At 42.7% G+C, this 71,843-nt stretch overlaps 2 protein-coding genes across 4 annotated transcripts; one reads left to right on the top strand and one right to left on the bottom strand.

Annotated features, from left to right (window-relative positions):
* Positions 1-36,493: 36,493 nt before the first annotated feature.
* Positions 36,494-43,705, bottom strand: PTTG1 (PTTG1 regulator of sister chromatid separation, securin). 3 transcript variants are annotated; one of them, XM_079772879.1, is made up of 6 exons: positions 43,657-43,705; positions 43,090-43,190; positions 42,190-42,374; positions 40,882-40,975; positions 37,400-37,558; positions 36,494-36,638 (listed from the first exon to the last, which is right to left on the bottom strand). In XM_079772879.1, exons 2-6 carry the CDS (start codon positions 43,178-43,180, stop codon positions 36,559-36,561), a joined length of 609 nt encoding a protein of 202 aa, XP_079629005.1. In that variant the 5' UTR covers positions 43,181-43,190; positions 43,657-43,705; the 3' UTR covers positions 36,494-36,558. The 3 variants fall into 3 exon arrangements, with proteins under 3 accessions (XP_079629005.1, XP_079629007.1, XP_079629006.1); XM_079772881.1 differs by having other exon boundaries at positions 42,190-42,371; XM_079772880.1 differs by lacking the exon at positions 43,657-43,705 and adding an exon at positions 43,341-43,501.
* A 4,449-nt stretch (positions 43,706-48,154) lies between these two features.
* Positions 48,155-62,038, top strand: SLU7 (SLU7 homolog, splicing factor). Its single transcript, XM_079771637.1, has 16 exons — positions 48,155-48,274; positions 50,151-50,336; positions 50,964-51,117; positions 51,458-51,538; positions 51,841-52,005; positions 52,899-52,967; positions 54,966-55,013; positions 55,229-55,360; positions 55,612-55,709; positions 56,049-56,116; positions 56,235-56,374; positions 57,211-57,372; positions 58,672-58,776; positions 58,936-59,007; positions 59,122-59,238; positions 60,234-62,038. The coding sequence occupies exons 2-16, from the start codon at positions 50,167-50,169 to the stop codon at positions 60,411-60,413; spliced, it is 1,761 nt and encodes a 586-aa protein (XP_079627763.1). The 5' UTR covers positions 48,155-48,274; positions 50,151-50,166; the 3' UTR covers positions 60,414-62,038.
* The last annotated feature ends 9,805 nt before the right edge of the window (positions 62,039-71,843 follow it).

The raw sequence follows: 71,843 nt of genomic DNA, 5'->3' as shown, positions 1-71,843 counted from the left end.
CCCACCCTTCCTCCTACATTTGGTACAACCCCTTGGAGCACCCTTCTAGTTGCTAGATGGGATGCTGCCCGATTCACGAATCACTTAATAAAGCCAATTACATCTTCAAATATACTCAGTTGAATTTTGTTCTTTAACAGGACCATCCTAGGAGACAGGCACCCTTATTTGCATTTTATACAGGAGGAAATGGAGGTACACAGCTACTAAACAGTGGAGCCAGGGACAAGTTCAGGTAGCTAGACTCCAGATCGGAAGTTGGGGGCTAGGGGGGAGTTCTCAATGGGGATGGGGGTTGACCCCCAGCAGATATTTGCAATGTTTGCAGATCATTTTGATTGTCATGAGTTGTCAGGAGTGCTAACGGCATCTAGGAAGTAGAGGCCAGGGATGCTACTAAACATCTTATAACGGCACAGGGCAGTCCCACAGCAAAGAATTAATCAGTCCCAAAGGGTCAATAGCACTGGGAAGAGAGAGCCTACTCCAGAGCCTCGTCCTTGCCATTGTGTCCAAAGCTTGTGCTCAGAGAACAGGCATTCTGTATGAGAGGCAGGTCACCAATGCTGACCTCCGTCCCTACGAACTAGAGAAATACTTGTGCCCCTTCTTGGCCAGTCACCTCAGCAGCAGCAATACCCGTAAACAAGGTTAATAATGTTTTACTTGCCTGAAGTCAGGACGGGACCTCTGAAAAGCCCTGTGAGGCCTCAGGTTCCCAATCAGAAACTGTGAACTCTCTAGAAATAAAATTAATTAAACACGTGACAGTGGGGCAACAATAGCAAATCCATGGAGAGAAGAAAAGTGTGATTCCAGAGAGACATCTGTATATAAGTGGGAATGTAGGGCCCTGTGAAGTTATCCTTTCAAATCACAAAGCATCTGAGAGGGGGATATAGGGTCCCTCTGTACTATCTGTGCAACTCTGCTATAAGTCAAAGCCAGCCTGGCCCTGGCCGGTGTGGCTCAGTTGGTTGAGCATCCATCCCATGCACCGAAGGGTTGCCAGTTCGATTCCCTGTCAAGGCACATGCCTGGGTTGTGGGCTGGATCCCTGGTCGAGGTACATACGAGAGGCAACCAATCAATATTACTCTCACATCAATATTTCTCTCTCTCTCCCTCTCCCTTCCTCTCTCTCTCTAAAACACACACACACACACACACACACACACACACACACACACACACACACACAAAATAAAAACATATTTTTAAAACTAGCCTGAAATTAAAACTCGTTTTAAAAAATAGCAGAGGGAAAGACCGGCATCTGTTGAGTAACAAAAATTATAATATCTGTCTCGCACCATATAAAAAATACAACTTCAGGTGAATGAAAGGACTAACTGCATACAATGTGATAACAAGTAAAACTACAGAAGTTTCATAAGTAAATGTAAGAAACGATCTTTATAACCTTCACTGGGGAAAGGCCTTTCTCAACAAGACTGGCAGGTCTGAGACCACCTTGGAGGCGAGATGATTGCATTTTGGAAGAGGGAAGGAAATAATCAGAATTGTTTTTGCAGCTTTCCTCTGGAGAAATCTCGCAGCCAAAGCTCCGACTTTCTGACTCTCCGATTACAGAAGTCAAAGGGAAAGGCCCTTGGACCGAGTCCCACTGGCATCCCTCTCTAATTAGCTTTAGATTTAGGAGGGAAATCCTCTTTCCTCCCCGCTGTTCCTGGTGTCATAAGGTTGAAGGAAGTCTCTGGCAGGCAGAGGGAATGCTGTTATTGGTGCCTAGGTATAGCCCTAGAGCTTAGTCTCGGCCGGAAGAACCAGGGGCTCTTTTCTTGTTGTTTTCCTATCTGAGCTGACCTGGGTGACATTTCCTCCAGCGATGGGAGCAGCTGGGAGCAGCTATTGCCGGCCAGGCAGCTGCTGGTCCCTGAGCACCAGCCACCCCTCCCCTGCCAAAACGGTGGCGCGGTGTGACTCTCTCTGGTACCTTAAGAGACAGAGCTAGAGAAAAATTTTCAGCACCATACCCAAAACTCTGGAATTTAGCTTCCCTTGAAATGTATGTAGTTTTATGGCCAAACCTCCAAGGAATATTAAGAATTCAAGCCCTACCCGGTTTGGCTCAGTCGATAGACGTTGGCCTGCGGACCAAAGGGTCCCAGGTTTGATTCTGGTCAAGGGCACATCCCTCAGCTGCAGGCTCCTCCCCGGCCTGGGCCCTGGTCGGAGCACATGCAGGAGGCAACCAGTTGATGTGTTTCTCTCACATCGATATTTCTCTCTGTCTTTCCCTCTCTCTAAAAATCAATGGAAAAATATCCTCAGGTGAGGAGTTATTTTTTTTAATTTAGGATAGTCCTTTTTTTTTGTCAGCATGACCTTGCATTTCTATCTCCAATAAGGAATGTATCCAAATAGTCATGTTCTAAGAATATAAATGTATTCCTAAGAATATAAATATAATTCCTTCTTGTAGAGTAAGGAACCTAAGAAAAGTCTATAGAAAGGGGTAGGCAATGCTCTCTGATAGCATAGCCACCTGTTTGCATTCTCCCAGTATCTCTTTTTCTGGAATCAAAGACACTTTCCTTGAGAAGGATAACCAAAGCCACGTAAAACACTACATCAGAGCCGATCTGGAGTGGAGAAAGCCAGAAGACCTGAGTTTGAGTCCCTCCTGGGCAGTGCGGCCTTGGGTAGGTCGCTTGACCTCTTTGAATCTCAATTTCCTTAGCTGTACAATGGGTATAATGCATTCATTCAACAACTTTTTAATAAGCTCCCATTATGTGCCAAATCTAGTCTCTAAAAACCTCACAAATTTTATGAAAGAACTACATGAAATGGCCCATGAAAATGCTTTGCAAATTATAAATCATATAAAGACTTCATTAGTTATTGTTAAAAAAAAAAAAAAAAAGAACTTGTTATTGTTATTAAGACTGAGGCCAAGACCAAGATAAGGAAAACTTTGCCAGATTATAGAACAACTAGAGGGGAAAATCACCATTTGAACTCAAAAAGGGCCTAAAGGCTAGTTTGTTGGGACCACACCCAAGACTATAAATTGCTGTCAGAGAAAACATATATTTGCTATAGATTTAGCCCTAAGATTACACTGAGAAGAGAACCCTGAGTGTCCGCAGGGCCCATGGAGAAAGTGGGGTGATGGGAATTCAGACAGAAGAAGATGACCAAGTGCCCCCTCCCATGCCGGGCCTGGTGGCTCCTGAAGAGAAGTCTCGGCACCCACCCCACGCTAAGGATTCAGGCTGCTGCAAACCCTCCCGAGCAAACCCCAAGCCAAGGTTTCTACCTTCTCCCTCTGTGAGCTCACGTCCTGTTGTTTATCTGTTCTGGGGAGTGCTAAGCATCAGGACAGCAAAGAGATTTTTATTGAAAACAAACACCTGAAGAGAAACCCATTCTGTTCTCAAAGCCATTGTTAGCAACCTGGGGACAAACACCAGGAGCTGCAATTGGAATAGTTTGGAGCAAAACCCACTGGAAACCCTACCCCGCCCGCGCCACCCACCCGCCCCCACCACCACCACCACCACCAGCAGGCCAATGAAATAATGGATATAGAACGCAAAGGTCCCGAATGACAAGAAAATGCAATAATACAATAATTAAGTCTTCAAAAAAGAAAAGCTACACTATTGCCCAATGCATATAAAAGTCAAGTTCAGTTTGTAAAAAAAAACAAAAACAAAAACAAAAGGGAGGGTGGGGATTATTTTCAAAAGAAACCAACAAAACTCATATATTTAAAGACAAGATTGGATGAGATCAAGAATAGAAACACAATAAACAGCCATAAACCCCAACCCCTAGCCCCCAAAGTACACCATATGTCCTGTGCAATATTTTCATATTCTTGTCACTGCAAAATGTTTATGACTTGCTAGAGGCCACAGCCTACAACTCCAGGGTTTAAAGCATATTATGCTATCATCAGTATACGTTCTACACTACTTCCTGGCCACACCCTGCCCCACCCTGAAAATAACAAAAGATTGGAAATATTTTCCTTTTGGAGATGGAGCCAGGTCTCAACTAAGGCACTGAAAATATCTCCAACTCCCTGACACTGTTATACGGCTAGCCCATGACAAGCCTCTCACCTCCTTTAACTCTAACTCACTCAGACCCCTTAAACATCTTGATTATATCTTCAATGTGCCATTTGCTCTGCAATAATCCGCTGTACAAAAGCCTGCTGCCTCTCAGATAAGTGCATCATAAATCAGCTGGCAGTGATTATTTTTCCCAGCTCGTGCGCACAGCGAGCTGCTAAAATTTCATTTTACTTTGTCTTTCCCAATGCCGCAGCAAGTCCTCCCCTCCTCGTTCTGCTACATCCTCCTGCCCATCCAGCCCACCCCGTTGGCGTGGCTCCCTGCCCGGGTTTTGGATTTTACCACCGCACTCCGCCCGCGGTGCCGTCCAGGGAAGGAGAGCAGTCAAGAGTCTGGAGCGAGAGCATCCTTCTGGAGACCGGCTCTAGCTCGACGGGGCGGAGGAAGGCACTCGAAGGCCTATTTGCATACGCTTTTATTCCATTTCCACACCCTGCCCGCAAACGCTCTCTGGAAAGTCCCTTCTGAATTCCCTCCTGGGCGCACCGAGGTGGGGGGAGGAGCAGAGGGGGAGAGGGGGAGGGAGGGAGGGTGGGGAGAGGCTGGGCCGGAATAGAAGGTCCCAGCCTGGCAGTGTGTCAGCGTCTCCCTGGGGGAGGCCTCCAACTCCCTCCGGCTGCCTGCTGGGTGCGGACACAGGGGTCGGGCCCAGGGACCCTCCCCCAGGGCGCCCCCGGGAGCACAGGTCTGCGCCGGCCCGCGCGCTCTGGGCAGGATGCCCGCGCTGGGCTCCAGCCTCCCCCGAGGAAGTTCTGGTCAGGCGCTGGGTCCCAGGCTTCCTGTCTGTACTCTCCGCAGCCCCGCGGGGAAATCCCGAGACCTGTATTCACTGCCCAACGACCCTATAGGCTTTTCAAGTGTGCGCAGGCTGAGTTTCGGTCAAAACCTCAATGTAACGTTCGCCAAAAATAAATAAATAACATGTGTGCATGCATTTCTATATTTTGTGTTTTGTGTGTTTTTTTTTTAATTTTAAAAAGAATCGGCCTTCGGGGAGGGTGAGGGTCAGGCAGAAAGCCCTTTTTCTTGCTGCAGATCCAAGCGGCCTGGATTTGCTCAATGTGTGAACACACGGATGCTTTGAACGGTACACAAGCTGCTTGAAGTGAGCGCCGACCCGGCAGGGGGGAAGAGGCAGAAATTTCCTTCCCAGGACTCTTCTCTAAAATGCGGATATTCAAAGCAGTCTTGTGTCTCAGCTCCTGATAACAGTAATAGCTCCATTTTAATGGGCACTTACTCTGGGCCAGGCACTCCGCTAAATGTTTCAAGCGCAAGATCTTTCCCAATCCCACAGCAAGCGTGTCAGGTAACAAGTATTATGATCTCCCTTTGGCTGATAACGGAATTTTCTCTCCCACGAGGGTGGGTGACTTGCCCGAGGTCACACAATCAGTAACTGCTTTCGTGAGGGCCATTTGCTGCTGTTTTCCCCAAACTGGAAAGGATTTAGGAGGCCCGTGGAATGCGCACTGCAAATGAAGATGCCCAGACAAGATAAATATAACCTCCCTCAGGACCCTGGAAATTTACCCACGGCCAGGAAATGGCAGTTCACTGAGTTCGTCTTTCCTGACCTTCCCAGAAGACATTTGTTGCTCACCTGGCTGGGCTCCCAAAGGGTTTGTTTGAGCTTCTACTATAGATAACTTATTTTCTTTTTCAACTACAGTTTAACAAGCAGTATTATTTTGTATTCGTTTCGGGTGTACAGCATAGTGGTTAAACAGTCATATGCTTTACAGTGATCCCTGATATTTCAAGTACCCTCCTGGTACCGTGCATAGCTATTACAATATTATTGATTATATTCCCTCTGCCATACTTTATGTCCCCATGACTATATTCCAACTACCAAATTGTACTTCTTTTCATCTTTTTCGCCAGTCTCACCAACACCCCTCCCCTCTGGTAACCATCTCTGTGTTTATGAGTCTGTTTCTATTTTGTTTGTTTGTTTTGTTCTTTAGATTCCACATTTAAGTGAAATCACATGGTATTTGTCTTTCTCTGATTTATTTCACTTAGCACAATACCTTCTAGGTCCATCCACGCTGTCCCAAATGGTAAGATTTCATTCTTTCTCATGGTCAAGTAATTCAATTGTATATTTGTATCACTTTTTTTTTACCCACTCCTCGATTGCTAGGCATTTGGGTTACTTTCCATATCTTGGCTATTGTAAATAATGCTGCCGTGAACATAGGTATGCATATATTCGTTCAAATTAGTATTTTGGGTTTCTTCAAATATATACCCGAAGTGGAATCACTGGGTCGTAAGGCAGTTCCATTTTTAATTTTTTGAGGAACCTCCATTGTTTTGCACAGTGGCTGCACCAGTCTACATTCCTATCAACAGTGCGTAAGGGCTTTCTTTTCTCCACATCCTCGCCAACTCTTGTTGTTTGTTGCTTCCTTGATGACAGCCATTCTGACAGGTGTGAGGTAATATCTCATTGTGGTTTCCATTTGCATTTCTCTGATGATTGGTGAGGTGGAGCATCTTTTCATATGTCTATTGACCATCTATATGCCCTCTTTGGAGAAGTGTCTATTCAGGTCCTCTGCTCACGTTTTAATTGGATTGTTTGGCTTTTTGGTATGAACTGTATGAGGTGTGTGTTTTTTTTAAATAAAACATATTTTTATTGATTTCAGAGAGGAAGGGAGACAAAGAGATAGAAACATCAATGATGAGAGAAAATCATCAAATGGCTGCCTCCTGCATGCTCCCCATTGGGAATCGAGCCTGCAACCTGGGCATGTGCACCAGCCAGGGGAAATCAAACCGTGACCTGGTTCATAGGTCAACGCCCAACCACTGAGCCACGCCGGCCAGGCAAATTGTATGAGTTCTTTATAAATTTTGGATATTAGCCCCTTATTGGATGTATCATTGGCGATTATCTTCTCCTATTCAGTAGGTTGTCTTTTTGTTTTGTTGATGGTTTCCTTTGCTATGATGTAGTCCCAGCTGTTCATTTTTTCTTTTGTTTCCCTTTCCCCTGCAGATACGTCAGAAAAATATTGCTAAGAGAAATGTCCGAGATTTTACTGCCTATGTTTTCTTCTAGGAGTTTTATAGGTTTTGAGTCTTAACATTTAAATCTTTAATCCATTTTGAGTTTATTCTTTATAGATAACTTTTTAAAAAGCAAGTACATATTGAACACGTATATGCCAGACACTGTACATACATACAGGCTCTTATTCAACCCTCCCAACAACTCTAAAAAGTAGGTACTATTATCCTCCCTGATTACCAATGAGTAAACAGTGGCTCAGAGAGATTTAAAAACTTGGGCAAGGTCACACAGCTAGAAATTCACAGAAACAGGGTTTGCACTGAAGTTTGCTCTCCTCCAATCCCTGACCCCCATACCTTGCATTACTCTGCCTCTTAAGGAGGTCAACATCAAAACTGTTTACTGTGTGAGATTTTTCTCGTAGGGAAGGGAGCTCCTTGTGGGTGTGGGGGCCAGGCCCAAGGCATCTGAGTCAGCTCTGAGCCCCGCATCCGGCACTATTCAACATTGGCTGAAACACTGGATGGGACGAGAAATGATAAGGTGACCAGAAGAGTTGAGGAGAAAATGACCTGTTTGAAGCTTTTATAATGTCAATCAGTGACATTTACAGAAATCCAAAGTCATATGGACCCATTAACTGGGACGGCTAGACTCAATTGGAACGAACAGGAGGAACCCAGGCCTGGCTGGTTTCTGCTAAGTTCATTACCACGCTGCAGTCAGTGAACTTGACTTCTGCATTCCTAAGGGCTCCCTCTCAACACTTGGGGCTCACGTGGTGGGGTTTTCCAGAAACAGGCAAGTGCATTCACAGAGCCAGGATTCAAATAGCTATATGCCGCCAGCTGTATACACCTCCAGGGTCTGACTAGTGCCTCGGTAAGAACAGACCCTCAAATCTTGAGCCAGGTTTTCATGGACAATGTGGGAATTTAGCCTCCTCCTTCTATAATCAAAATTTATGTCATTCTTTTTTTTTATTTTCTTTGCCTTCCTCTTCAGTGTTGTTTTTTTGTTTGTTTGTTTTGTTTTTTGTCTAAAGTTTTACATATGTCTCCTTTATCCCCGATTGACACCCCTCCACCAGCCATTCCCATCCCAGGCAAGCCCCTACCGCCCCAATGTCTGTGTCCATTGGCTATGCTAATATGCATGTATACAAGTCCTTTGGTTGCTCTCTACCCTCCCCGCCACCCCACCGCCATTTGTCTCTGGATCTATTCTTGTTCATCAAATTATGTTGATCATTATATCCCACATATGAGTGAGATCATGTGATATTTATCTTTCTCTGACTGGCTTATTTCACTTAGCATAATGCTCTTCAGGTCCATCCATGCTGTTGCAAATGGTAAAAGTTCCTTCTCTTTTATAGTGGCATAGTATTCCATTGTGTAGATGTACCAGTTTTTTAATCCACTCATCTGCTGATGGGCACTTAGACTGTTTCCAAATCTTAGCTATTATAAATTGTGCTGCTATGAACATATATCCTTTCTGATTGGTGTTTCTGGTTTCTTGGGATATAGTCCTAGAAGTGGGATTACTGGGTCAAATGGGAGTTTCATTTTTAACTTTTTGAGGAAACTCCATACTGTCTTCCACAGTGGCTGCACCAGTCTGCATTCCCACCAGCAGTGCACGAGGGTTCCTTTTTCTCCACATCCTCGCCAGCACTTGGCATTTGTTGATTTGTTGATGATAGCCATTCTGACAGATGGTACCTCATTGTTGTTTTGATTTGCATTTCTCGGATAGTGACTTTGAGCATGTTTTCACATGTCTCTCGGCCTTCTGTATAAAATTTATGTCATTCTCAATTTTGTTGGGGATGAATGAGCTTAAGCACCATTTCGGGAATGTATACGCCAGGCAGAGTGCTAGGCACTTTACCTATATTATCTCATTAACTGCTCATAAAATGGGTATTATCGTCTCCATATTACAAATAACTGAAGCTCAGAGAAGATAACCAACTTCCCAGAGTTACAGTTATTAGTAAGGCAATACCAGGAGGTGGGGAATTAAATGACTATGAGCCTTCCTGGGTAACAGAACACTGCCTTTCCGGGTTGGGAGCCACAATCTAACCACATGCCATGCTATGTTCTTTACAGGCGCTCACACATGCAAAAATTGATGTGGTTACTGGGCTGGAACTGTTTCCTACCCAGTTACTTGGGAGGCAGGGGAACAGCATCAGGACGAAAATTTTTCAGCCCTGCATTATTTTATTTTCAAGCCAAGCAGGGCCACCGTTCCTTTTGAGTAACTCACTCTCTCCCTCCACCCTCTACCCTCATATTAAACATTTCAAAACGCATCCATAGTCCACAGCAAATATTACATAAAGGCGGTCCTTGATTTTGCACAGTACTGTGTTAACTGAAACTAATGTTGCTATATGAGTTGAGTTGAAGTTCATGATAGATACACAGTTATGATGTTATGTTGGGGAGGTGCTTAATTTAAAATTGTGTTAGTTTTGATTTTTATCATTTTCTTTTTGAATTTTGGAGCCAGTCAGTTTCCCCCCCCCCCCCCCCCCCCATGAGACCTTGAGAAGCACATACACACGGCGTCCGTAGTCTCTGGGGCATCCGTTACCTGGTTCCATGTTTAAGAGATGGCTTTGCTCCTTGTCTCACAAGGCACCGGCAGGAAGCTTGAGAATCTTGTAACTACCCACCTTAAATATCAGGGTGAGGTCAGGGGTACAAAAATGTCAAACTGGAAAGAGATGACCTTCAGGCATACCCTTGTGTCCTATGGGAACGTTGCCACCTGAGTTCTTTGACCCTCAGGCTCTTTGGCTTGGTACTAGGAAACTGTGACTTACACGGCTATGACAACTACCCGCAAGGGTCATGATGATGCTTGTGTTTCCAGCCCACTCTGGAGCTGAAGTGCTAGGGGTTCTTGAACACAGGAAATCCCCGAACAGACAGTCTCTCTTGGGGTAAGAGTTAGAGCCATACCTCGGTCAGGTCACACTTCAGCTGGAGCCCAGAATCAGGATTCAAATCACCCTTGTGTCTGCTGGTTCGAGTGGGGGGAGCTGTGCCTGGTGGACCGCCTCGCTCCGAAAGGAAAGCCCAGGAAACCACTGCCCTGCTGCTTCGGTGCCACGCACGGGGCGGGATGAGCAGCAGGAGGCCACCAGGGGTCACAACCCCGGCTCCCCGCTGCCTTCATCACATCACATTACTCTCTGGCATGCATGCCTTGTCCAATGTTTTTAACTCTTCATTTGTGCGCACTGGTCTCTCCCACCGGTCTAATGCCTATAAAGGACCACAGGGAGTCGATGAAAGTGCCAGCATTGGCCTCCAGCTGAGAAAAACTAACAGTGTCTAATTAATTTCTAATACAATGGGGGGAAACGCCTCCCTGACAAGGTTGCATGAAAGCTTAAGTTTATTTTAAAATGCCAAACATACATGGTCCACAGCAAGCCCTGAGAATCACAGAGCAAAATGATCACCTATTAAATATCTTTGTGTTTCTGGTGCGGCTTTCCCCAAGCTGGACAGGGGGAAGAACACAGTGATGAAGCCAGTTGTCTGCCTGCATTCTGAGCGTCTGCTCCCGGAACTGAAAGTGTGTACGGGCAAAATCAAGCATCTTTGGAGGTGGGCCTAGAAGAGATATAGGGCATCCCTAACTCTCAAGTGGACACCTGCTGGAATACTGACACATCCCGACCCAGCAAATGAAGAAAGGCATCAACGATGTAGGGAGACTTAGCCAAATGGTGCTGATGAGTAAAGATGTTTTAACATCAATATACTGAACTGACAACAAATCAAGTTGTCCCAAAAAAGGAACTGGTTAAAGAGATTATGCTGCATCTATCACATAAGCATGTCCACCTATTTAAACTGATAATACTACAATATTGAATGTCCACTGTAATTAAAAAATAAAATAAGCTTTTAAACAATGGTGATGATAAAGAATGCTTGATAACACTTTTAAATCCTCTATGTATCTTTTAAAGTGAAAATAATACTATAAAACGCTCGCTGTCATGTGATTTCTGTAAGAAAAAAGTGAAAGCAGCACACCCAAAAAAGTAGTTATTTATAAGAAGGAGATGGGACCACATCAAATCTTTCTTAGATTTTTTCTCATCTGTGCTTCCATATCTAAAAAATAATCCAAGTAAAAAATGATCCTTTTACTTTTATAAAAGGGGAGGGGGGAGGTTGGGGGAGAGAAAGGGAGAAAGAGAGAGAGAAGGAAAAGGAAAAAAGGAAAGGGCAGGGCAGGGAGCAGGGGTCATAAACTCCTTCCTACCAAGCTGGTCCCTCCACAAACCTTTCTGCTCTCTCCCTTCAAAGCTTCTGGCTGAGGAAAAGCAACACTGGCCATGTTGCTAGTAAAAGATGGCCAATAAAAGACTAGGAACATTTATCCAATGCATTAACAGAAAGCAAATATTTAGAGATCAAAGATAAGTGCAACTTACAGGTACTTTAAGCAAAAATTACTTTGCCTTTCCCTTGTATTCCCAAAAGCCTGAAAGGAACTTCAAACTACTCAAAAACTTTCAACTAAGTGGAATGATCCAGAGCAACATAGGCACATCCTCCCCTTTGAAAAGCACTCAAGACAAAATACAGTTGTCAGCAAATAGTATGAGGGAAATGATTTTGTGGAGCAGGATTACATTAGTCCCGACGTGGGTCTAGTAAAAACATGGGTGTGATGTCCAAGCAGAGAGTCCGGAGCCAGACAGCCTGGGTTGAATTCTTTTGCTTCCACTTACTAAGTGGGCAACTTACTTGATCTATTTCTCTCTCTGTTGCCTCATCCTAGAGATAGAAAAAATAGTAGTACTTCAGAGGGTTTTCATTAAATGAGTTGGTGCGTGTAAGATGTTTAGAACTATGGCCAACAGATAGTAGGTACTGCATATATAAATAATTGATTATTCTAGTAGACAGTTATTATATACTGGCGGCCTAGCATCCATTTCCTTCCGAACACTGTTCCAGATCTCCTTTATGAAATCACCACTTCTCTGTTCTCAACCCTGTTATTTTGAATGGAATTGATCCCACACTCTCCTCCAAAGGTGGTCGCTGATTGGTTTAAACCACTCTTCTGAGCAATGATGATTGGCTCAGGAAGGGGCACATGACCCAATTCATGCCAATGAGAGAGAAGCAATTCTGAGGCTTGTGAAGAATCAACAGAAGAGACCCTCTCTCCCCCTAACTAATGCAGTATATGACTGTGGGGCTGCAGCGGCCATAGCCACTGGGCTACCTTAAGGAGGAGTCTGCAGCTGCTAGAGAGCCCCATGTAAGAGCTGAAAATTAAGCCATCACTAAAGAAAGCACTTGATGATATCACTGGAGTCCCTGGATGGGACTTCATCTGAGGCTAGCTCTACTGCTAAACAATTCAGTTATATGAAGCAATAAACGTTCAGTTATTTAAGCCATTTGGTTTGGCCATCTGTAACTTGCACGAGAGAAGTGTCTATTGCTTCACTTCTCTGAATTGAATCGTCCTTTGCATTTCCTTCTCTGGAACCTGACTATGTTCTAGGCATTCTCTACATCAATAGAATTCGATTGAGTCTCAGACTCTCTTTCTATGAAGAAAATGAAGGAAAATAAGCCTTCAGCTGCACCCTTTCCTACCTCAACTATTTCAACCCACCCCAATTTCCAAGGTGCCCTCCAAAACCAACAGCATGACTTGAAAAATGGTCCAGGCATTTAGAATGAGAAAAACACAGAACTAAATCAAATGCATAAAACTCTATTGTGTATATGTGCCTTTAATGTGGTAACTACCCAAAACAAGAACTATGACTCAAAACAATATACTTAACCAAACTAATGAATTTTCACCACAAAGTTGATGTTTTTGAGATTTTGTGATGAGCTACTTGAAGAACAGGGCACGTTATCACACAGCTTTAAATCACCCCAGCACCCGGTGTCTCCCAACAAACAGATACCAACACTCACTTGACGGATTGAAGTACCATTTATTTAGGCTACACCGGCTCAAATCACAACTGCAACTATTTATTGAACACCTACTTGTCCACCAGACATTTTGTTAGTCAATTTTCACATATTCTCTTAAATAATTGACCTCAAAGCATATCTGCATGGTAAATATTGAACTTTCATTCCTATTTATAGAGGAGGAAAGAGGGTCAATTTGCCCGAGGCCACGCAGGTAGTAAATTATGGCACTAAGATCAGACCCCTGGCCTAATATGTAAGAGACACATCGACAGTGAAACACACATCACATGAGTATCAGTAAAAGAACAAAAAATCATGTGGTTGCAAGATGTAAAGGTCAAGGGCAAAGATATCTAAGAGGCGGGAGGCAATGTGATGTAAAGGAAAAAAGAAACAAGAGCTCACACAACTCCGCCACGATTGAGCTTCACAACATTAAACAAGACAAAGAATCCGTCCATGTATTCATTCAACAAATACTCATTGAGGGTCTAGGACGTGCCTAACACTCAGGAAACAACAGTGAATAAAACAAACACAGTCCCTCTCCTTATGAAACTTGTAATTCCATGAAGATCCTATAAATGGAAGGGCCATTTAGGGTCACAGAGCCTAACTCTCCCTTTGACAGATGGAAAGACTAAGACCCAGAGAGAGGGAGGGACTTGCCCAAAATTACACAATCAGTGGGTTCCTGGCAGAGCTGGACTAAACCCAGCTCTTCATGTGACCCACTGCAATGCTTCACAAATGGGAAGAAGCTTGGCTGCCTGCCCCCTCCCCACAGCACGCCCAAAGCAGCTGAGAGGGGGTTTCTGAAAGCAGTTGAAAGGCATACAAAGACACATATGGCCACCCTGTCGGAAGCAATGTACACAAGCACGTGCACGCACGCACATACACACACACAACTTAAATATGTTCCAAGTAGGGAGTTGTTAAGGAAACTATGGCACATTCATATAATGGATGCTTTTACTAATAATAATAATAATAATAATAATAATAATAATAATAATAAATATTCGTTTTGTTGGCTTGGCCTGGATTATGGCATGGTTTTTTATGAACCATGAGGAAAGTTGTAGACTAATGAATATAACATAATTCCATTTCTTGTTTGGTCTTAAGAAGAAAACATAATGAATTTATATGTTTTGTATACTTGTGTTTAAACAAAGAGAAAAGTATCAAAAGCTATACCTTTCTGGTTTCCTCAGGTGGTGGGACTGGAAGGTAGAAGGGGCAATTATTAACTTTTTCTTTATTCAAACTGTACCACCTGACTTGGTACACATGTGTGTAGTTTTTCTTTTTTTATTTATTTATTTATTTACTTATCCTCACCGAACATTATTTTTTCCATTGATTTTTTTAGAGAGAATGGGGTGGGGGGGGGGAGAAGAGAGAGAGAAACATCAATGTGAGAGAGACAGATCGATTGGTTGCCTCCTGTTCATACCTTGACAGGGGCCAGGGATCGAGCCTACAACCGAGGAATTGAACCTGTGACCCCTCAGTCTGAGGGCCAACACTCTAACCACTGAACAAACCAGCCAAGGCTACTTTTTCTTTTTGGTCATACTCTTTTGAATAGGTGGTACATTCACATCGCTCAAAATCCGAGAGGCAAAGGCATAGAGGGTAAAAGTGGCACCAGGCTCCAGAGTCTCTACATTCCCACAAGCTACCGGCTTCCTAGGTACCTTTGCAGAGACAGTTCAAGCAAACCCAGAGACATGATACAAACACCGCACCCACGCTTTTCCCCTGACACGTGTTGCATGTCACATTGTCTCAGCCAGCTCGGCTGCTGTAACAGGAGACCATAGACGGGGTGGCTGGAACAACAGGCATTTGTCTCTCACAGTTCTGGGGGCTGGAAGCCCGAGAGCAGGGTGCCAGCATGGGCGGGTGCTCCATAAGGACCCTCTTCCTGTGTGCACGTGGACAGACACCTGTTTGCTGTGTCCTCATAAGAGCAGAGAAAGAAAAAGCGAGTTCTCTGTCTCTTCTAAGGACACTAACCTCACCACAAGGGCTCCGCTGTGAACACAGTAACTGGCGCAAAGGGCGAGCTTAACGAATGTTTGTTGAATGAATAAATATGAATGAATTGCACGTGTGTTATTTTATTACAGACATATTTTTAACAATTATAATATATTTAAGTGTAAGAAAAAGGAAATGCGTATTACATTAGGAAGAGGGAGCAGGGAGTTGTAGATAGTATTTATCTTTCAAAACAACCTCTACTTATAACCATCAGGCCTAGTTCCTGGGATTTGTTTGTGTCCCTTTAAACACACGCCTCAGGAAGTTCTCACAATAACCTGAGCTAAGTACTATTTACCCCCTTTTAGGGTTGAGGGAACTTGAGCACAGAGTGGTGCAGTGACTTAGTATCTTGGGTCACACAGCATGGGTGGGGGGAAAAGAATCCACAGCAGGGATCCACACCAGGCCCTCAGCTACCAAGCCTCAGCTCATATTTCCATTCAGGCCAGTGGCCAGTGAAATCCTAGAAAGCCACTAATAAATCCCAGTGGTCCACAATTCCTCACTTTATTCTCACATGTGCACACAGCACGGAGGGAACCATAAACCTGCTCCAGGCTGAGGACCTTGAGGATGAAGAAACTCAAGGTCACACTGCAGTGTGCAGTGGAGGCATGTTTTGAATCTAGACGCCCCCCATTCCTCAGCTCACCCTTAAGTATCACACCACACCGCCCACACCACACTTGGGCCAAAATGAAGGAAAAAATACACAGGAAGGTTGTGTGCATGTAAAGACTAAGGAGCTCCCAGGAGGGTCTTTGTCCCCAAGGACTCACATCAGCCACCCAAACCGCCCTGCATGTTCTCTGGAAAGTTTTGACTTACAAGGTTCTCTCAACAGGAAGTGTTACCACTCAGATCTTACCTTGATCAGTGCCGTGGCCGAGAGCTCGAAGCTGCATGAACACGGCAGGAGAGGGACACCACCATGGCAGCCTTGAAACATTATCTAAGAGGCAGCCTCCGGTCATCCCCGGGCCATGGGAGTGTCTGAATGCTGGGCAGTGTCAGCATAATTAGGCCCCTGAGACCCACTGTCTGCTGCTCTCTGTGTCTCCTAACAGCTCATCATACATCATAGTTCATCTCAGGTGATGCCACCTCTCAGGGCCGGGGGCAGCCGACATTTACATGCCTTTGACCTAGAGCAGGCTCATGAGTCTCTAGATGCTGCCTGCTTGCACTTGGGAAACAGAAATGAAGCATGAGGGCTGCATGTATTTATGAGTGGCCGCCGCGGGTTTCACTTACTGAAAAGTGCCTCCAGCCTGACCGTCAGGAGACCTGTGTTGCAGTGATCTCAGCTAGCTCCTGACTGACGCGTGACATCTCACTCACTGGGTCTCGGTTTGTTCATCTGTAGAGTGAGCGGCTGGGACGAAGGCCATGAATCCAGGCCCAGTTTCACTCTGAGCCCTGATCCTGGCCAGTCCCAGGGCCTGGGACCCACTCCCCCCCCCCCCCCCCCCCCCCATGCGGCTCCCTTTCTCGCTCCGGCCGCAGGCTGAGTCCCTACTTAGGGTCTCAGAAACAGCAAGGACACCAAAAAGAAATATTTAAACAGCAAGGATACTTCAACCAAAACGTTGTGGGCGGCCAGCTAAACTTTTTGTTAGACTCTGACTGTTACTAATGGGGGAACACCACAATCTCTCCATGCTTGTAATAACCTTTCAATCAACCCTGTTCTGAAAATGTAGAGGGCTTCTGACCTCCTCCCCTCCTCCCTCCTTCATTTGAAAGGATTCCTACAAACCTCTGTGTCTTGGTCTCCCATTTTTAAAAGAGGGGCGATTGCCCGAGTCCCCCACAGTGGCACACATGTACCGGTACACGGAGGGAATACAGACCACTCACCGCCAGGGCAATGGTGTGTGTGCGAGGGTCTTCCTCTTGGCAGCATTGTTTGTAACAGCAAAGTAGGGGATACAATCTAAATGGCCGTCAACACAGTGCTCGTTAAGCCCATCACAGGTGTATCCATTCCATGGAGGGCTAAGTACGTGCAGCAGACCCGTGAGTGTGAAATGGAACCTTCTCCAGAACTCATTTCCAAAGGAAAGAATCGGGATGCCGAGCAATGCACCATGGCCCCACCTGTGTCTTTTAAAGAACCCTGTCCTCACCCGTGCTGACTTATACAGAGACGATTTCCAGAAGGATAAACAGGACGCTGTGACCAGCTGTTGCCTCTGGGGTTGGACTGGTGGCCAGAGTGAGAGGGAATAAAACTTCTTTCATTCTCTATGCTCTTGTACTATTTAATTTTTCTTACCACGTACGTGCAGAACTTCAATTTAAAGCAACAGAAGGGCTGAGTTATCTACCATATTGTTATCAATATTAATGAGGTAGCCAGGCCAGTGTTGCTCAGTGGTTGAGCATTGACCTATGAACCTAGAGGTCACGGTTCAATTCCCAGTCAGGGCACATGCCTGGGTTGTGGGCTGGATCCCCAGTGTGGGGCACGCAGGAGGCAGCTGATCAATGATTGTCTCTCATCATTGACGTTTCTCCCTCTCTTCCTCTCCCTTCCTCTCTGAAATCAATAAAAATATTTTTTAAAGCATTTCTTCTGTGCACTGGCCATGCAGAAATGCCTGAGACGGCTTTAGAAGGCCCAACAACCACCAGCTCAGGCTCTGGAGCGGAGTACACCCAAGGTGCTCCCAGGATTCACCACTTCCCTGCTGGGTAACTGTGGGAAAATCAGGTCAGCGCCCTGAACTCTTTATCTGCACAATGAGGATATTTAAAGAGCCTATTCCACCCCCTCCCCAAAAGCTGTTATGAAGGGTAAATAAGGCAGATGAAATGCTCAGCCCTGGCTCTTGGTGATGAGCGCAGGCCATTGTTATGACTGTGTCTCTATTTGAACTCTAGCTGCTTGCTCTCTCAAAACCAGTAAGCTCATGTTTTTGCTGTGTGGGGGTTTTTTAATATATATTTTATTGATTTTTTACAGAGAGGAAGGGAGAGGGATAGAGAGTTAGAAACCTCGATGAGAGAGAAACATCAATCAGCTGCCTCCTGCACACACCCTACTGGGGATGTGCCTGAAACCAAAGTACATGCCCTTGACCAGAATCGAACCTGGGACCTTTCAGTCTGCAGGCTGACACTCTATCCCCTGAGCCAAACCAGTCAGGGCAAGCTCTTGGTTTTTGATAAGCCACTATTCCTCCCTACACACACACACACACACACACACACACACGCGCACAATCTATGTGAACTCAGGAACAAAAGAGATTCTTAAGAAGCTTAGAAGAGGAATCTAAGCTTGTAAGATATGTAGGCAGGTCCAATTGGTAGGGGTTAGGGGAAGGGAAAGGTGGGAATTCCTTTCTGAGGAAGCAGCACGAATTACGAGAAGGGAGCAGCAAAGATGTCTGAGGAATGGCAGGAGCCCGGTGTGGGTACCTCCTGGTGAGAGACCAGGGGAGCGTCAGGGTAAAGGTCTAAACGCTGGGGTGGGGACCTTCCAGGGCAAAGGCGATACTGGAAGTTGAGGAGCAATGGAATCTCCTGACCAGGGCACTGGCAGTGAGAACGGAAATAGGAAGATGGAACCTGAGACAGACAAACCACCTGGTTGTTTATCGAGGGAAGGTGAAGAAGCAGCAAAAGACAAACTCCAGATTCTAGTTAACGCAATAAATCTCATCTTTCCATAACAGATGCAGGGAGAAATGGGGTCCGTGTGAGTATGCGTGGCGTTGCCCAACACAATTCATTCTTCTTGTTTTCATTTCCAAACTGCCAGGAGACCTGAGCAAGCTTCTTTTTAATTCATTCGATAAATATTTATCAAGCACTACAGTGCATTAACTACTACGCTATGAGCCAGAATGTAACAGTAAAGAAAATACAGTGCTTGATCTCAGAGTCCTTAAACTCCACCGTGGAGCCCAGGCAGCTAAGTGGACCACAGTCAGGCCGGGACAGGAGAGGGCCTGGGGTGCTGGCATCTCAAGGAGGGACACTTGCTCCACACTTGGGTGTCAGGGAAGGCTTAGGAAATGACTTCCAAACTGGGAACAGACGGAGAAGCTGGTTTAAGGAAGACAAATAACCAGGAAAGAATATCGCCGCCAGCACAGCAGACAGCAAACATGATCAGCAGATCTGGAGGTGTAATAGGCTGGATGGAGATCGGGGGGGTGGGCAGGGGGCAAAGAGGAGACCACGGGGGACCAGGTCACCATGTAAGGTGTTAGGACTTCACACACAGGCATCACTCTCTGGGTGTTTCTCAGCACCAGACCCTGCCCCTGCAGCTCCAGTCTGCACACTGGGTGGACTGCCTCCGGGCACACGGGGCTGGGAGTCTCCCCGCAAGGCCTGTGGCAGAAGCACAAGTCAGACCAGTGAGTCGGAACCAACTTTGGATTTGAAAACGATGACTTTGCTTTTGTATCAGATTTCTAAATGGGGAATTTTTTTTGTCAGCCCCATCAATGTCATGTGCACTGGGTTCCTCCTTTCACTCCCTATTAAAAAAAAAAAAAAAACTCATGCAAAATCCCCGTGAAGGTAGATATCCTGGTGTGATGATGTGGACATTAGTAAATTCAGAACTTTGTCTGCAGACTTCTCCCATCCCTTCATTTAGCAATAATATCAATGTCCAAGACCCTTACGACCATTATCTCACTCTCAGGACACAAAAAGTCAGAGCCCATCTTAGTTTGCTGTTGGCTCTGACGCTTGGAAATATTTTGTAACTTGCCCAAGTTTATCTAGCAATCTGTTGCTCTAAGGGCAAGGCAGCTTGGTCTATTCTATTTTCCCACTTATCTCTCCCAATCTCTTCCTCCCCCCACATTTTTCTCTTTCCTTTTACTGTTTGCCTTAAGCAATGGAGATGGGGAAGAAACTGCCAGGGAATTAATAAGGATGGTCAAGTAGGGGAACTTAAGACCCGCAGTGGGGCAGTGGGAAGGGCTGGAGCATGGCTCCAAGAAGGCCCTGGCTCCAAGGACGCCCCAGGGACACTTGCCCTCGGGCCGCTGCCTGACATTCCTGTGATTCAGCTGTTTTCAGGGAGTTGGGTTCCTTTTTTCTCTCCCTACCAACCAACTTTACAGTAGTGTTTCTCAAAATGTGGTCCTTGGGACATTCAAGAGGCATGGCAATTAAGTGGAATTCATGGGCCAGATACAGACACTAACAAGGTGACTGATGAGATTGAAAGACGGACAGAAGATTAGATCATAGATTGCATCAATGTTACGTTTCCCGAATTTGACCACTCTACTGTGATTGTGAAAGAGAATGGCCTTCTCTCTAGGAAACATATTCTGAAGGATTTAGGAATTAAGGCAGTTAATGTATGCAAACTACTTTCAAATAGTTCAGAAAAAAAATTGAGTGTGTGTGTGTGTGTGTGTGTGTGTGTGTGTAGAGAGAGAGAAGCAAGCTCAGTGGGTGAATCTGGTTAAAGAATATACAGAAGTTCTTACAACTATTCATGCAAATTATTTTGAGTTTGAAAAAGAATTTTTATGGGGGTGGGAGGAGACATTGATTTGTTGCTCCACTCGCTTATGCATCATTGGCTGACTCTTGCATGTGCCTTGACCAGGAATCAAACCTGCAACCTTGGTGTATCGGGATGACACTCCAACCAACTGAGCTACCTGGCCAGGGCAAAAATATTTTTTAAGCTAAGAAATAAAATTACAGGAAACAAAATTAATTTTTAAAAGGAATGAAAATGTCATCCTGAACCAAACACATGAGAATCTCCCGGGGATGGTTTACAACATGGTCCCAGTTCTGGGCCCCAACCCAGAGCACTGGAGCTGCATCTCTGGGGCTGATGGCTGGGAATGGACATGTCACATTAGCATCTCAAGTGACTCCTGTGCACCAAAGAGCATAACCTGCACCTGTCGCATCAGGACCACTCCAAGTCCCTTACAGCTTCAGCTCTCTCATGTATTTCATATTTTTTACATACTTTTCTTTTTAGTCAATATAAGGAAATCAAGTATATACTTGCCTTGTCTACATAGTCTGTCCCCAGCTAAGAAATTGATCTTTACTAAATCAGTCTTCAAGCTCACCCTTTTCCCTTTTTTTATGGCATTACTTTTTTATTTTTAATTGAATTTATTGGGATGACATGAGGCCATGAAAACAAACAAGGGCAGCCCACGTGTAGCCCAGCTTACTGCCTTCTGCCACCTTCCAGGTCATGACACAGACAGGGGCCCCCAGGCAGAACCCAGGGAACACCTAGAGGTGAGAAGACAGAGCTGAGAGTTGTTAAGTCCGCAGTGGCTGCAGGTCACAGGAGAGAGTGCCCACAGACGGTGCATGGAGAGAACCCCGCTATTTATTCAGGAGAGTACTGATCATGGCATGCGTGGGGGGAAACTACCCAGGCCGGGGTAAGAACCTCCTGAAAGGATTTGAGGGAAGAGTATTGGCATTCACTTCAGGTCATAAATAGCGCCTGATCGCCCCAACCAGAAAGTTTTCAACTGTTTGTAATTTAACTGCATCCCAGAGCAGAGTGCAAGCAATTTCCTAGAGGAAAAGAACACTATCCAGAACACACACAAAAAAGTTAAAATTCACAATGTCTGTCATCTAGTAACAAATTACCAGGCATGCAATAAAGCAGGAAAACAAGTCCCATAATGAGGAGAAAGATCAATCCATTGAACTGGTCTAGAACTGACACAGATATTAGAATTAGCAGGTAAAGGCATTAAAACATTTATTATCTGGTGTGGCTCAGTGGTTCAGCATCGACCTATGAACCAGGAGGTGATAGTTCGATTCCCAGTCAGGGGACATGCCCGGGTTGTGAGCTCGGCAGCCGATCAATGATTCTCTCTCATCATTGATGTTTCTATCTCTCTCCCCCTCCCTTTCTCTCTGAAATCAATAAAAATATATTTTTAAAACACCCAAAAATATAACTTATTATAATTATATCCTATATATTCGGAGTTAAGGAAAGTCATTGAATATATTTTTCAAAGACTCAAATCAAACTGCTAGATGTGAAAACTATAATATCTAAAATGAAAAATACACTGGATGGGATTAAAAGCAGACAAGAAATGTGGAAGAAAAGATTAGTGAAATAGAAGACACCATAATAGACACCATACAAAATGCAAATACAGAAAGTAAAAGGCTGGAAAAAATGAAAAGAGCATCCGTGAGCTATGGGTCCCCAAAGGGGAAGTGGGGCAGAAAGAAAAAAACTATTTGAAGAAATAGTGGTTTCCTGATTTATGAAAAATAACTCAGTTATGTTCATCTAGCCCTGCTAGAAGGTTATTCAGTATATTATATAGTGTGTGATAAAAATTAAAAAGTAAAAATGAGGAAATTTTCTTAACTTGATAAAAACTATAAACACAAAGGTCCAAGAAGCTCTGCAAACACAAAAAGACATTAAGAAAACTACCCAAAAGCACATCATAATCTAATTGTTCAAAACCAGTGATGGGCGGGGCATCTAGAAAAAAAAGACATTAACCATAGAACAACAAGAATAATAATAGGTTTCTCCTCATTGAAAAAAAACAATGCAAGAGAAGAAGTATCTCTAAAGTACTGAACGAAAAAAACTGTCAACCGAGAATTCTACACTAAAAAGTTGTTCAGCCATACAAAAGCGGAAAGGATTCTTCACCATCAGACCCATACTACAAGAAATGTTAAAGGAAGGTCTTCAGGCAGAAGGCAAAAGACACTAGGTGGCAATCTGGATCTACACAAAGGAATGAAGAGCACCAAAAATATTAAAGGTGTTTTCATATTAGTTCATAATCTCTCTAAAAGATAGTTAACTGTTTAAACAAAAATAATGACAATGCGATATGGGGTTCATCACATATTAGAAAGTACAAGTTTTTTTAATGTTTTTATTGATTTTCGACAGAGAGGAAAGGAGAGGGAGAGAGAGAGAGAAATATCAATGCAAAAGAAAAACCTCTATCAGCTGCCTCCCCTACTGGGATCAAGCCCATGACCCAGGCATGTGCCCTGACCAGGAAAGGAATCGGTGAACTCTTGGTGCATCGGTCAACCCCCAACCAACTGAGCCATACTGGCCAGGGCAAAAGTACAAGTTTTTGACAATAGCACAAGGCTGGGAGGGGAGAGATGGAAGTGTACTGTTCAAGGTTCTTACACTTTAAGTGAAGTGGTAGAGTATCATCTGAAAGTAGATTGAGATAAGTTAAAGATGTGTACTATAAACTCCAAAGCAACCACAAAAAAAAGGTTGTAGCTAATAAGCCAATAAAGAAGTTCATTTAAAAAAAAAAACTCAATCCAAAAAAAGAAAAAGCAGAACAAAAAACAGAGACAAATAAAAAAAACAAATAGCAAGATATACTCTACCATATCAATAGTCAATAGTCAATAATGATAATTTCTGTATCAATATTACAGAACAGTTTCAAAAAGTACAAAGAACTCAAGTATACTCTTCACATAGATTTACCAACTTATTTTAAATACCAATTTTTATTGTGTGTGTGTTTTGTTTGTTTGTTTGTTTGTTTTAGATACAGAGAGGAAGGCAGAGAGAAAGAAAGGAAAACATCCATTTGTTGTCCCATCTATTCATGCATTCTTTGGCTGCTTCTTATATGTGCCCTGACCAGGGATTGAAACCGCAAGCTTGGCATATCAGGATGATGCTCTAACCAACTGAGCTACCCAGCTAGGGCAGATTCACCAACTTTTCATGTTATTCCACATTTGTTTTTCACTCTATATACATATTTTTCTGAACCTTTTAAGAATGTATTGCAGATATCATGCCTTTTTACATCTATACACTTCTGTGTGTATTTCCTAAGAACAAAGATATTGTCCTACATAACCACAGCCAAGTTGTCAAAATCAGAAAATTTAACTATGATGCAATACTCATCTAAAAATAGTACATTTCCCAATCTCATCCGTTATCCCAATAGTGTTCTTTAGAGCAACTTTTCTCAGCCCAGGATCGAGTCCAGGATCACACACAGCATTTAGGTGCCACACCTCTTTCATGTGGAACTCTTCCTCAGCCTTTGTATGTCTTTCACGACCCTGACATTAGTCAAGAGTACAAGCCAGTTAGGTGATCTTTGTGGTGGTTGTTCACTTTTGTTTGGTTGCAGAGTATCCCTCAATTTGTGATTCTCTAAAAAAAATAATAATTTTTTACTCTAAATCAGACCACAAGGGCTCGGGCCGGGGAGCTCAGTTGGTTAGAGCATTGTCAAATATACCAAGGTTTCATGTTCAATCCCAAGTCAGGGCACAAACAAGAAACAACCAATGAGTGCATAAATAAGTGGAACAACAGATCGATTTCTCCCTCTCTCTCTCTCTAAAAATCAATAAAAATTAATTTAAAAAATAATAAATCAGATCACAACACTGTCCTATCTCTATAAATGGCCCCCATGGGTTCCCCACCCCTTGCACTTGATTAACTATGTCATTAAAAAGCCCTTCCTGATCTGGCTTCTCTCCACCTTCATCCTCCATCACACTCATCCGCACAGTGTGCCATCCACAAAGCCTTTCTTCTCTCTTTCTTTTCTTTCAGAGCTTTCACCCACGCTATTCCCTCCTCCTCGGCTCTGATGCTTCATACCCAAGTTCATGAACACCATCTCAGAAGCATCTTCCCCAATCTCCATGCCCAAGTAGCCCTCCCCCGGAGCCAGCCCTGCCACTTCTCTGTTACTTCCTTCAGAGCACTTACCACCATCAGAAATTACCTTGTGGGTTTACTTGCTTTCTACTGAAAGAAGGGCCTTGGGAGGACAGGAATCTCATTCACAGGTGAGTGGTCACCACACCAAAGGCCTTCGGTACTTCTTTTTTGGAAAGAATGAATGAAGAAGGGCCAGAGGGAGACAAGAAAGAGAGAGAGAGAAGAAAGAAATAGGCTTTGGGAGGAAAGATATCCTAGTGACCTAAGTAACATCTACTGAGAGTTTTCCACATGCTAAGCACCCCTGTGAGCACTGTCTATGTGCCAACTACTTCACGGGACAGTCGGAACCTGTGTAAGTCAGCTTCTGAGACCCCAGGCCCTCCGTCAGTAAAATGAGGAAGACCTGACTTTCTGGGAGTATCTGAGCTGGTAACCACAGCCTCGGAGAGACACGGGGAGAAATGCTGGGGTTATCTAAGGGCACCTCCACAGTGAGTAAAAGCGCTACAGAACAGCAGAGACCCTTCCTCAGTGGCATGAATGAAGGCGTGAAGGAAGCAGAAGCCACCCCGTGTAGTGAATGACTCGCTCCCCTTCTTGGCTTCAGGAATCCTTAGCGCCACAGGGAGGCCTCCAAAGGCCCCATTTTGCCCTATGATTTTTGCCCTGGACTGAAAAAATAAAATGTCAGAATGCAGAGAGAGAAATGAAGAAGGAGCACAGAGAAGCAGAGGTGAGAGCCAGAGAAAAAGTTCACTGATTTTCAAGTATCTGGGTCCAGGCCACGCCTGAGGTCTGGGTCCCTCCTGCTCTTGGTTTCATAAAACACCCTATACTAGAAGAGTCTTTTTTTGTTTGTTTTTTTGTTTTTTTGGTTAATCTTCACCCAAGGATATTTTTTCCATTGATTTTCAGAGAGTGGAAGAAAGGGAGGGAGAGAGAGAGAAAAAAAATCAATGAGAGAGAGACACTTCAATTGGTTGCCTCACACACGCACCCCGACCAGGGTGGGGAACAAAGCAGCAACCTAGGTATATGCCCTTGAGGGAATTGAACCTGCGACCCTTTGGTGTGCTAGCCAAGGCCCTACCACTGAGCCACACTGGTCAGGGCTAGGAGAGTCTTCTTTACTGACGCTAGCTGTGGCTAGTTTCTGTTCCTGCAAAAAGTGTATGGACTTTGGAAGGCTGCCTTCTATTGTTTGGGGAGCACTCCCCATTCAAGAGTCTTGGTGGGGAGCAGAGCGCATCTCCCACGCTAGAAGTTGAAGATGTCAGTCACTTGTTTTCCCAGAGTCCGTTACAGCTAGGGTGGTTGAGCACAAGACCCAGTCCAATCAATTAGATGCGCAAGTGCAACGAAACGAGGCCCCAGAGAGTTCATTTTAACTGCAGTTGGCGACAGCAACACCTCCCACTCAAGTCCACCAGTGGCAGCAGCGTGAGCTGGCTCTGTTTGTGGCAGTTGCATCACGTCATCTCTCACACTGCTGCTCTGGCCGAGGCCCAGCCCCCTTGCCGCTGCCCTTTATCTCGTGTCTGTTCTGTAGCTTTCCTGCCGTTTCTACGAACCATCGGACATGCTTTCAGTAAGTCCCTTTTCTGCTTCGGTCAGCTGAATTGGTTTCATTGCCGGCAATGGATCCAGATTTTCTACAAAAGAGTTCTCCTACTCCAGCTCTGCAGGTGAAAGAACACAACTCTATGCTTTGGGTAGCAGCCACGTGATCATGCCAACACCATATCCTCATCAGAATTCTACCTGGTCTGGAAGTTCCTAGAAGTGGCAGCCACAGGTAGGTGTCTCCCAGCAAGAACAAAGCATCGTCTCCAGTCCAATGTGGACCCCGCTGGGGCTAAAACAGGCCTGCCTTGGTGGAAGAGCAGATCATGGGCCACCAGGGGTTAACTCTGTCCCCCTACAGCTTCCCCCGCCCCACCACCACACTCTCTCCTGTCCCACTACACACTTGCAGGCCCCTGTACCTACAGGCCATGCAGAGACGCAGAAAACCTGTGGGCTAGGAAGCCACAAGTCACTGAGCTAGTGCTTTTAAACAAAAATTTAAAAAATTTTTTAAACTCTTAAAACCCACACAAAGACGCCCAGCCCTCCCATTACCACCAAGGCCATGTGTGGGTGGGATAGCCTTGTACATTCACATTCACCTTTCTCAGACAAGGACGCCTCTTCCTGGGTGTCTATGGTATTCATTTCACCTGTTTAAAAATATTGGGGACAGGGCCGCCAAACAGGGTCCCCCCATGGCTTATTTCTGGGGTACCTCAATTTCATTTTTTTAAATCTTAGGAATCAGCAGAATAAACAGGAATAACTGCTAGCATAGGGGCCAGGCACTGTAGTGAGCACGGGACATGCATGTTATTTCATGTTCACAGTAAAGACAAACACTATGACGGTCCGGATTGTAGAGAGAGGAACTGGGGCCAAACAGGTGGAGTAACTGGTTCAAAGTCAGAAAACTAGGAGGAGGCAGAGTGAAGATTTAAATCCGACCTCCTGGACTCCGGGGTCTCAGCCCTTAGCTGCTCTGCTCTGTTAGGCTACATGGCCTCTCAGGAGAGAGGGTGCTGGTTGCTATTTCTGAGAATCTTGGCTTTCTCTAGGATTAGACCCTTCAACGGGTCTATGCACAAAAGAGGAGGACGTCCTCCTGAAGACCCGGGTCCCCTTCCAGTGAGAACCAGGGTTTCAGAGAGTCTTAACCTCTTAGAGCCGGAAGAAGGCCCTCATTCTACAGGTGAAGACAGAGAAGCCCAGAGAGGGTAAGTGACAGGTGCAGGACACACAGCTAGTAAGTAGTCCCTTGATTCCAAGTCCAGGAAGCCACCCACCGAACCAGTGTCTCCGGCGTGAGAGACGTTTTGTCTACTGTTGTATGAGAGATGATTTTAGGGGCACACAGTGAAATCTTTGAAATAATGTGGATGTTCTTAAATAGTAAGAAAAATATTCCCGCACAGCCAGAGTGGCTTAGTGGTTGAGAGTCGACCTATGAACCAGGAGGTCACAGTTCGATCCCCAGTCAGGACACATGCCCGGGTTGCGGGCTTGATCCCCAGTGGGGAATGTGCAGGAGGCAGCCAATCGATGATTCTCTCTCATCACTGATGTTTCTCTCTCTCTTTCCCAATCCCTTTACCTCTCAAATCAATAAAAATATTTTTTTAAAAAAAGAAAAATATTCCCTTCACCTCTTTTTTTTTCAGATTAGCCTCTAATTAAGCTAAGAGATACATGTTTTCCATTTATACATTAATTAAAAGTTTCCATTTAAATATATGCATTTAAATTAAAGAAAAATTTAGTCAATTTAAAAAAAAATTTTTAATGAGTAGGTTATCACTTGCTGTAGTACAAAGTAACCGCAAAAATCATTTCAATGAGAGTAAAACAAACATGTTACATCCTAATCACTTTTAAAGCCAACGACTCAATAAACAAAACTAAGACTTTAAAGCATATGACTCTCATCAGGTGTGCTCATGTGCTAGAAACCTATCAAAATGACTTGAAGCTCAGCTCCATACTCCGTGACTTCCTCTCTTTATACCCCACTTCCCACCTTACCCCTCAGGGGGCCTCAGGCAGACAGTCACGCCACTGTAGGACTCTAACATGAGGCCATTACAATGGCAGAGGAAACAGGCCAATGTCACCGGGTCACACTGTGAGCAGTTTGCAGGAGTGGAAGAGGTATGCCGCCCCCTGGTGGACACTTTGGAAATTTGTGCAGGTGGCTTTTTGTGTGGACGCTTACATTTGTGTATGTATAAGCCTGATATTCAATTGTTAGTATTTCCTTTTGTATTATATGTAAGCATAGATAGATAGATAGATAGATAGATAGATAGATAGATAGATAGATAGATAGATGATAGGTAGATAAGATAGCTATAGCTATACACTGCCTTTGAATTTCACTTCAGGATAGTAAAGGGGAAGGTACAAAAACTTGTTATAGAAAGTGGTTTTGTGTCTGATAAGGTTGAGAATCATTGTCCTCGAACAGTAAGACCAGCTACCTGCTTTAAGGGCTTACGATCCCCAATGGAGGCCATCTATACTAATAAAAGCCTAGGTGGCGTCTTGCCTTTGTGTCATCACAAGATGGCCACCCCCATGTCATCACAAGATGGCTGCCCCCATGTCATCACAAGATCAGGGGAGGGCAGTTGGGGGTAATCAGGCCAGCAGGGGAGCAGTTAGGTGCCAATCAGGCCAGCAGGGGAACGGTTAGGGGGTGATCAGGCAGGCAGAAGCAGTTAGGGGCAATCAGGCAGGCAGGCAAGTGGTTAGGAGCCAGCAGTCCCAGATTGTGAGAAGGATTTCCGACTGTCTGTGGGAATGGGCCTAAACCGGCAGCTGGACATCACCTGAGGGGTCCCAGATTGGAGAGGGTGCAGGCTGGGCTGAGGGACACACACACACACACACACACACACACAGTGCACGAATTTCATGCACTGGGCCTCTAGTTTCATAATACAAGTATAATTCCCCTGCCTGACCAAACTCTCTCTGGTCTCCTTCTGTCCAAATCCTGCCTCCAGCCAGCCCAGGCCTCTCTCGCTCCAGCTCACAGCCTCTGCAATCAGCACACCCTCCTGGGTGTGAACTACCACCTTGTAGCCGGATTTTGCACCAGTTACTTAACCAATCAGAGCTGTTTTCCAGCTATTAAAAATGAGTGCCCATATCCACACCCCATGGTGCTGCTGAGATTCAATGAGACATGCACGTGAAGCGGTTAGCACAATCCTGGCATGAAGTACATGATCACTAAAGGTCAGAGGACAGTGGTGACATCCACAATCTTCCTCCCACCAATGCTTCCTGTCCCAGGTTCATTTAAAGAGGTCTCTGTAAATATGCGCTGACTGATACAAACAGAGTCAGGTTTCTCGGGCCAAGCTTACCACACTCACCAAGCTGAGAGTGCTCTGAAGACATCATCTCAGCTAAAAGGACATTTCCAAATTAGAGAAAGCAGCAAATGAATGACTGGGAAGGCAGGAGGCTCCCTCTAGTGGCATAGTTTATGTTATCTCGGGAAGAAAAGTAGGTTCTGGAAATAGAAAGCCCAGAAGAAAGAACTTGGTGTAATTTTCAAGGAGAAAGACAAAACCAGGTGTGAAACTGAGGCAGCAGCAATGAGGCCTGAAAGATACAGTGGGAACTTACTGTCGCCTCAGTGGACCAGCTGGGATGTCTTTATTGCTTGACTTTACCCCCCAGGAAGCGGCTTGCTCAAGGTCAGGTAGAGCTGGGAAGTAAACACAAAGGTACCAACTACAAATCCAGAAATCTCTCCCCTCTGGGATAGTAAACCCCTTCAGAGTAAGAGCTGCGACTTCCACATTTTACATCCTTCACAGCACTTAGCACAGGGTTATGCATATACTATTCTATGTATTACTTGATGAAATCAAATCAATTATTTGATGAAATAATCAACACTTATAAAATTACTAGAGGCCCAGTGCATGATTTAATCATGCACCTGGTGCACCAGCGGGCTGGCTGTCCGCCGGTGCACCAGGCCTTCCGAAAGCCTCCGGCGCGGCGGAGGCTTCCGAAAGGCCTTGTGCCGGAGCAGACAGCCGGCCAGCTCCCCCGCTTTGGCTTTTGATCGCGGGGGAGCTGGCCGGCTGTCCGCCGGTGCACCAGGCCTTCCAAAAGCCTCCGGCGCAGCCATGGCACAGACGCTGAGCGTCCTGCTGCCCCAATCAGCTACCCCGGCCACCCTGAGTCCCGCCCCCTGCACCTCCTGCTGGCCCAATCGTGGGCGTAGCGGAGTGATGGTAATTTACATATTACCATTTTATTATGTAGGATAACTGTGCCCAGCACTGTGCAAAATGCTATTAACACATTTCATTTGTTGTTCACAATAAGTATATGAGGTAGCCTAGTTTACAGATAAGGATATTAAGTTTCAGAGAGGTTAAGTAACATCCTAAAATATAAAGCCTGGCCCAGTCGGCATGGCTCAGTGGTTGAGCATCCACCTGTGAACCAGGAGGTCACGGTTCGATTCCCAGTCAGGGCACATGCCCGGGTTTCGGGCTTGGTCCCCGGTGGCGGGCGTGCAGGAGGCAGCCGATCGATGATTCTCTCTCATCATTGATGTTTCTATCTCTCTCTCCCTCTCCCTTCCTCTCTGAAATCAGTAAAAAATATTTTTTTAAAACAAACAAAAAAAAAAACATAAAGCCTGGGTCTACCCCTAGCACACCTCATCCACTCAACCACGAGTTCTCAAACTGTTTGGTCTCAGGGTTCCTTTACACTCTTAAAGCTTACTAAGGACCACAAAGAGCTGTTAGTACATATCAATAGTTACAGTTATTAGAAATTAAAATGAGCCCTAGCAGGTTTGGCTGAGGGGATAGAGCATCAGCCTGAAACTGAAGGGTCCTGGGTTCAATTCCAGGCAAGGGCATGTACCTCCATTGCAGGTGCAATCCCCGGTCAGGGTGGGTGCAAGAGGCAATCAATCAATGTGTCTCTCTCACATCGACGTTTCTCTTTCTCTGTCTCTCCCCTTCCCTTCCACTCTCTCTAAAAATCAATAGAAAAATGTTATCGGGTGAAGATTAAATATTTAAAAAAGAAATTAAAATGGGAATTTTAAAAATATTTACTTAAACATTGCAATAACAACCCCTTTTAATGTTAATATAGTTAACATGTTCATGAAAAATAACTCTTTTCCCAAATAAAATAACATCTAGTGAGAAGACTGATGTTGTTTTACATTTTTGCACGTTTCTTTACTATCTGGCTTAAAAGGAGACAGCTGGATTCTCGTCTCCACTTGTGCATTCAGTCTGCTGGGAAATCACATTTCACACAGCTTCTGCGAAACTCCGGGATGCTCGTGTGAGAGAAGGGTGTGAAAATGGCAAATAACCTTAGAACTGCTGTTGAAACAGTCCTGACCTCACACACCCTGAAGGGTCTTGAGGACCCCCCGAGTCTCCAGCCACCCTGGGGAAGCACTGCTCTGCACGCTGTCTGCAGGGCAAATGGAAAGCAAGTGCATCCACATGAAACCTCCCTAGCGGCTCCTCAAACGCCGCTTCTTGCTCTTTTCCTCCATTCTTGTTCTTCTCCTGGCAACTGCCTGTCTTCTAAGCCACCTTTCCTTCCTCCGTGCCCTGATGCAGCCTGTGGGGGCAGTGGTGAACCTCGAGACAGACTCCCACGAGCAATGAAAAGGGGCTCTGTCTTAACCCTGGATGCCTCTCTCTAAAGACCAAGGAGCAGCTGAAACCGGTTTGGCTCAGTGGATAGAGCGTAGGCCTGTGGACTGAAGGGTCCCAGATTCGATTCCGGTCAAGGGCATGTACATTGGTTGCGGGCACATCCCCGGTAGGGGGTGTGCAGGAGGCAGCTGGTCGATGTTTCTAGCTCTCTATCCTTCTCCCTTCCTCTCTGTAAAAAATCAATAAAATATATTTTAAAAAATAATAATAAAAAAATAAAGACCAAGGAGCAGAAACTACTAATTCCCAATTATTATTCCCTTCCAAGTAAAAGAACAGAAAAACCCTCGCTCAGTTTCACCCAGGCTAGGAAACCTGGTAATGGGAAGGGATACTTCCATGTATGTTCCGTTAAAATAAATAAATGTGTCATTAATAGCAGTATCCTAAAATACATTGCACACCGAGAGGGAACCTTGGCTCCCTGGCTGGCATCCCTGCTCCAGTCACCAACCTTCCCCTGGTCTCTCATCCCTACCCCCAACAGGGATCCTCACTGCTGCTTCCAGACCATGCTCCCTCTCTCAGCCCTAAAACCCCGGCTGGAATCTCAGGTCATCTGACTGCACCTTCTATTGACGGTCTTACTGCAAACAACCAGGGCATTCACTCCCTTTCCTCCTTGAAGAGTTTGGCTCGTAGCTCACTGCCATTCTAACACCACGCCTTCATTCTACTACTTCCAGGACCCACTCTCAGAACTCCTTAACAATTCTCCCATGAACTTATTCTCCACCTACCTACCTCGGTCACTGACTCCTGTGGTCATCTCCTAGACATCATCACTACCCGTAACTTCAAACTCTCCATAACCTGGTCTCTAAGCACCCACTCACCAGCTTCCTAGCTCAACACTACCCTGTCCCCAACAATCGTTTGCTCCCCACCCAGGGACCTAAAGATCCAACTCATTTCCATGGCCCTTCAGATCTGACCTGACCTGACCTCTACCTCTCTGCTCTCTGGCGTTGTCTCCCAACCCTCTTCCTGTCACTCACTGCCTTGCAGTCCTGCTGTCCTTTCTGCAATTGCTCAAACGCACCAAGTCCATTCCTACCTCGGGGCCTCTGCACTTGCTCTCTCCTCTGCCTGGAGAGTCCTAGCCCTGGATATCCTCAAGGCTATCCCTTCACCGCCTTCAGAAGTATCTCTTTTCAAAAGTACCTTCCCACTGAGGCCCTCTATAACCTATTTAAAATTTCAGCCCGGACTGGTTTGGCTCAGTGGACAGAGCGTCGGCCTGCAGATTGAAGGGTCCCGGGTTCGATTCTGGTCAAGGGCATGTACCTTGGTTGTGGGCACATCCCCAGTGGGGAGTGTACAGGAGGCAGCTGATTGATGTTTCTCTCTCATCAATGTTTCTGGCTCTCTATCCCTCTCCCCTCCTCTCTGTAAAAAATCAATAAAATATATATTTTTAAAAAATTAAAATAAAAAATAAAATTTCATTCATTCCCCTTTCTCCTTGAAGAGTTTGGCCCCCACTCATCTACTCACTCACCCACAGACACACACACACCCCACTTTGTTTTTTTCATGGCACCTATCTCTTTCTAGCATGTCGTGTAACTTTATTATTTCATAGATAATCTGTTCCTTCTGGCTAGGGTGAGGGCAGAGATTTTTATCTGTTTTGATCAGTGTTATATCCTTAGTATCTAGAACAGTACCCAACACAGTGACCCCTCAATAGATATTTTTCTGCATCAATGAAGGGAATTGGAAACAATAAAAATAAAAAGGATTAAGTCATCTACATACACTTTTTGTTAGAAGGTAAATATTCATTTATTCATTATTTACTGAGTACCTACTATGTGCCAGTCATTGGGGACACAGAGGTCTGTGTTGCAGTGGAAACTAGCCAGCAGCCAATTACAACACGATGTGGAAAGGGCAATGGTGGAAGTGGGCACGGATCTGCTGACGCACAGGGAGGGAGAGCTTAGAGCAGACTGTGATGTCAGGAGGAAGGGAGAGATTTGCCGTAAGATGGACGTGGGGCCTGCAAATCCAGTTTCTCAAAGTTTTTTTTTTAAATATATTTTTATTGATTTCAGAGAGGAAAGGAGAGGGAGAGAGGGATAGAAACATCAATGATGAAAGAGACTCATTGATTGGCTGCTTCAAGTTGAGCCCACAACCAGGGCAGGCATATGCCCTGACTGGGAATCAAACCATGACCTTCTGGTTCATAGGTCGACGCTCAATCACTGAACCATGCTGGCTGGGCTCAAAGTCATGATTTAGAAAAAACAAAATACTTTCTGAAGATGAAAATGTGTCACAGGAAATTTACTCAGATCAGTTCTCAAACACACACACACACACACACACACATTTAGTTGAGGAGCGGAATATAACTTATGCTAAATAATAAAGATTTTTGCATCTGAGTGAAGTATGAAGAGAGGCACTAAGATCACTGAGGGAAATTCTATGCTATGGGGCTTACATTATCATCTTTCTAAGGGAAGAGAAGATAAGCTGCTACTACCAAGTTTGCAAAACACTATTTGATGATTGCGATTCATTTTCTCTGGCAAGAGGAAACAGTCTCCTGCTAACAATGATAATATAACCTACAATAGGCAATAAATAAATAAATAAATAAATAAACAAACAAACTACATTACGCACAACTGAAAACAGGTAGCCAAAGAATCTATCATAATTCAAAAGCAGCAGTCTGTCCCAATAGCACACAGAAGATATACTGAATTTCCTATTCAGGATACGATGATTGTCCAGTCGCCCTCTTCTATTCTGTACTGTATCGATCAATTTGCCCAAGATCCAGCTTGTAAGTTTAGACCCGCTCTCCACAGATGGACCGTGGAGTCTCACCCTTGTGCAGCCTATCAGGAACTGGGCAAACAAGACCATCAAGAGCGCCAGTGTTGCTAAGGGTGTGAAAGTGCTCACAAAACAATCTCGGGCAATTGGATAGGAGAAAAACTTGATTGGATGACCGTAAAGCAGTTAGTCAGCGCTAGCATTTCCGAGGCAGGGATATATTAAAAATTCACTTAAGCTAGTAAGGGGTAGTTTGATAAATTTAAGGAGTGCTTATTTGTAGAATAAACAGTACATTAGGCATACACTGTACATAAAAAAGGTTAAAATAGGAAATCCTTTGGGGGTCTGGAACAGATTAATGGGGAAAAATGATTCGGCTTTCGAACAAACTGCTCCTCTAACAAACAGCCTTCCAGAACAAAGTAAGTTTGAGAACCAAGGTTCCACTATAGTGCTGAAAGCGATTCATTTAAGGCTAGCAGGGGGTGGTTCGATGAATTTAAGAAAACAAGTGTTTGTTTATAGACTGAACAGTACATTCGACATGTTTTGTATATAAGAAGGGTTAAAACAGGGAATCATTTGGGGGTCTAGAACAAATTAATTCAATTCACATTATTTCTAATGGGAAAAAATGATTTGGCTTTCGAACAAATCGTTTCTTGAACAGCCTTCCGGAATGAATTAAGTTCAAGTGTTGGAAGCCGCCCATTGTCTTCACTAGCAGAGAGGTGTGGACAAGGAACCTGGAAGGCTGGTCAACCTTGAAGCTCTGAGAGGTCAGAGCCAACCACCCACAGTTTAGTTGAGACAATGGTAGCTGAAGCAACTTCCACCTTTTAGTTTTATGTAAATCCTTGCTGATTGGCTATTATTGGAATTGCCGGCCTAAGGGATATGGGTGTATCCCACAATCTGAATAAAAGGGATAGCAAGGCCAGAGCAGGGAAGTCCTTCCCCTTGAGTTGGTCTCCCACCTGGCCCCCAATATTCCCAAATTTATACTTTCTTGTCTAGTCTCTTTCATTTGCGTGCGGCCTGCTCCAGAGCCCGAACCCTGAACCTGAACCCTGAACCTGAACCCTGAACCATGCGGGTCGTGGGGGGGGACACTCGCAACTGGTGCCCAATGTGGAGCACTCACAACTGGCAGCCCAACGTGGGGTACTTGCATTCAAGAACTGAGGTTCCACTGTAAATAGAACAAGCAATAAAGAATGCCTAGCAATAGATAATGAGTTTGAAGTGGCTCTTCTAATTAAGAAATCTAATAATTGTCACTAGTTAATGGCCACAAAAAGACAATAAAATACACATTACGGGGTATAAGTTTCAAGGAAAACAGTGACAACTTCTAAAATAAGCAGTTAAAACAAACCAGAGGGTTTTAAGGTAAATTTTCAAGTCAGACAAACTTCTATTGTCATATTATAGACTCTTGACTATGAATACTTCCACAAGTTTTTATACTGTTTTAAGCAAATTACAAATAACAACCGCAATATTAAGAAGAGTCTGTTAAAGAATGTCTTTATTAATACAAACTATTAATACACACAAACTATAAGCACTAAGAAACTTAAATCTCTAAGTCATAGCAAACAGGTGGCAATTCAACATCCAGAGTCGACAGAAGGCTTGAGGGAGACTGGAACGGATCTAGAAAACAGGAATTTCTTAGACAATACCTGCAAACTGCCTTGATTCATTGTCCATCTCAACATGGACATTAGTTGTCACTTCTAATCATCAACTGTTTTTTCCTTTGTCCAGTGAACCTCTATGCCCACCCCACCTACACACTCATTTCCTAGAAAGTGGCTGTGGTCCCAGAATTAACCAATATTAGGAAATGATTCTTAGAAGTTCCTGAAACTATCATTCTTATTAGAGATCCAAGTAAGAGCCAACAATATCGCTAACATAAATGTATGAAACAATATAAGTGTCTAAGTTAACACACAGAAAACGTACTGACGGCTTCTGACCGCCAGTTTGATCCAAGACCGCAAACCTGGTGCAGTGAGAAGGTTTTGCCATTCCATGTTATTGCACAGGTGTCTTGATCCTGTACGAGGCTTTGCAGGCAACTTGAAATTCTCATTCCAAGCAAGTTTATTATCCTTCAACTTACAACCTAAGAAACTATATGCTAAGTTCAACCTTGTTTGGCTATATCTGAGGCTCTCCAGATTCCAGAATGACTTGATTTTACCTGGGCATTTGGAACTAAACAGCAATACCAACTGAGAAGGGTTTTCATTATTCTAAAACCTTACCCTGAAGTTTGAAGGACAGAAATGTCTTGTAGGCTAACCTCCCCGCCCCCCCCCCCCCCCAATAACTCTATCCCCACGGTAATGCAAGTGTCATGACACGAACTGTCTGCGGCCCTTCGAGGAGGGTCCTTGTTCACTTACCGGACTCCCAGGGCAGAGAGGGCGCCTTCAGGGGTGAAGGGGGGCCCAGGTGTAACAGCTTTTCAAGTTTCCTCTCCTCGTCAAGGATCATGAGAGGCACTCCACTCAAGGGGAGCTGTGCGATCTGGTGTTCTTCAGGCAGGTCGAAGCTCTCAAAATCTGCCACAGAGAGAGGATTTCATCAGGACAGAAATTCTCAGCACGGACAGTGGACTCCTGGGAGTCTGAAGCCCTTTCAGCGGGTCCACGAGGTCAAAGCCACTTTTCTAATAACATGGACACCTTTCCCCCACTGTGCTGACACTTGCAATGATGGCACAAAAGCAACGGTGGATAAAAATCACTGTGCCTTAGCATGGACCCAGGCAGGGGCAAGGCACTGTATTTAGTAGTCACACTACTCCTCACTACCACTCACCTGCAGCAAAAAGTGCCAGTTCCACACATCTCTTTCCCACATGCAGTAAAAAGTACTAATTTTCTTAGCTCTCGATCTTTGAGGACATGTCTTTTTAACATTTTGTAAGATAAAATGAGACGTACGTCAGAAGCACTCTGCTGCTAACTGAAGTACGATGGTGATCCCAAAGAAAAAGGATTTGGGCAAATAGTTCTTTGCAAGCTAAACTAGAGGCCTTTTTCCGAACACCAGTTAGTCGAAAGAACACGTGAAAGACAAACTGGTTACTCGGAGTTGGGTGTTGGTTGCACATTTTCTCAGAGGAATGAAAGGAGTCTATCCCCCCTTCGAGGAAAACAGTATTTGTTGCCAATGATTAAAATTCACAATTTCAAGAAAAAAAAAACGGAATTTTGGAAAACTTATCTGTGATCATTAGCTTGACAGCTTCCTCATACTTAAGATTTTTCTGATGCGATGAGTGGCGATATTAATGAACGTGCTTTTAAAATTGCATAATGAAGCTGCCTTTGGATAATCTACATTTTTCAATAAAACCAATATTCCTAGGTGAGCAATGTGTGATGAATGTTAGGATAAAAGATACTTTGAAGTGCAAAACAGACCAATGGATTTTACTGTCAGAGTATAAAATATTCATTGATATGGTTTCCGGTTTCACATTGCATCTATGTGTTCAGAAACAGCCACCAACTGAATTTTAGGGTAGTACCAAAGAAAACTATCTATACTGATCTGAAAAGACTATTTAAAATGTTTCTCCCTTTCCTAACTATTTATCTGCATGAGGCCAGATTTTCTTCAAATACTGCAACCCAAACAGATGCAACAGATTGAGTGCAAACATCAGATAAGAATCCGGCTATCTTATATTAAGCCAAATTAAGCAAATTTTCAAAATATAAAACCATAATATATATATTATGAAACCATGCCAGTCTTCTCAACAAGTTTTTTGTTTGTTTGTTTGTTTGGAAAAGTTACTTTATTTTTTTCAAGTTATTTATGTTAATATGTTTATTATTTTTTAACCAATTAATAAATATCTTCATTTTAATTTCTGATACAAGAAATATAAACAGAACATACAACCAAAAGTTCTTTGGGGTCTTCACTAATTTTTAAGAGTGTAAAAGAGTGATTAAACAAAAAAATTTGAGAACCACAGTGTTAATTATTTAAAACTGGTTTTTCTTGCCCTGGCCAGTGTGGCTCAGTTGGTAGGAACATTGTACCTTATACCGAAAGGTTGTGGGTTCAATTCCCAATCAGGGCACATGTCCAGGTTGTGGATTCAATCCCAGGTTCAGGTGCCTATGGAAAGGCAACCAACCCTGGTAAAACCGGTCAAAAAGGAACTGAGTGATGGTGACTACTTAATTTAAAACCACTGAATTGTAAAGGAAACCATAACAGAAAAAAGATTCAAGAGGATACAAGTGTGCGCTATAAAGGGCTAATTTCCTTTATCCACTAAGATCTCTTTTTAAAAAGTAGTCACATTATCAAAGAAACAAACAGAAGTTAAAATAACTACAAATGGACAATTATCAAATATGCTTTCACTGAGGCACACCCTCCTTTCCCCCCCCCCCCCAATTTAAAACAAAAAGATACCCACTGCCTTTCTGATCAAGATTAGTGTTAAAACATTGCAGTTAGAGAACATGGGGGAAGCAGGCATCCTCATCCACAGGAGGTGGGTTCAGTTACATATGCTCCTGTTTAAAGGACAACTGGGCCATGTCTCTTCCCTGAAACACAACACACTATAGTCCTCCTTCCTGGCCAATATGCCTAAATCTGCCTTATTTCCCTTGATGAATGAATGGTAATCATTAGCATGGATGCTGTCCGAATGTCATCACACACCCTTCGAGACTCAGCAAGCAATCCTTAAAGTTTACTCCTGGGTAAACTCACAAACTCACAACAATGTAATTTCCAGAATACTAATTGTGGAATTGTTTTTAATGTAGAAAAGCCAGAAACAATTGGGATATGTGCCAGGAGAATGACTAAATGCCCTTCGAATGAAAGGGCAAAAAATCCAGCTGAGAAGCCAAAATGCCCTACTTGATCTGCCCCCACTGCTTCAACTGTGTCGCCCTTCACTCTGCCTGTTCCCCAGAACCACTCCACTCCTTCCTTCCACCTCAGGATCTGTGCACACACTACCTCCAAGGCTCTTGCCTTGCCCCTCCCCTTCTTCATCCAGCTGTCTCCTTACAGCTTTTGTGAAAGCTTCCCTGCCATTCCCCTAAAAGGCCGTATTTTTTGTTTGTTTGTTTTTTGGTTTTTGCTTGCTTACATTCACAGTAAGATGATTTGTTCAGTGCTGAACTTTCCCTCAGAATCATGGGCTCCCTCAGGGCAGAGCCTGGCATACAGTAGACCCTCCTCAAATGTGAGTACATTAAAGCTAAACAAGCTAGTTCTATAATAGAAAATATTTCAGATACATGTAGCAGGTTGAAGGAGTAAAAAATTCATGTTTTCACTGGCATTGTTCAATTTGACATAAAGCCATTTCTAACAGGCTAGAGCTGTCCACTGCAGACTTTTTCAAGGCTGTGAACACATCTTCCCCCTAGGGGTAAGCTCTTGAGGACAGGGGAAAATGTTCTCCACATCCTTGCTCCAATTCCCCTTCTGACCTTAGATGGCACCTTACAAATAAATCTACCAACAAGCATATTTGTTCAAAGCAACCCAAATTCAGACGGTCTGGTTATAGTTTTGGGTTGTGTATCATATTGATAGCCATATCAAGTTGCAGCTGAATTGGATTCTAAAAGAAACTCTAGGCCAGTGGTCGGCAAACACATTAGTCAACAGAGCCAAATATCAACAGTACAACGATTGAAATTTCTTTTGAGAGCCAAATTTTTTAAACTTAAACTTCTTCTAATGCCACTTCTTCAAAATAGACTCGCCCAGGCCGTGGTATTTTTGAAGAGCCACACTCAAGGGGCCAAATAGCCGCATGTGGCTCGCGAGCCAAAGTTTGCCGACCACAGCTCTTAGGCCAAAGAATTTTTGTAATACCAAAAGATACTACCGAGAGGATTGAAGGGAAAGAATTTTTCTATTTCTGGATAGGTGTCATCTGAGGCAGGAACAGAGCCTTTTGCTTTAACAGTCTTCTCGGTCACCTAAGACAATCCAAGAAAACATGAGTTAGCGAGAGGGCTTCTTCAAGATGTGTGAAGCCTTCACCACATTTTAAATTTTTTCATTTTCATGCTGACTCCTAAGAACCATAATCCTAATGATTCTGTTCTCCTGATTATACACAAATACAATTCAACAATTCTAGTAGCATGGCTCAAGCGTTACGTTTGAGATTTAAGTCAGCCTAAGACATCAAGAATTCGGATCGCAGGTAATTAACTCAATCACTCAACCTACCAGAGAGGGAAAGGGGCCTGAGTCAGCCGGAATAGAAGCTAATCCTAAAAGCCATTTTTGGCTTTTGGAAGTGTGATTTTCCATGTGTTTCCATCAGTCTTATCTTAATTAGTTGTTTTTTTCCTAATACACATTAAACAAAACAATTATCCAAGTAAAGTGTTCATCCACACACCCAAGTTATTTTCTCAGCCAAGTTCTCTCAGTCTGGGATGCACTGATCTGCAGCTCTAGCTCATACACAAATACAGGTCAGCATGCTAGCAAATTATCACCTAAGGAGCTGGTGCTTGCTCTGGGAGGTGGGGAGGAGGACGGTAGCACCTGAGCTATTATATTAATGTGACCTCTTGCAAAGTACCTCCCTCTCAGTACTTACACATGTAAGTAGATGCAGACATTCCTCATTTTATCACCGTTTGCTTTATTGCACTTCATACTGTTTTGGTGGACTTCCAAAATGTTGCTTTTTTTTTTTTAAACAAACTAAAGGTGAGACCCTCCATCATTAAAACGATGACTCGCTTTATGGTGATACTTGCTTTATTATGGTGGCCTGGAACCCAATTATTATTATATTTTAATTCTTTATTGTTGAAAGTTTTACATATATCTCTTTTTTCTCCCATTGACCTCTTCCCCCCCCCCCCCCCCCCCCCTGCTCCCACCCCTGGAACCCAATCTTTGAGCTCTCTGAGGTATGCCTGTACTACCAACAAATCTGGCTCACGATATTAGTTAAGGGCAGGTGAGGCAAAAATATTCACCTGCTGCTGCAGGCTGCTGATCTCAAGGCACAGAGGAAGTCCACCAAAACAGTATGATTCTTTTCTGCCAATCTGTTTGCCAGCCTATATTTAACCTACTCACTGGGAAAAAAGCCAGAGAGAATGGCTAGTCATTTTAGGAGCCAAAAGTGCTGGAGTGTTTAAACAGTGTCATTATAGACAGCACTTACCGTTTTAGCAGAGAAGGTTGTCTGTTTCTCTTTGACAGGTGCATTAGTCTTGACTGACTTTTCTGTAGCTCTGTTGACAGTTCCCAAAGCCTTTCTGGGAGCCTTCCGCAAGGCTGGAGGAGCATCAAACATTTTGCCAACATGTGGTGTTGAAACCTGAGATCTCCCATCTAACGCTTTGACTGCTTTAAAAAAAAAAAAAAAAAAAAGTACCATAAGATTATTCAGGCAAGCCCTAGCTGGTGTGGCTCAGTGGACAGAGTGTCAGCCTGCGGACTAAAGGGTCCGGGGTTCCATTCCAGCCAAGGGCACATACAGGGGTTGCAGGATCGATCCCCAGTAGGGGGCGTGCAGGAGGCAGCTGATCAATGATTCTCTCTCATCATTGATGTTTCCATCTCTCTCTCCCTCTCCCTTCCTCTCTGAAATCAATAAAAATATATTTTTAAAAAAAAGATTCAGGCAATACATATCTGTACAACTAGAAGGCTGACTATGTATAAACTTGGCCTAATTCTCACCGCAAACTCAAACCCCCATTTTTGACAGTGGCATGGCCATTGTCAATCTCATTCCAATATTGAACATGAAAAAAAGACTCATAACAAGCATGTTGTAACAGGAGTACAGGCATACCCCTGAGATATCGCGGGTTCGGTGGCAAATCAAAGCAATAAAGCAGGTTCCGCAATAAAGTGAGTCATAAGCCTTTTGCTGGTAGAGGGTCTTGCCTTCCATTTGCAAAAAAATGCAACATCTGCGAAGTGCAATAAATAAAGGGAGGTATGCCTGTATCCGGCACACTTGACTCCAGTTGCCTACGCGGTGCACTTACGCCTCCCTGGGCTCAGGCCACATTGACCCACAAAACCTGTGGGTGATTGCAGCCTGCATACTCACCAGGCCGGGACCCCAGCTTCAGCCGGTCCTTCGGGGTCGCACGAGTGCCTAGTTCTCCGTTTTCCTTATCCACAAAGATCACAGTAGCCATTCTGCATGGACTAGGGGAGCGAAACACATATTAGACCCTGGGGTAAGGTGCAGCACCGCCCAAACTTTCCACACTGGGCACGTCCACGCAAAAAAGGCACGAGCTAAGCAGAGGGAGAAGCGCGAGCTTGAGCCAACGGGCACGTAATCCAGCTCTTAACTCTTGGGGGCCGCGTAAGAGGCTCTAAATTCCAGCAGAACTGGCGGTCTGGGGCCGGCAGGAACCCTGGACCTCAGGAGAACCGAACCGTCGTGGGTCGCCGTGCAGTCAAGGCCGTCAACCCGGCTGGGCGCTATATAGACGACCCCGGGAAGTCCCAGCCCCAACCCCATGCCCCCAGCCCCTGGCCCTCGCCCCGCCCCACCCCCTGCCCCGACCCCCCGGGACCCGGTCCCCAACGCGCCTTTTTCTTCACCAGACCACCCCCCAGCCCCCCGGTCCCCGCCCGACCGCTCACGACCTCTCCGTTCACCCACGTTAGGATCCACAGCCAAAATCTCTCCCGACTCAGCCTCCAGCGGTCGCGCCCGGCCCGGCGTTTGAACCACAACTCAAATTCCTATTGGCTCATCCGCCCAGTAGGCGGGACCGGAGTGGGGTGGAGACTCCCAGGAAGAACCAATGGGAAGAAGCTACGTTCCTTAGGCTCCGCCCCGAAAGCTTTGTCCCTAGATTACAGCTTGTTCCTTGAGAAGACAAAAAAAAAAATCAAACCTCGTGACACCTTAATAATGGACTTTTAGGTGTGTTTTTTACTAACAGACAGAAGGGGAGTGAATATGGTCACCAATTACAAATAATTATGATAATTATTGTGATATTAAGATACAGAGTTTTGTTTTGTTTTTGTTTTTCCTGAAACACTGAAGGGGCCAAGACGTTTTTAAATGAAAAGATTGTGAGGTTCAAAAAGTCAAGGCGAAGTGGCAGCTGAACTATTTTCCTAAAGTCTTCAACTAATCAACTATTTGTCCAGAGAGTAAATAGACCAGATCAAATTCAAAAAGAAGAGGTATCCTGGAGAAAAGGCATTATAGTCTTCAGGAAAATAACTGAGGAAAAATGGATACATAACAAACAGTTGTATTTCAATTAGAGATATGAAAAAATACATATATAGTCAGGTGGGAAAACAACCCATTAGGTCTAAAGAACACTAGCAGAGCAGAATTGAAAATTAAGAAAAAAAATGTAAGTACCAATAGATCAAACAGCAGTATTTGAGTCATTCTGTTATGCTTGTGATTAAGAATAGACTGCTTATTCCCTCACTGAAGGCCTTTCCTCAATATTTCAGGCTAGGATGCTGTTTCTAGTACTGCAACAGAAATCTCTGGCTTAGGAACAAAATAATGATCCAAATAAATACATAATTCAGGCTTCCTTTAAAATTCTATAATTTAATAGGGGCTGTCATAGATATGGTTCTCAATATACGCCAGCTCATCGGCTCTGCTTCCCTGGCATTTCAGGACCAAAATTGACCACGGAATGATTCATTCACTAAACAAATAATTATTGAATGCTGTTTAATACATCAAGAAGAAAGGATCCTAGTCCTAGCCAGTTTGGCTCAGTGAATAGAGCCTCGGCCTGCAGACTGAAGGGTCCCGGGTTCGATTCCGGTCAAGGGCACATGCCCAGGTTGTGGGCTCAATCCCCAGTAGGGGGCGTGCAGGAGGCAGCCAATTAATGATTCTCATCATTGATGTTTCTCTCTCCCTCTCCCTTTCTCTCTGAAATCAATAAAAACATTTTTAAACCCATGCATACTTTTATTAACCCCTTCCCTGTCCTTTTTCTTTTGAATCCCCACCCCTTCACTTATTTTCTCCCTGTATCACTTTCTACATATCTCAGCTCCATATTATATCAACACACAAAAGTGTTGATTTTTTTAAACCAAATCCATACAACACCTACAACTTCCAAGTGGGCATTCTTTCTCCCAAGGTTTTTGGTTGCAAGGTTTATTCTGTATTTCCCTAGGGCCGTGGTCGGCAAACTGCGGCTTGTGAGCCACATGCGGCTCTTTGGCCCCTTGAGTGTGGCTCTTCCACAAAATACCACGGCCTGGATGAGTCTATTTTGAAGAAGTGGCGTTAGAAGAAGTTTAAGTTTAAAAAATTTGGCTCTCAAAAGAAATTTCAATCGTTGTACTGTTGATATTGGCTCTGTTGACTAATGTGTTTGCCGACCACTGGCCTAGGGTAAGTCTTCCCCTTACAACAGGAAGCACTGTCTCCCAAGGTCATTTAGTAACTGAAAATGCCATAACCACCTCCTCTTTGAGAGACCACTGTTTCCTTACTAATGAGCCACAGACCCACTTTGTTATTCCAAACTATTAGTGGGATATCCAATTGACACCTCCCTCACCTCATAAGGGTACTTACATCCTAATCAACCCCAGTGTATATTAATCCTGATTAGCAAACAGTGATCCTCCAGAACTGTTTCCTTAAACCCTCCTCAGAATCAGTCCTCTGGGAGGAATCCAAACCTCACAAAAGATTCTTCTCTCTTGTCCAGCACATTCTATGATTCCTCTGGGAGATGAGCTCCCTGGCTTGTGCCTGGTGATTTGAACTTAATAGACCTCAACTCTTCCAAGTAAATTCCAGTAAAATGTTTTAAGAAGATAAAAAACAAGTGTGGGTGCTTCGTAGACTACTCACTTTCAAGCTATTCTCTGATACTTTCCATTCCGTCATCTATTGCCCTGTAGAATCAAAACATTTACATTCCTAAACTCTAGACGCTGCAAATTTTTAATAAGAAAAAAATAATGAACCCTCGCCTGTTTGGCTCAGTGGATAGAGCGTTGGCCCGCGGACTGAAGGGTCCCGGGTTAGATTCCGGTCAAGGGCATGTACCTTGGTTGCAGGCTAGATCCCCAGTGGGGATTGTGCAGGAGGCAGCTGATTGATGTTTCTATGTCATCAGTGTTTCTAACTCTCTATCCCTATCCCTTCCTCTCTATAAAAAATCAATAAAATATATATTTTTAAAAATAATGACATTGTAATGGGTTATCTTATTTAGGTAAGAATGTTAGCTATTTTCACTTTTACATTTTTTTATTTTTTTAAATATATTTTATTGATTTTTTTACAGAGAGGAAGGGAGAGAGATAGAGAGTTAGAAACATCTATCAGCTGCCTCCTGCACACCCCCCACTGGGGATGTGCCCACAACCAAGGTACATGCCCTTGACCAGAATCGAACCTGGGACCCTTCAATCCACAGGCTGACGCTCTAATCCACTGAGCCAAACCAGTTTCGGCATTCACTTTTACATTTTAAAGGACTATAGATTATTTGGAAAAAAATTTTTAAAGGTGATCAGAACAGATGGGACAAAAAAATAAAAAATTCAACTGAGTAAACTTAAAGATCTAATTGGCTTTATTAAATGATTTGTGGATTGGGCAGCATCCCATCTAACAACTACAAGAGCATTGGGGAGGTTTGTATAGGACGAAGGATGGAGCAAGGAGATATTAACAAAAAAGAAAGGGTTTTTTGGAGACCAGGACATCTTTTTTTTTTGTTTGTTTTTAAGGGGGAAGAAAGAAGGGGGCGGATTTTTATCAGGCAGATGGACTCTTCTTTCTGTGGGGGTCGTGGATGAAAAGGGCCCTTGTGACAGATAACCTTACTGGTGCTTGAGAAAGGAAAGAATGTCTAAGCTGCTGCTGGAACTTGATCAGTAACCAAGGGAACACAGAAAATTCCTAACCAAGCCACATATACTTTCCAATGGTCTCCATTAAAAAGAGAAATGGCTGTAGAAGGCAGTGACTGTTCTTTCTATATCCTGATAAAAATATAAAAATAATTGCTTCCAGAACCTTCCCCATGGCTCCGGATTCCAGGTGCTTAATGACCCTACCTTATCTGTATATTCTTTCAACCTGATGTAAAGCCATTAATCCTTGACTATATAATCATTAACTAAAACAGCTGATGCACAGCTATATTTTTCTTTGTTCCCCCCTCTCCCGGCCTATATAAATATCCCTGAACTCTACTCTCAGGCAATGTCCTCAGATGTGCCTAAATAATTCTCTTTTCCTAAATCTGTAAAAGTTCAAGTCTTCTTTTCCTTGATATGCTTGATGAGAAATTCCAGACTGCATGATTAGATTATATTTCTGAGAGAGGTTGAAATTGCAATTAAATCCATTTGGAGGGAGGAGTAGGGCATGGGGCAAAGGAGCATAAGGCTGAAGAACTCCAGAAAATGGGTTGAAAGCTTCCAATTCTTAAATATATCCTCATAGGAGAGACAAATGCCAAGTTGAAGAGGGAACAGGGAACCGGGACCTTGAAGGAAGCCGCCATCCTGAGCCTCAGACATGGGTCCAATCAGACCAGGACTCTGTCTTCAGTGTTTTGTTTTTAACATATTTTATTATTTTAGAGAGGAAGGGAGAGGGAGAGATAGAAACATCAATGATGAGAGAGAATCATTGATTGCCTCCTGCACGCCCCCTACTGGGGATCGAGCCTGCAACCCAGGTATGTGGCTGGAATGGAACCTGGGACCCTTTAGTCCGCAGGCCGACGCTCTATCCATTTAGCCAAACCAGCTAGGGCTGTCTTCAGTGGTTTTTAAAGTAAAAATTGTATGCTATTATGTCAGATTTTAAAGACTTTTTTTTTTCTAACGGCGAAATGAAATGCTGGATATATTGAGTTAAATAAAATACTGAAAAGTAATCTTACTGGTTTCTATTGTCTTATTGTGGCTACTGGGATGTTTAAAATGACATCTAGGGCTGGCATGATGTTTCTTTGGGACGATGTTGCATTGGAGGGTTTTAAGCTTGGATGATGGGACGTGATATGAACAAATTAGGGCTTTGAAAAAATATCACCACAGTGTGGACTACTGACTCGAGGGAGTGGGAAGATTAGCAAAATTCGAGTCTCGCGAGACCAACGTCTCGGGAATCTGAAACCCAAAGAGTTGTTACTGCGCATGTGTCCCGCGGTGGCTTCTGGGAAGTGCTGAGAACCGGAAGTAAACATTGACGTATTGGCTTTGTTTCTGTCCAGTGGTTTGGGGGTCCGCTGCGACAGGACTTGGTGAGGAATTATTTTGAGAACTTGGGTGGTGGGGAGGGTGAGGAGGCGAGCGGAAGGGGGAGCGGGAGCGGGACGGTGCGGGGGAGTGGGACGGGCGGGCGCGGGGATGGTAGGGGGTAATGGGGCGGGAGGGCGCGGAGACGGGTACAAGAAGAGGAAGGTGAAGCTAGGAGAACCCCGGAAAATGGGCCGGAAACTTCTAATTCTTAAGATATATCCTCAAGGGGCTGATGAATATCAGGTTGAAGAGGGAACAGGGAACGCGGGCCAAAAATGAAGCCTTAGACGTGGTTCTGTGCCCAGTCAGACCAGGACGGTGTCTTTAGTGGTTTTTAAAATAAAAATTAATGTCATTGGAGCTGCACTGCCCAGTATAATAGTCATTAGCTGCTTGTGGCTCTTAAGCACTAGAAATGTGGCTAGTCTAAATGTGACATCCATATCAGATTTTAAAGACAGTTTCTTTTTTTCTTATGGTAAAATGACATACGGGATATATGGGGTTAAATAAAATATTGCAAAAGTAATTTTACCCGTTTCCTTCTATTGTCTTAATGTGGCTACTGGAATATTTAAAATGACATGTAGAAGGAAAAAGTAGTAACACTACGTGGTAGTATTGACAATTAGATGAATATGAATGATATGTAGAAGGCGAAAAAAATTTTAATAATGAAATAGGTATGGGGATTAGCTGGAACAAGTAAAGGGATGAATGGTGGTGTTTTTTATTAAGAGAGGAAACTGGAAGGAGACTAGCTTTCATAGAGAAGATCATGAATTTGAATTAAGATGTGTTGAGTTTATGCGTCTCTAGACCTCTACGTGGAGATGCTGTGAAGTAAGCAATTGGAATATATGTATCTGAAGCTCAGATAAAAGGGCTAGAGTAGAGAAATAAATTGGAACCAACGGTGGAATGTAGCTACTAAAGCCTTGGAAATAGATGCGCTTTTCCACTAGTGGAGTTCACAGTGATGAAAGAGGCTTTAGGACTTGCAGAATCCAAAATTAAATAACTAGGCAGGAATGGATAACCCTGCAAAGGAGCCAGGAGAAGCAGCAAGAGTATAGAAGAAGCAGCAAGAGCCAAGAAAAACCAGAAGAGTATAGTGTGCCATGAGCCAAGGGATAAGAATATATCAAAGAGAAAGGGAACAGAACTGAAAAGAATGTCCACTGGTAACTTAGTAGTAACTCTTCAGAGTGGTAAGGGTTGGAAGCTAAACTAGAGTGGTTGAGGAGGGAAGTAGATGATGAAACAGAGGTAATAAATATAGATAACTCTTTTTTAAAATATATTTTTTTTATTGATTTCAGAGAGGAATGGAGAAGAAGAGAGAGAGAAACATCAATGATGAGAGAGTCATTGATTGGCTGCCTCCCACAGGCCCCACACTGGGGATGGAGCCTGAAACCCAGGAACATGCCCTGAGCTGAAATTGAACCATGACCTCCTGGTTCATAGGTCCACACTCAACCACTGAGCCATGCCGGCCGTGCTAGATAACTCTTAAGACTTTCAGTCTTTAAGGGTAACAAAGATCAGACTGCGTTTAAGAGTTTATGTGGTGGAAAAGTTTAACATTTACGTAGAAAGGAATTCAGGAATATATATGAGAGAGTCTTAGGAAATTTTAAATCTGTGTGTATGTCTCTCCATTTGTAAATCAGAATTGAGGGAGTAACTACAACAGTAGAGACTTTTATTTAGGGGAAAGAAAACCTGCCCTTAAAAATACTATGAAAGAATAAGAATATATGAAACATTATTTATAACTCACAGTATGTGTTATTAAGATGTGCTTTTGATAGTTTCGCTGATGAACTCATGAAGGCCTAGTTTATACTAACATAGATTTCTTCCCTTTCAAAGAGGAGGCCGGATAACGATGGCGGCTGCAGCTGTGGACACAGTTAATGCTGCCCCCGTGGCAGGGTCCAAAGAAATGAGTTTGGAGGAACCAAAGAAGATGACCAGAGAAGACTGGAGAAAGAAGAAAGAGCTAGAAGAACAGCGAAAACTGGGTAATGCTCCTGCAGAAGTTGATGAAGAAGGAAAGTAAGTAATTTTTTGTATGATCTTTTCATTCACAACTCAAATTCATGTCTAACTTTCTCAATTCCTCATCCTTTGGCAGGAAGCTATCTTTACCATTTACGTCATGTTTGTTTTATTTATTTTTATCAAACTCATGTGTAAGGTGTAGTAATCAGGTAATATTGAAGGACTTATAATGAACGGCTATAGTCCCTTTCAACCCTCCCCACTCCCTGTCCCACTATACAAAAGTGACTAATTATAAATCTTTGTATTTTTTGAGTTTTTCTGGCTGGTACCTACACATGTCTAATATACCTAACCCATTATTTTAATCAACTCTAAGGTATTACTAGTTTACTTCTTTCTCTGATACAAGATTTTTCTCACTAAAATACATCTCTCTTTTTCCTTCAGTTATATCACTGTTCTTAATTTCTTTGTGGGAAACTTTTTACTCGAATTTAATTATTTAAATTATAGAAATATCAAGTGTATCCTTCCCCCACCCCACTCCCACCTCCCCACCCCCACTGCAATATCTCTATTCTTAGATTCTGTATAGGGTACCTTTAGTAATTTGTAATATCAATTATTTTCACACTTTATTCTTTTTTTAAAAAAAAAAAAACTTTTATTTTATTACAGGGACATCAACCCTCATATTCCTCAGTATATTTCTTCAGTGCCATGGTATATTGATCCATCAAAAAGACCTACTTTAAAGCACCAGAGACCACAACCAGAAAAACAGAAGCAGTTCAGCTCATCTGTAGAATGGTATAAGAGGGGTGTAAAAGAGGTATGTAGGCAACCTGTATGTATCCCTGTAGAAATGGAGATTAAGAACTTAATATAACAGCCTTTAATACAATCCTGTATAAAATAGAAATAGATTATATAACCTTTCATCTGGTATTAAAATTCACACATATGACATTAGCATCTATATTTTATTTTATAAATTTTATATTGCTGAAGTCCTTAAACTTTCTCGTTTATAAAAGTGTAGGAGACTCTAACTGGTTATCCTCCTAATAAATAAATCATTTCACTAGACAGTATAATGAGAGCCAGTGTTATTTCTAACTTATTCAGATAAATGAAACATTTCCTTTGTTTTTCTTTACATTCATTTATAGAACTCCATAACTACTAAGTACCGCAAAGGAGCGTGTGAAAATTGTGGGGCCATGACGCACAAAAAGAAAGACTGCTTTGAGGTAAATTCACTTTTGAGAATTTTGGAAACTGTTGTCAGGTCTTTCTTTCTTGATTCCTTATCAGAGAGCTTGATTCTATTTTTCTAAAATTATCTAAACTTAGCTACCAGTTAAATAAAAATTAATTTGAGTGACATAGTTCAACATTATCAAGTTTTTCTGCTGGAAGACTTAACTGGTAATTTAAGAAATAGACCATAAAGTTCCATGGTATGTTCATACCTGCTCTATAAAAATTATAGGAAATTTTCCTCTGGGCTACAGGTACTTAGGGAAAGGTGTAATCTTACTCTGTTTTCCAGAGACCTAGGCGAGTTGGAGCAAAATTTACAGGAACTAACATAGCTCCAGACGAACATGTCCAGCCTCAGCTGATGTTTGACTATGATGGGAAGAGGGATCGGTGGAATGGCTACAATCCAGAAGAACACATGAAAATTGTAGAAGAATATGCCAAAGTTGATCTGGTGAGCAAAATTCCCTGTTTTCCTAGTATCCTTAAAGAATGAACGTTTTACTCTACCACTAATTTAGCTACTCTATTTTTCAAGCCTTCAAGCACTTTAAAAATGGAGGCATTTTTATGTAAGCTTAATTGAATAGTGAACATAAACAGTGTACTGGCCCCATTTAGTAGCAATTTCTTTTTATTTGATTCTTGTGTTGTCCTTTACTCCCTGACTTACGTTTTAAAAAAATACTGGAAACATGAGAACAGATTAGTGTCCAAGCTTTTGGCTTTTTGAGTTTATTAAATTGGTTCCCAGACTGTATCTTACCCAAGGCCTATTTTACAATTGTCTCAGAGCATTTAGAGGGTGGTAGAGTGGGAACTAAGATAACCTGTTTCAGAAAATTGAATTTTTCTTTAACTAAACTTTAATTTTCTTCTGTTATGTTTTCACCTACTCATCCTCATTCTTTAAAATCCATAGTCACACTGCCTTTTTATTTTTCTAAGGGGGAGTTAACATTTAAGAATCATGGGATTTCCATAAGCAGAATTTAATCTTTTCTTGAGCAGTGAAATATATGGAAATACTGGGCCTGCCTGACAAGAGTCAGTCATCTGGAGTCAGGTGGCAACTGCCCCTTTTGGATAGGGCTTGCTCTGCAGTTTACCACAGGTGCTGTCTGGCTCAGTTTCCATTCATGCCTGCTTCAAACAGGAGTTTGTAACTCCTATTCCTTAGAGGACCATATGTCTAGAGCTCCGGGAAATCTCAGGGATGACCTTGTCCACTGAGCTTTTCTGAAAACAATAAACTTCCTCCCTTTAATTATATTACAAAAATAAAATGTTCATTTGAATGTTGTAAGTAAATTGCAAATGTTTTGTTTGTTTTCTTTTTTTGGTCAGGCAAAACGAACACTGAAAGCCCAGAAACTCCAAGAAGAATTGGCCTCAGGAAAGTTAGTGGAACAGGCTGTAAGTAATAAAAATGATCAATAAAATTTCAGAGCTTAGTAACAAAGAAAATTGAAATAAATATTTAATTTAGTCCTGGCCGGTGTTTCTCAGTGGTTAGAGTGTCAGCACTCACACCAAAGGGTTTCAGGTTAGATTCCTATTCAAGGGCATGTACCTAGGTTGTAGGTTTGATCCCAGGCCCCCGGCCAGGGCGGTTGCAGGAGGACAACAATTGATGTGTCCCTCTTACATCGATGTGTCTCTCTCTGCTTCCCTACTTCCCTCCCTCTCTCTAGACATATCCTCTGGTGAGGATTAAAAAAAAAATTATATTTAATACTGCAAATCACATTCTTGTATATAACTCTTTATGTAATTGACATATTATTTATTTATGATAAATTCCTAAAAGTGTAATTGTTGATGCAGTTAATATGTTTATTTAAAATTGTGATGACCTATCACTTAGCTTCCATTCAGAAAGGCTATATGATAAATATATATAGTAATACACACACACACACACACACACACACACACACACACACACACTAGAGGCCCGGTACACGAATTTGTGCACGGGTGGGATCCGGCCAGCCTGGGGGTTAGGGGGGAGAGGGAACACGGGAGGTTGGCCAGCTGGCCTCGGCCCCTGGTCAAGGGGACAATTTGCATACTAGCCTTTAATTATATACTAGAGGCCCAATGCATGAAATTCGTGCAAGAGTAGGCCTTCCTTCCCCCTGGCTGCCAGCACCAGCTTCCCTCTGGCACCTGGGACCTGGGCTTCCTTGCAGCTGCTGGCAGGCGCCCGGGACCCAGGATTCCCTCCAGCTGCCAGCAGGCACCTGGGACCCAGGCTTCCCTTGCAGCCCCAGCTTCGTCCATAAGGTCGTCCGGGAAAAAGTCCGGTCTAATTAGCATGTTACGCTTTTTTTATTATAGAGGATTTCTTTTTTTTTTTTTTTTTTACTCTTTTTTATTAATTGGTTTTAGAGAGAAAAGAGAAACATCAATTTGTTGTTTCACTTATTTATGCATTTATTGGTTGATTGTTGTATGTGCCCCGACTGGGGATCTAACCCACAACCTTGGCATATCAGGACAATGCTCTAACCAACTGAGCTACCCAGCTGGGGCCCATATACACTTCTATGCTCCCCTACTAATGCTATAAGGTATTCTTTTTACCTTTGAATTATTTTAAATGAACATGATGAAATACTGACTACTTTGCTATAGGTGTTCTGTGGAGTTAGAACACCTGAACAAATTGTTAATGAAGAAAGTATGTCTATAACAAAAATTTCATACTCTCCTTAAATCACAATATGGTGTTACTTTAGTAGATTTCTTCATGGCCTGAATTTTTTAGAGGCTCTTTGGGCTCTAAAGATACTTATAACATGATCCTAATAACATTTTATTTTTGGACTTGGTAGAACTAGTGAGGTATAACGAAAATGGTATGTCTAAGATTAACATATGAAATGAATATTTATTGGGTACATTGTTCATTTTAATCTTTCTTTTTCCTTTGTGTGATTAAAATTTTACTACAGGCCCGATGCACGAAATTTGTGCAAGGGCCTCGGCCCTGCCCGCTGCCGCCACCGCAACCCCCAGTAGTCCCTCTGCGGCAGCCTCTGCCCACTGTGGCTGGGGGCCTCTGCCATGGCCCCTGCCCGCCCCCACCCGCCACTGCCGCCTCTGCCTGGGCCTCTGCCCGCTGCAGCTTTGTCTGGAAGGAAGGACGGAAAGAAGGACATCTGGTCTAATTAGCATATTACACTTTTATTATTATAGATATCAATAAATATTCTCTAGAAATGTTCTGGCTTCTAATAAGATAAACTATTCACAGGGACATACCTGTATTAAGAACTTACGTGCTCATTATAAGTGAGAAATATGAGAATTTGTTCAGTTAGATTTGTTATATTATGTTTTTAAAGTGTTAAATAATCAATACGTTTAGTAGAATAAAAAAAATTTTTTTCCTTCTATCATATGCAGAATTCTCCAAAACACCAATGGGGAGAAGAGGAACCAAATTCTCAAATGGTAATGAATATTTGCACTATCTGGGTATACGTTAAATGTTTCCATTTCTGATGGCTAATATAATAATACCATCATTACTAATTATATTAACATAGAATGAATAATAGCCTTAAAGAACACAAGTGAATAAGGGTATGGTTAAAGGGAAATGAAAGGAAAACAACTAAATGCTATTCTTTTTTTCTTACTATTTTTTTTTCCTCTCCCTCTTTCAGGAAAAAGATCATAATAGTGAGGATGAGGATGAAGATAAATATGCAGATGATATTGACATGCCTGGACAGAACTTTGACTCTAAGAGACGGATTACTGTTCGGAATCTCAGGATTCGAGAAGATATTGCAAAAGTAAGCCTGGCCAACTTAATGTACACATTCAAATATTTGTCTTCCCAGCCTAAATTTTACCTATGTGTCTCATATCTGGGCAGTATATGGGTAATATAGTCAGTCATTCCAAAATTAGGCATCATTCTGTTTTTTTCTCTTCATCTGTGCCCCAGAATGCATTCCCATAAATAATTGATTGTGATCAACTACAGAAAATGTTAGTTTTGGGAATAAACATTAATGCAGCCTTCAAACTTTTTTTATTCTAGTATTTGCGGAATTTAGATCCAAATTCTGCTTACTATGATCCCAAAACTAGAGCAATGAGAGAAAATCCCTATGCCAATGCAGGAAAGAATCCAGATGAGTAAGTATTGAGTAAAATGTACAAATTATGGGGGGTGGGGGGGTGGTATTAACCGGGGAATATATGCATAGCCCATGGACACAGACAGTAGTGTGATAAAGGCTTGGGAGGGGCGGGTGCAGGGGGGGGGGGTCAATGGGGAAAAAACAACAAAACAAAGGGGACATCTGTAATACTTTCAAAAATAAATTTCTAAAAACCACTCAAAACACCCAAAAAAAGCACAGATATCAAGATAATAATCTGAATTAAAATGAACATTATCTATGATTAGATCAGAAAAGAGTTAACTTTCCTTAAATCAATCTCTGAAACAATTTTTTTTTCCAATTTTTACAGAGTGAGCTATGCGGGAGATAACTTTGTTAGATACACAGGTGATACCATTTCAATGGCTCAGACACAGTGTAAGTATTTGCTCCTTTGTCAAGGCATTTTATATCAGCCCATAAGAAATTTGGGGGCATTTTAAAAACACTATATTATATAGCTGACAACTTATTAAGATGTTTTTAATTTCCCTAGTGTTTGCATGGGAAGCCTATGACAAGGGATCTGAAGTGCATCTGCAGGCCGATCCTACCAAACTAGAGCTCTTGTATAAGTCCTTCAAGGTCAAAAAAGAAGACTTCAAAGAACAGCAGAAAGAAAGCATCCTGGAAAAGGTAATTTTGACCAAAATGTTAAAGTTTCTTAAAGATAAATGACCAGTAAATAAGCACTTGATCTACATTTGAAATACAATCCAAAGAGAGTCCCTTTTAATCCATCAGGAATAGTACTGTCTTTCCATTGACTTAATCATTTGGCAAATAGTATCAGTATAGCTGTGTCCCTGAGTTTTGGTAGCAAAACAAACCACCTCAAGACTTAGTAACTTAAAAATGCACATTTCTTTTTTGTTCATGAATCTGTGTATCAGCTGGATCTCCTGGTCTGGGCCTGCTCATGTGAGGCTGGATGGTCTAGGATGGCCTGACTCTGATCTCCAGCAGTTAGCAGGCAGGTTGTCCTAAGGGAGCTCATCTCTGCCCCACCTGGGCTCCTCTAGAAGGCTAGTCCAGCTTCTTTCCATGGCATTCTCTGGATACCAGAGACTAGTAACAAAAAAGGTATGCCCCAGTTCATGAGTGATTTCCAGGCCTTTGCATGCATCACATTTGTCAGTTTTCCATAGGTCACAAGTAATGTGGCCAAGCCCAGTTTCAAGGAATGGAGAAACAGACTGTCTCTTCAGGGAAGGAGTAGCAAAGTCATGTGGCAAATGGGCATGTGTACAGGATAAGAGGAATGTATAGCCACATTCAACAGATAAATAGCAACTGAGACATTTTGTATTTGCCTATGAAAATTTGGTAGCATTTTTTTTCACTGTATTTTGTATAACAGGGCTTATAAAGAATGCTTCTTTAATCTTATTGATTAGAAATAAACCCATCAGTAGAGAGTTGAATGCAAATCTTTATTGTAAAATGTATTTAACAATGTTCAATTTTTTTAGTATGGTGGCCAAGAACATTTGGATGCTCCTCCAGCTGAATTGCTTTTAGCTCAGACAGAAGACTATGTGGAGTACTCAAGACATGGGACAGTCATTAAAGGACAGGAGCGGGCTGTCGCCTGCTCCAAATATGAGGAGGATGTGAAGATCCACAATCACACGGTGTGTGTTAAGCCAGAACCATTTTGTGTCCTTGTTAGCCTTATGCTCTGGATTGTATTTTTATATTATGACTTCATTATCGAATCATTGCTGTGCTTTTCTTTTTTTTTACATTTTAAGTTCATGATTTTTTTTCCAAAAAATAGGAAAACTGTAAAAGAATACTCTTCTATTCACCCATATGCCCACCCCCTAGATTCAGAATTTTTTTCCATGTTGCCATATACATGCTTTGTCTAGGTGTGTGTGCATGCACACATACTAAAATGTGTGTGTGTATGTGTGTGTGTGTATTTTTTTTACTGAAACATTTGGAAATTACAGATACCATGACAGTTCACCCATAAACACAATATTATGTAGCTCTTAAAATTAAGGAGATTCTTTTTTGTAGCTACATAACCAATTCATAAAATTGACATTAGCTCTTTAATATCATCTAATCTCTTGGCCTTACTCACATTTTTAAAAATATATTCCAAAATGCCTTTAAATAGCTCTTGGGAGTTTTGTTTTGTTTTAGTCAGAATCCAATCGAAATTTATTTTGGTTGTTATGTCTCTTTCTTTCAGAGCGTATCTTTCCTTTTTCATAGCAGTGATTCTTTAACAGATCAGGCCAGTTATCTTGTAAACTGTCTCATATTCAGTACTTGACTGGTTTCTAGTGATATTATAACTTTTCCTCTATTTCCTGTATTTCCTATAAATAGGAATTCAGACTTAAAGGCTTAATTAGATATGTTAAATATTTTGACAAGGACATTTCATAGGTGATTCATAATTCTTCATATTACATCACTTCATAAAGCACATAAGGTCACTTGCTGTGCTCTTGAAACGCCCAAGCTGCAGTTGGCTCTCTAAGTTAGGGGTTAAAAGTTTAACTGCCTGAGGAGCCAGGCTGGTAAACATACATAAGTGAAGTGAGCCAGGCACATTGTACAAAGTAGAGAGCACAAACCCTGTCTAATGGGAGCATTCACTGTTCAACAACAGCCAATTCTTTCCAAGCAGGAATGTGGGTCCAGAATATCCTAGTCCTTAAATTTTCAGGAGAAGTCATATATCCAATTTTTCTAATACGTTTTAAGAATAGGATATAAGAGCACTGTACTGTAATGCCTGCTTCTCACACTTGAGGACTGGCCAGCCTTTGCTTGTTAGCTAGCCCTGGAATCCATATAATTTTCCTTCCAAATTACCTTTAAAGGGACTGTATTTTACACTTCTATCAACCTTATGTGAGAGTCCCTAGTTCAGGTTCCATTTTAAGTAACATCTCTCTCTCTCTTTGCAGCATATCTGGGGATCTTACTGGAAAGAAGGCCGATGGGGATACAAATGCTGTCACTCTTTTGTCAAGTATTCCTATTGCACTGGAGAAGCTGGGAAGGAGATTGTTGTAAGTAATTGTCCTCTAGTTCTTACAATTGTAAAACAACCAAATCTCCTAAGTCACATCTTTGTGAAACATATATATCCTCATGCTTCAAATTTCAACTTTTTCTTACATGATTCATAACTATGATACTCAAGTCCAATTACATGTATTTTCCCACAGAATTCAGAGGAATGTATTGTAAATGATATAACTGGAGAAGAATCCGTGAAAAAACCTCAAACCCTCATGGAGGTAAGTCTATCATCATTTGTCCTGAGTTTTTAAATCCCTGAGGGAGGACTATAAAACTTGCACTAGAGCTTTGTTTTTGCATTAAAAACACTATCTTTTAATCCTCCCTGTCAGATACATCAGGAAAAACTAAAAGAGGATAAAAAGAAGAAAAAGAAGAAGAAGAAGAAGCATCGAAAGAGCAGCTCAGATAGTGATGATGAAGAAAAGAAGCAGGAAAAACTGAAAAAGGTACTTTGTGAAGTCTAAATAGTAAAAGTGACACCAGAATTCCATTAAAGATGAAGAAATGAGCTCCTCTTCTGGGTGATTTGCTCATGTCACCTTGTATCAGGTCTAGAACGTGAAGGAAGATTTTGTGTGTCTCCGTATTGCCTGCTTCTTGGAATATTTGACAAATATCACTAAAGCACAGGGGGAAAAAATGTGCCTTGTAATTTTAGAGTTACTAACATGTTTCCCAGAAAGAATTGCCTTGTAGCTCTATAACCTGTAAGTTTCATCAACTCCTTGGGAAAAGTCAGAGTTGCATTCTTCACCAGAAGCATCATTTGTGGGCTTTCAGTAAAATGAACATCATTCAATTTTGGCTATTAAGTAAAAATTCTTTTTTTTTTAATTAACCTTTTATTTTACTAGAGCAACTTTAGATCCAAGTAAATTGAGCAAAAGGTATAGCTGTTTCCTATAATATCACATTTATAGCCTCCCATATTGTTAACATCCCACACCAGAGTAGTACATTGTTAAAATTGATGAAACTATATTGATGCATCATAATCACCCAACATCTATCTAGTTCACCTTAGGGTTCACTCTTTTTTATTGAATTTATTGAGGTGACGTCGGTTAATAACATTATATAGGTTTCAAGTGTACAATACTATAATACATTATCTGTATATTGTATTGTGTTTTTACCACCCCAAGTCAAGTCTCCTTCCATCACCACTCCCCCCTCCCCCCGCCCCAATCATCTTAAGTAAAAATTCTTTAAGATTGAAAATACTGTAGAATGGTTGAGGCTCTATGAAAATAATCATATGAGCCAAATAGTGATTAGTTGCAGCTTGATAGAAGAAGGGCTGACTCCCAAGCTCTTTCAGGTAATCTAGGTTTTTGATGTAGCAGTTCATATTCAGTGGAGTCTTTGGGTTTTCTGCCACTTTGGAACAAAAGAGAACTGATGTAGAGCCATGGCACTCATGTTTTCCCTCTCCCTGCAGGCACTGAATGCAGAGGAGGCCCGCCTTCTTCATGTCAAGGAGCTCATGCAGGTTGATGAGAGGAAGCGGCCTTACAATATCCTATATGAAACCCGGGAACCCACCGAGGAGGAAATGGAGGCCTATAGAATGAAGCGACAGAGGCCGGATGACCCCATGGCCTCTTTCCTTGGACAGTAGTAACTAGTTGCAGATGGACATTCATGATACACACAGGTGATACATAATTTTCAGCTTCTTGCCAATGATTGTAGATGGAAAAGTCAGTGTCTGCTCATCTTGCTGCCTGACTTTAATAAAGCTTCCACAAGTCTAATAGTAAATTCATTCCTTTCCATGCTGAAGGAATAGAAGAAAAATAAAGAGGAGGTACATTAAGAGCAGATTAAGATTTTTATTTCCAATTTTATATTAGTGCTATGGAAAGAGGCCCTGGCTGGCTTGCTCAATTGCTTGGCATTTGAACGGTAGATTAATTACTTTTTCTCAAAACTAGGGCTTCATTTTTTTTTAATTAATAACTGTAATTGTTATTTTATAGTCATTTGTTTTTTGCCTTCTAATGTTTTATCCTCTTTGGTAATAATTCTGTTTTTCACTCATTTATAAAATTTTTATTTTTTTAAATATTTTCTTGTGTCTTACACCCAGAACTAAACGCGTTAGCCTGTGAATGGAAAAATAGTTGTTTTGTCATTCTTGAGTCAGAGTTGACCAATCAGTGATAGGTCTCTTACCATCCTATATAATAAAAGCGTAATATGTAAATCAACCGAACAGTGGAATGACCGGTCGCTATGATGCGCACTGACCCACACTCAATGCAAGAGCTGCTCCCTGGTGGTCAGTGCACTCCCACAGGGGGAGTGCTGCTCAGCCAGAAGCCGGGCTCACAGCTGGCGAGTGCAGCGGTGGTGACAGGAGCTTCTCCAGCTTCTGCTGCAGACAGGCTGTAAGGAGTGAGGGGTCCCATACTGCGAGAGGGATGTCTGACTGCCAGCTTAGGCCCGATCAGACAGACATCCCTTGAGGGGTCCCGGACTGCGAGAGGGCGCAGGCCAGGCTGAGGAATACCCCTCATTCCCCCCAGTGCACAAATCTTGTGCACCGGGCCTCTAGTTTTGGATATAAGTGTTTAGACACAGAAATCCTTTATCATAGAGGATATTGTTTGTGATACTATTTTTTTGTTTTAATTGTGATTGATTTTATGTAACAAACATGAATACTAAATTTGATTTTAAAAGAATATAGAATTTCCTTGTACCTAATCTTTGTAGCCAGCAGGTGTCACTTTGTAAAATTTGCAAAAGCAAAACCTAAAGTTGACAGTTTCTTCAAAGAATTATAAGAATAGCTTGTAGGGCTACTCGCAACTGTGAATGCCATGATCCTCAAGCCTCTTCTAAGAACATTGTGAAAATACAGGGAGAACAGGGTCTGTGAAAAAAAAACTAGTTAAAACCTTAGACATGAGAATATTGACTTTTAACAGCTCATTGGATTCTCTGAGCTACCAAAATCTGCTACTGCATTAAGTTAGCATCTTAGAAATAATTCTGGTGGGAGAGTAACTGAGTTGTCAAGTACTATGGATATCTGCATGGTATCTAGATTCAGGCTGGTATGAAATTAAAATAGCAATGCAAATAGATCTAATTCTTAGCCACTTTAAGAATGTCAAAAGTTTATGTTTTCATATTCCTACTTTAATGTAGGATAGTTCAGCATAAATCTGAGATTGGTGTTTATTTTTATCTTATTTATCTTCTGTTAATAAAGATTTATAATTGAGAATACTTAACTATGAATGGTTTGTAGCATTATTTCAAATATTTGGTAGAAAAGTGGTTGCTGATAGGACTCCAAGGAAGCCTGTGTTAGCTTATGTGAGTTTGAATCAAATTCTCAGGGTTCCTTCACTCAAAAAAATGTGTCACCTATCCTTTCTGGGCCTCTGTACCCTCTTCTCTGAAGCCTAATTTACTCTGATTTTAGGAAGAATTCTGTAATACCTGAAATCATGTCTTATTTCTGTTTCAATTTGGAAAAAAAGGTAATACCCAAAATATTACTCAAGAGAATGTGTTTTGATTTTATCAAAAACTAGAGGCCCGGTGCACGAAATTTGTGCACAGGGGGTGTGTGTCCCTCAACCCAGCCTGCACCCTCTCCAATCTGGGAACCCTCTCAAAATCCAGGACTGCTGGCTCCCAACCGCTTGCCTGCCTGCCTGCCTGATTGCCCCTAATCGCTTCTGCCTGCCAGCCTGATCACCCCCTAAGCACTCCCCTGCCAGCCTGATCGACGCCTAACTGCTCCCCTGCCGGCCCAATTGCCCCTAACTGCCCTCCCCTGTTGGCCTGGTCACCCCCAACTGCCCTCCCCTGCCAGCCTGGTCGCCCCTAACTGTCCTCCCCTGCAGGCCTGGTTGCCCCCAACTGCCCTCCCCTGCTGGCCCGATAACCCCTAACTACCCTCCCTTGCCAGCCTGGTCGCCTCCAACTGCCCTCCCCTGCAGGCCTGGTCGCCCCAACAGCCCTCCTCTTCAGGTCTGGTCCCACCCAATTGCCCTCCCCTGCAGGCCTGGTCCCCCCCAACTGTCCTCCCCTGCAGGCCTGGTCCCCCCCCAAATGCCCTCCCCTGCAGGCCTGATCCCCCCCCCCCCAACTGTCCTCCCCTGCAGGCCTGGTCCCCCCCCAAATGCCCTCCCCTGCAGGCCTGGTCCCCCCCAACTGCCCTCCCCTTTAGACCTGATCCCCCCCAACTGTCCTCCCCTGCTGGCCTGATCACCCACAACTGCCCTCTGCCAGCCATCTTGTGGCAGCCATCTGTGTCCACATGGGGGTGGCCATCTTGTGTGTTGGAGTGGCAGTCAGTTTGCATATTACTCTTTTATTAGATAGGATAGCTACTTTTTGATAGCTGCTTTTTGAGTGCTGGAACTTGTGCTGTAATTTTCACATATAACTTCTCCTCAAAAGAACTGCATGGAGCCCTGGCTGGTGTAGCTCCTTGGTTAAAGTGTCACCCCCTCCCACACACACACATACATACACACTGAAGGGTCATGGATTTGTTCCTAGTTAAGGCCATGTACCTGAGGTTGCAGGTTCAATCCCAAGCCCATCCCGATGCATGCAGGAGGCAACCAATCAAGGTGTCTTTCTCACGCCAATGTTTCCCTCCCTCCCTTCCATTCTATCTAAAATCAATGGATATCCTGGGTAAGGATTAACAAACAAAAAAAAAAAACCTGCTTAATGAATCCAAGTCATTTGCTCAGGGCCTAACAGTTAAAAGTGTCAGCCCCAGGACATGAAGCCAGGTATCTCTGACTCTAAAGCCAACACTTCTCTAGTATTTAAGCCCCTGGTTCCATGGCCAGGAATTCTGTCTTTGGCAATTTCTTCCGTTAACAGAAACGTTGAGCAGGCCCTCAGTCTTAGCCAAGTTCACCCTCAACACCTGAATAGGATGCATCTGCCCCACACTCTTGAGCACTTGCTAGTCCCCAGCCTTGTGGGATGCTTCTGACAAAAGTGACTATCCAAAAAATGAAATGTCATTTCCTGAAGAATTCTGGATAAAAATACCAGATAAGAAAGAGGGCTATAATTGGGTCTGTGGGTTTTTTAAATATATTTTTATTGATTTTAGAGAGGAAGGAAGAAGGAGAGATAGAAACAACAATGATGAGAGAGAATCATTGATCATAGGCTGCCTCCTGCACCCCCTCACCCCCTTGGGATGGAGCTGGCAACCCCATTCTACCCACTGAGCCAAACCGGCTAGGACTGGGTTTCTTTCTTTCTTTTTTTTTTTTTTTTCAGAGAGGAATGGAGAGGGAGAGAGAGACAGAAACATCAATGATGAGAGAGAATCATTGATTGGCTGCCTCCTGCACGCCTCCCACTGGGGGTCAAGCCCACAACCTGGACATGTGCCCTTGACCGGAATTGAACCTGGGACCTTCCAGTCCACAGGCCGAAGCTCTATCCACTGAGCCAAACTGGCTAGGGCTGGGTTTGTTTCTTTAAACAATGTTTTCTACTTTCTCTGATCTAGCTTTACTACTTCAAAGTCCTATTTAAAATAATAAGTCCTATTTAAAATATTTATTTTAAAAGATAAAAATCTTTTCTCTAAGATGGATGATGATTCTCAGGAAATTCATCCACACTCAAATTTATGGAAGGAGTGGGGGTGACCGGCGTGGGCAAGAGGACCTAAGCTCTGTCCCATTTGTCTGAATGTTTGGGAGTACAATGAGCCTCCTCCTATTCGTCATTGATTACACGTAGAAAATGGTAAATTATTAGAGCTTCAAAGCTTGAAGTTCGAAGCTTGACACGCTATAAAATTTTTCTTCCAGTGCTCTGAAGAACTGTGTAGATTTTACACTTCCTGCCACTCTTTAGATTCTACTTTTCTGGTACATACAATAAACAAAAAATGTCCAGCTCCACGTACACAGCCGAAAAAAGCGGGGGGCGGGGGAGACAGCCAGCGCGCATGCTCCTTACCCGAGCCAGCCGGGCCCTCAGCAGGTTGCTAATGCGCCTGCGTGCCCGGAGCCGCCTCGCCCAGTCTGCGGGCGGGAAGCCACCGCAGATCCCGGATGGAACCCCGGCGCGACTGGGGCGGAGGTGGCGGCGGGCGCGTCTGTGTCACTCAGGTTCCTGCTCCGGGTTCACACCTAAGGAACCGCTGCCTGGACTGGTTCCGGCATCCGACTAGCGGACAGTGACCTGGGGCCTGAAACGGGCGCCTCCGGGAAGCCCGAGCGTCCTTGGGGCCTGCGCCTCCCGCTCGGAGACGGGAGGGTGCCGACGGAGCAGGTCTTCCTTCCTCGCCGCCGGCGCCCTTCGCTCGTCTGGGCAGCCTCCCAAGCAGCGTCCGTAATAATAACACCAACAGGTCCTTCCTACCACTTACGAGCTGCGTGTGCTTTCCACGCATGCTCATAATTAGACATCCCAACGACCCTACCAGGTAGGTACCATTGTCATCCCAGCCCCAGCCTGTGAGTGACAAAGCCAGGATCGCAGGCTTTTGCCTCTGCAGCGTTTGCTCGTCCCTTTTCTCCTGGCGATTTGCTTTTAACTGGAAAATGTAATGAATAAATCCTCTGCCTGCCCAGACACCCGCCCCTGCCGCGGACTCGCATAGACTAGATAGAAGTGGAATCGGATTTGGTTTGGAGCTTTAGGTTTACAGCTGTACTTTGGTGTTGTCACTGCTGAGATGTATGTGTTAGCATTCCCCAAATATTTCTGTTATGTGAATGTTCACCTTTTAACTTTTTTTTCCCCCTCTCTCAATCGTAATATTTTTTCATATCTACCCTTATGCTTCATAAACCTGCAAAAAAACATTCTACTTTGTTATATCAGATCTCTCATTTTGAATCTCAAAAGAAGCCTGTGTTATAGGATTTTGGAAACTTTGGGGATCACTTATTTATCTGGGAAATAAAGTTGTTTCTAAGGTATATTTGAGCCTACCTTTGTATTATACCTTTGCTCATTGTTCAGGAGGGAAAAAGAAAAAGAAAAAGGGAGTTGTCATCAATTCAGAAAACTTAAATGCCTATTAAAGCATTTTAGACTCTTAGCAGCCTAGAATATCTGCCTGTTAGAGATTGGCCTGAACATTGCTCTCAGTCTGACTGTATAGTAGGATATGTATCAGAATCACCTGGACAACTTTCTTTTTGATTCTTTTGTCCTACTTCTGGAGATGATTTATTAGTTCTAAGGTAGGACATGGGCATGTATACTTTCAAAGGGGATCCCAGTGATTATGATGGGTATCTCTTGTTAGATAGAGATTACTGTTCTAGTTACTCTTCACAAGAATTATCTAAAAATGCTTATTTAGGACACAGATTCTGGGCCCCTATTCCAGAGCTAGAGAATGGGAATCCCCAGGGATGCTGCCCAGGAATCTGCATTTTAGCAAGAGACTTAGATGATTCCTCCATTTACTAAACTGGAAAACCACTGCCTTGGATTAAGCCAAATCTTAGAAATGCTGCTTATTTTCCTTTTGTTGTTGTGGCTTTTCTTAACTGCTTTTACTGAGTGATAGTTATATGAAAAAGCATCATGAAATTGCTTGTAATTAAGAGAAATTTTTCTGAAGTATTGGTAACAAGAATAGTTAGAATAGTTGTGTTTCTCCTAAGCAAATTGTTTTGCTTTTCTATATAAACAGTATGAATCGTGTTACACTTTAGCAGCAGGAATCTCTGAGCCAAATTTGTGTCCCACTTCTCTGTGGAGAAAGGCTTACTCAGAACTGTTTGAAATTTTCTGCTTAAGTTGGAGTCAAAGCCACTCAAGGATCAAGTGGTTTTCCAGACCTGTTTAATCCTTAACTATTAAAAAGAAATAGTCACCTGTCAAAATATCTGCCCTTTCTTAAAGTATTTAGTGAATTATTTCCTTCTCTATTCAGTGCTTCATAACAGGGGTGTGCATACATTATTGGCCCAAGATGGAAGGAAGGGGTGGTAGTGAGATACCCTTTCTGAGAGAACAAAATGTACCAGATATGTTTGGAACATACATCTTTGAAAACAAATTAAGCCATAACCACAGTTCACCTGTAGAGGACTTAAGGGTATTCACAACTTGCATAAACCCAAACCTCCCATATATAACTTGCTGGCACGTCACACATTCTAGAACTTTAGCTGTGAGTTTTAGCTTTAAGTTGGACTGTCATGCCGTCATGGCTTACTTTGAACTGACATCTATCTTACAGGATATTTCTTGACATGAACACAGATTGACAGGATGGCATGTGATGTGGCATTGTTTTAATTTGGTTAGCCACTGATTTTTAATGCGTGGGTTATATTTTACTCCCAAAGCAAAATTCTGCAGCATCTCTGGAATACTACCTGAAAATTTGGGGGTACCATGTCGAAGAAACGCAAATGGGATGATGACTATGTTCGTTACTGGTTCACCTGTACAACGGAGGTTGATGGAACTCAACGCCCACAATGTGTATTGTGTAACTCGGTATTTTCAAATGCTGACCTCAGACCATCAAAACTGTCTGACCATTTCAACAGACAGCATGGTGGTGTCGGTGGGCATGACCTCAATAGCCTGAAGCATATGCCCACACCATCTGACCAGAACCAAACCGTGAAAGCACTTGGAGTTGCATCTCAAGAGGATACCTTATTACAAGCATCATATCAGTTTGCGTATTTATGTGCCAAAGAGAAGAATCCTCATACAATAGCTGAAAAATTAGTGAAACCTTGTGCGTTGGAAATAGCACATATAGTTTTGGGACCAGATGCACAAAAGAAGCTTCAGCAGGTCCCCTTATCAGATGACGTGATCCATTCTAGAATTGATGAAATGAGCAAGGATATCTTACAGCAAGTTCTAGAAGATATCAAAGCCAGTCCTCTTCAAGTGGGTGTTCAGCTTGCTGAGACCACGGACATGGATGACTGCAGTCAGCTAATGGCATTTGTGCGATACATAAAAGAAAGAGAGATCATAGAAGAATTCCTGTTCTGTGAACCATTGCAGTTAACAATGAAAGGAAAAGACGTGTTCAGTCTCTTCAGAGACTTCTTTTTGAAGCATAAGATAGCACTCGATGCATGTGGCTCTGTTTGTACTGATGGTGCCTCATCTATGTTAGGAGAAAATTCAGAATTTGTTGCTTGCGTAAAAAAAGAAGTACCTCATATTGTGATCACACATTGTCTGTTGAACCCTCACGAACTTGTCACAAAGACATTGCCTACAGAGCTGAGGGATGCTCTGCTTACTGTTGTGAGGGTAATAAATTTCATCAAAGGGCGAGCTCCGAATCATCGCCTGTTTCAGGCTTTTTTTGAAGAGATTGGAATCGAGTATAATGTCCTCCTTTTCCATACGGAAATGAGGTGGCTTTCCCGAGGCCAAATACTTACTCATATTTTTGAAATGTATGAAGAAATAAATCAGTTTCTTCACCACCAAAGCAGTAATTTAGTTAATGCCTTTGAAAATAAAGAGTTTAAAATTCACCTAGCCTACCTTGCAGATTTATTCAAACACCTAAATGAACTTAGCGCATCTATGCAAAGGACTGGGATGAATACAGTATCAGCTAGAGAGAAGTTATCTGCTTTTGTTAGGAAGTTTCCATTTTGGCTAAAGCGAATTGAGAAAAGGAATTTTACTAACTTTCCTTTTCTTGAGGAAATAATTGTTTCAGAGGATGAAGCAGGAGGCATTGCAGCTGAAATAACACTGCATCTGCAACAGCTGAACAGCTCCTTCCATGGATATTTTTCTGTGGGAGATCTTGATGAAGCAAGTAAATGGATATTGGATCCATTTCTTTTTAATCTGGATTTTGTTGATGATGGTTATTTAATGAAAAATGATCTTGCTGAATTACGAGCTAGTGGCCAAATTTTAATGGAATTTGAGACAATGAAGCTTGAGGATTTCTGGTGTGTTCAATTCACAGTGTTTCCAAACCTGGCAAAGACAGCTCTAGAAATCCTTATACCATTTGCCTCAACATACCTTTGTGAATTGGGATTTTCAGCACTTTTACATTTTAAAACAAAGTCCAGAAGCTGCTTTAATATGAGTGATGACATTCGTGTGGCTATTTCAAAAAAAGTTCCTCGTTTCTCAGACATCATTGAACAAAAGCTACAGCTACAGCAGAAGTCACTGTAAACTGCTATGCTTTTTTAATGTATACGTTTTAATATATTCTTAATTCCACTGTAAAATTAAGCTATTAATTCTGTCTCTTTCCTTTTATGGTATACCGAATCCTATGTTTAAAAAATTTAGCATCTTTAACTTTTAATTTTCACATGAATCATGCAAAAATATGTTTTAATAAGAAGAATGCAAGCAGTAGAAAAGATTTAAGTACCACTACCTAGTTGATACATAGGATTCTTCTAAGTATCTGTCTAATGATGTGATACATTAGAAAAGACACCAAGCACTAGAATATCCAGCTAAATGGTGCAGTATTCTAAGGAATGGAGCCAAGAAAAAAAGAGAAGACCTCCCAGAACACCCATTTCATGCTAAGAGTAAAAGGCAAAGGACAAAATGACAGACTGAGTCTTCCCATGTCTGTGAGAGTTGTTATAGGCAGGTTAATGAAATCAGAAGATGATTATGAAATGTCCTAGTGGGAGAAGGGATGATTCTAGTTTGTATAGGATTTATTTTTAAATGTATTCTTCGGAGTTAGTCTCACAGTGTCCAATCCTCTAGCTACCATGCTCTAAATATGACATTAATAAATATCCTAATATCCTGTTAGTCACCCTTTGTCTTCTTTTAAATTACATCAGGACTCCAAGTCAAGGAGGCTGCTAAAAAGGCGATCCCAAAGCCTTACGCTAGAGATTCTGATTTAGCAGGTCTGGGATATAAGCAAGGATCCTCATTCTTAACCAGCTTTCCAGATATTCTGATGGAGTTGTTGGTCGTCTGGCCTCATCTTATTTCTTTCTTTCTTTTTTTTTTTTTTTAAATTCACCCTCTTTTTTTTTTAAAATATATTTTATTGATTTTTTACAGACAGGAAGGGAGAGGGATAGAGAGCTAGAAACATCGACCAGCTGCCTCCTGCACACCCCCTACCGGGGATGTGTCCGCAACCAATGTACATGCCCTTGACCGGAATCGAACCTTGGACCTTTCAGTCCACATACCGACGCTCTATCCACTGAGCCAAACCAGTTTCGGCTCATCTTATTTCTTTTACACGTATTTTTCCTTTATCCCAGTTTTCTCTTTTATATCTTTGTATATTTTTCTAACATACTTTAAAACTTTTTAAAAATATATATTTTATTGATTTTTTTAAAGAGAGGGAACGAGAGGGATAGAGAGTTAGAAACATCGATGAGAGAAAAACATCGATTCAGCTGCCTCTTGCACACTCCCTACTGGGGATGTGTCCGCAACCAAGGTACATGCCCTTGACCAGAATCAATCCTGGGACCCTTGAGTCCAAAGGCCGACACTCTATCCACTGAGCCAAACCGGTTAGGGCTAGTTTAAAACTTTTAAATGGACCAGAATATGAATAATAAATAAATTGACATGAAGTCATTATAGTAACTAAGGGTCATCAAAAAGTTAGCCCTGGGAGTTTAACTTGATGTACTCTTTCTAAATGATAATTTGGCAAAATATATTTTAATTTAAATAAATTTACATTTTTATTTCAAACCTGTAGTGTTTTATCAAAGTACTGGATGCTCAAGGCTCAGGAAAAAAACAAGTCCTATAATGAAAAGCTGTAGTTGGCCCTGGTTGGTGTTGCTAAGTGGTGTTAGCCTGTACACCGAAGGGTCCTGGGTCGGATTCCTGGTCAAGGGCAGGTACCTGGGTTTCAGGTTCAATACGAGTGTGGGAGGCAACCAATCAATGTCTCTCTCTCCCTCTCCCCCGCCTTCCACTCTCTAAAAAAGTCGATGGAAAAATATCTTTGGGTTAGGGTTAACAAAAAAAAACAAAAAAAGAAAGAAAAGCCTCAGTCTGCTTCCCACCCAGTTACCTTAACCATTTCTGCTTTACCTTTCTGTGGTTCCACCCATATAGATAAGAAATATGTTTATACCAAACACATATGCCAGTTTTGATTTATCAATTTTAGAATTTATATATTGACTCCTCTAGATAATAGGTAAGGATTGAATTTCTAAAGCATCCATCTCCTCTCCTGCTACTCTTAATTTTTTTTATTATTATGACACTAATTTTAGTTCCTCTATTGATTATTCATTGCTCTTTGAAGATTTTTCCCTCTAGGGGTTTATCGCATGGGGATAAAGAATCGGGGACTTCCACAGTTTTATTTATGAGGTGGGTGATCACAGCATTTTATAATAGTGAAAACTTGGGGGGAGGGGGGAACTAGAAGGGAATGGAATGTGACTACCACTTGAAAACTGTAAATTTATATTATCTACACAAAACTAAACATTATCACCATTCATCAAAATACTTGTGTCAATAAATACATGCCTTCTTTCATTTTAAAATGTAGTTACAAAGTATGTCTTTATTTTTCCTAGTGTAATCTAATGTCAAAAACAGTTGGGAAAATTTCCAAAGGTAATAAAGGAAAAAATCTGAATGAGTATGTATAATGCTTGATATGTTGGCATGATGAGGCTGGCTCTGGAAGTGTGAAAACTGAACATTTAAAACAGTTAGTTTCTACTGCAACTGGAACTAATGCTCATGCCAGGGTAAAGAACCACTGCAGAGATGATACAGCAATAGGAAGCTGAAGAGGAAGAAACAAGTCCCTCCCTGCCCCGCCCTGTAGATTTACACTATCTCTCTTGCATCTCTTATTTGCATAGCCTTACAGAAATCTAGGTGATGAAGAAATGTACTCAATGGGGTTATAATCCCAGCATCTCAAAGCGGATTATAGAAAGTATAGAAGGATGGATTTGAAGATGAAAGACAATAATTTAACCATCACATTCTACCCCTTTGGCTATTTTAGCATCCATTGAGCCCTTTCTATCCATATTTGAATTTCTATACAATAAACATAACTTTGAGGGGGTTTTAAGGTGCAACTATT

Source organism: Cnephaeus nilssonii (assembly GCF_951640355.1).
Source record: "Cnephaeus nilssonii genome assembly, chromosome: 5".
Classification (NCBI taxonomy): domain Eukaryota; kingdom Metazoa; phylum Chordata; class Mammalia; order Chiroptera; family Vespertilionidae; genus Cnephaeus; species Cnephaeus nilssonii.
Note: the sequence above shows the minus strand (reverse complement) of the source record. Positions and strands in the feature narration are given on the sequence as shown.

Excerpts from the sequence above, each read along its gene's own strand:
- PTTG1 (XM_079772879.1), bottom strand. The coding sequence starts at position 43,180 with ATGGCTACTGTGATCTTTGTGGATAAGGAAAACGGAGAACTAGGCACT. Across the intron at positions 42,375-43,089 it reads GAAGCTGGGGTCCCGGCCTG|CAGTCAAAGCGTTAGATGGG; the intron begins GTGAGTATGCAG and ends TTTTTTTTAAAG. Across the intron at positions 36,639-37,399 it reads CTCTCTGCCCTGGGAGTCCG|ATCCGTTCCAGTCTCCCTCA; the intron begins GTAAGTGAACAA and ends CCTGTTTTCTAG.
- SLU7 (XM_079771637.1), top strand. The coding sequence starts at position 50,167 with ATGGCGGCTGCAGCTGTGGACACAGTTAATGCTGCCCCCGTGGCAGGG. Across the intron at positions 52,006-52,898 it reads AATATGCCAAAGTTGATCTG|GCAAAACGAACACTGAAAGC; the intron begins GTGAGCAAAATT and ends TTTTTTGGTCAG. Across the intron at positions 56,117-56,234 it reads TTCAATGGCTCAGACACAGT|TGTTTGCATGGGAAGCCTAT; the intron begins GTAAGTATTTGC and ends TAATTTCCCTAG.